At 45.4% G+C, this 71,745-nt stretch overlaps 3 protein-coding genes and 1 non-coding gene across 7 annotated transcripts; 3 read left to right on the forward strand and 1 right to left on the reverse strand.

Annotated features, from left to right (window-relative positions):
* Positions 1-23,525: 23,525 nt before the first annotated feature.
* On the forward strand, positions 23,526-30,319 carry LOC136456333 (callose synthase 12-like). The gene is made up of 3 exons (XM_066456158.1): positions 23,526-29,104; positions 29,914-29,995; positions 30,071-30,319. Exon 1 carries the CDS (start codon positions 23,761-23,763, stop codon positions 29,101-29,103), a length of 5,343 nt encoding a protein of 1,780 aa, XP_066312255.1. The 5' UTR covers positions 23,526-23,760; the 3' UTR covers position 29,104; positions 29,914-29,995; positions 30,071-30,319.
* LOC136462079 (small nucleolar RNA J33) lies at positions 26,708-26,787 on the forward strand. Its single transcript, XR_010760600.1, has one exon. It is a non-coding gene; the product is annotated as a small nucleolar RNA J33 (small nucleolar RNA).
* Positions 30,320-39,390: 9,071 nt separating the features above from the next.
* LOC136456334 (protein DEHYDRATION-INDUCED 19 homolog 3-like) lies at positions 39,391-43,027 on the reverse strand. Its single transcript, XM_066456159.1, has 5 exons — positions 42,549-43,027; positions 42,240-42,439; positions 40,988-41,065; positions 40,609-40,889; positions 39,391-39,867 (listed from the first exon to the last, which is right to left on the reverse strand). Exons 1-5 carry the CDS (start codon positions 42,622-42,624, stop codon positions 39,759-39,761), a joined length of 744 nt encoding a protein of 247 aa, XP_066312256.1. The 5' UTR covers positions 42,625-43,027; the 3' UTR covers positions 39,391-39,758.
* A 2,655-nt stretch (positions 43,028-45,682) lies between these two features.
* On the forward strand, positions 45,683-52,802 carry LOC136456335 (universal stress protein A-like protein). Of its 4 annotated transcripts, XM_066456164.1 has the most exons (5): positions 45,683-46,044; positions 46,139-46,251; positions 46,625-46,743; positions 47,430-49,191; positions 49,390-52,118. In XM_066456164.1, the coding sequence occupies exons 1-4, from the start codon at positions 45,819-45,821 to the stop codon at positions 47,506-47,508; spliced, it is 537 nt and encodes a 178-aa protein (XP_066312261.1). In that variant the 5' UTR covers positions 45,683-45,818; the 3' UTR covers positions 47,509-49,191; positions 49,390-52,118. The 4 variants fall into 4 exon arrangements, with proteins under 4 accessions (XP_066312261.1, XP_066312260.1, XP_066312257.1 ...); XM_066456163.1 differs by lacking the exons at positions 45,683-46,044; positions 46,139-46,251; positions 46,625-46,743 and adding an exon at positions 52,206-52,802 and having other exon boundaries at positions 47,504-49,191; XM_066456160.1 differs by lacking the exons at positions 45,683-46,044; positions 46,139-46,251; positions 46,625-46,743 and having other exon boundaries at positions 47,504-48,743; positions 48,867-49,191; positions 49,390-52,802.
* Positions 52,803-71,745: the final 18,943 nt, after the last annotated feature.

Raw genomic sequence — 71,745 nt, forward strand, 5'->3', positions numbered from 1 at the left:
TAACTTGTTAATTTGGTCCAAATTGCTTCTGACTTATCTTAATTCTTTCTCACCATTCCCTATTTTATTAAAATGTTTTGTGTGGTGGAGTAGTAATTATACTATGCCCTATATAAAAATAAATGTTGTTTATATGCATTATAAACTTTGATGTTTTTGTTCGTAAGAACGATTCATGCATCATGAATAATTCACTTGTTACTTCCTTCACCCCTTAGTCTAGAGTTAAGTAGTGAGACTGGTTTGAGGAATGTAATCCATCTTAGCTACTCTTTAGATTTTGATCAAATGGTCTTACTTGGATTAAATTGGTTCCTACAGTATGGCTCGTGCCAAGATGACGCCCCGTAAGTCCACCGGACCCAAAGGAGTTCCTCGTCACCAACTTGCCCCTAGAAATGATGGTGCTAGCAGTAGCAGTACTAGGCCTGATCCTCAGGCAGAGATACAGAGGATTTCCGCAGAGTTAGCACAATCTACTAGAGATAGGGCTTTGGATGTTATACAAATAGATGAATTACAGGGTCAATTAAGGCAGCTCACCACCGCGCATAGGAACTGTGAAAGTATGTTAGTTCATACGGTGGAGGGAAGAAATGAAGCTTGGCACAGGGAAAATGTAGCTAGAGCTAGAACTCATGAGCTAGAATTCTATGTAGAAGATTTAGAAGAACATAATACCTATCTACATGAGGAAGTTCATAGGCTTAGCAATCTACTAAACCCGAATCATGAGCCTCAAGCTGATGCCATGGACCCAGGTGTCATCCTTGCTGATGAAAGTGAATCAGAAGAGGAAGAAGAAGAAGATCCTGAAGAATTAGTAATGATAGATGAAAGTGATGATGAAGGCGGTAACAATTCTGGAATGGATACCGAGCCTGAAGTTTGAAGTAATCACGGAAAAGAGTAGAGTTGTGTAATAGAAGATCTAGTTAAGCTAGTAGTCTTGTTTAGATGTGTTCTTGTGTTTAAATAAGTGGCATCGATGTAATGCGGGTAGTAAGCTCTTTGATCTTTGAATAAAGACTTGTGAATAAAGTTTGGTTTGTTATGAACAGATGCGTCGTACGCGGGGATCGCATATTCCTAGTACTTCACAAGATGATGATGATATCCCCAACCCGCCACCAATGCCGACCAATCTGGCTGATGCTATCGCTGCATTAGTCAATGTGACTGTGGAAAATTCTCGTTTGCTTCATGAGATGGCTCAAAGTAATCAGAATCAAATGCATGGAAACCGTGGCCATAATCATAACAGGCATGAGGCTACCTATGTGGATTTCACGGATACAAAACCCCCGGTGTTCACCAAGGCAGATGAACCACTAGAGGCTGATGACTGGCTTAGGACCATGGAGCAGAAATTTGATCTTATTCACTGCACAGAGTTTCAGAAACCGGTGTTTGCTGCCCAGCAACTTAGAGGTGCAGCTGGTGCTTGGTATGCAAATCTGATGGCCATGCAACCCGCAGGCATTCTATTAACTTGGACAGAATTTCGCACTGCTTTCAGAGCCCATTATATCCCGGAAGGAGTGATGGCTATGAAGCTGGATGAATTCCTTGCTTTGAAGCAAGGAGATCAAACCGTAATGCAGTATGTGGGATGATTTAATCATCTGTCGTAGTATGCATCTGAACATGTCAATACGGATGCCAAGAAAAAGAAATGGTTCATGAGAGGTCTGAATACCAAACTGCAGACAATGATGACAGCCTGTACGAATATCACTTATCATGAGGCAGTAAATATTGCAATTGCTTCAGAGGCAAAGTATCGGCAAAATAAGGAGCTCAAGAAGAAAAAGAATGTGCCGTCTGGACCTTTTGGTGGAAACCAAAAGAGGCAGAGAGTGATTTATCATCCCATAAACCATTATCGTCCTCCTTATCGTCCGCCGCAGTTCCAAGCCGGGCAACAGTCAAATGTCCGTCCTGCTATAACCTATCCGAGTTCATAGTCAACCAATGCTTCTGGTGGCAATGCTCCAACATCCCAGGGTCACAACTATCCGTGCTATAATTGTGGAAGGACTGGTCATTTCTCTAGGGAATGTCCATATCCTAGGCAGGCTAATCAAAATTATCAGAAGGTCCCTGCCAATCAACAACAAGGTCAAGCACCAAACAAGAATCCCAATCAGAATGCTCAGAAGGGCAAAGATGAGAGGAAGACAGGACGGGTGTTCTATATTTAAGCCGGGGAAATTCCAGAAGGGGAGCCAGTAATGATGGGTATGTTTCCTGTTGCCAATCACCCTGCAGTTATACTTTTTGATTCTGGCGTATCGCATTCATTCATCAATAGAACATTTGTCGTGAAGCATGAAATTTCGATTGGGGCAACAAAGGAAAGTTTATTTATACAGTCACCCGGGGGACGTCTGTGTACTAAGGAGATGGTATACCAGGTACCCGTAAACCTGGGTGGGCATATTTTTCCCACTACCATGATTATCCTTAAGGATCAGGATATAGATGTAATCTTAGGAATGAATTGGATGTATCAGCATAAGGCTGTTATAGATGCTTTGAATAGGACCTTAAGATTGAGTTTGCCTGATAGTAATTCTCAACTTCTTATCCAACTTCTAACCCTAAGAAGATTAGTGAGTAAGATTTGTGCAACTGTTGTCAAAGAGATTAGTGATATTCCGGTGGTGTGTGAATTTCCGGATGTGTTTCCTGAAGATTTACCCGGTCTACCACCCGATAGGGATGTACAGTTCAATATAGAGTTACAACCTGGAACAGCTCCGATTTCTCGGAGAGCTTATAGGATGCCACCTAAGGAATTGGCCGAGTTGAAGACTTAGTTACAAGAATTGATTGAGAAAGGGTTTATCCAACCTAGTTCTTCACCTTGGGGATGTCCGGCAATTTTTGTGAAAAAGAAAGATGAGACCCTAAGGTTATGTGTTGACTATCGTCCATTGAATGAAGTGACCATCAAGAATAAGTATCCATTACCTCGGATAGATCTACTTTTTGATCAACTGGCCGGAGCCAAAGTTTTCTCCAAGATAGATTTGAGACCAGGATATCACCAAATTAAGATAAAGCCTGAGGATATTTCCAAAACAGCATTTACCACAAGATATGGGTTATATAAATACTTGGTAATGTCTTTTGGTTTGACAAATGCTCCAGCTCATTTCATGTATCTTATGAACTCAGTATTCATGCCGGAGCTAGACAAGTTTGTAGTGGTGTTTATTGATGACATTTTAGTATATTCCAAGAATAAGACAGAACATGCCAAACACCTTAGAATTGTTCTAACTCGTTTGAGAGAACATCAATTGTATGCCAAGTTCAGCAAGTGTGATTTTTGGCTTAGGGAAGTGCAATTTCTTGGACATGTCTTGTCAGCCGAAGGAGTTGCAGTTGATCCCGACAAAGTGAGGGATGTGCTTGATTGGAAACCGCCAACCACAGTTCATCAAGTTCGGAGTTTTCTTGGATTGGCGGGGTATTACCGTCGGTTTATTCCAGATTTCTCAAAAATATCAAAACCTATAACTGAATTGTTGAAGAACCAAGTCAAGTTTGTCTGGTCATCAGATTGTGAAGAGGCTTTCCAGACTTTAAAAAGGCTGTTGACTACTCCACCAGTGTTAGCCCAACCTGACATCGAGAAGCCATTTGATGTTTATTGTGATGCTTCAGGTATTGGTATTGGATGTGTGTTGATGCAAGAAGGCCGAGTCATTGCCTATGCGTCCAGGCAACTTAAGCAACATGAAGAACACTATCCTACTCATGATTTGGAGTTAGCAGCTATGGTTCATGCTCTAAAGATTTGGCAACATTACCTGCTTGGTAATACGTGCCATATTTACACCGATCACAAAAGCTTAAAGTATATCTTCACTCAGTCAGAATTAAACATGCGACAAAGAAGATGGTTAGAACTGATTAAGGATTATGATTTGGAAGTACATTATCACCCTGGTAAAGCAAATGTGGTTGCAGATGCTCTCAGTCGCAAAAGTTATTGCAATTGTTTGACAGTGAGAACAATGGGTTTGAATTTATGTCAAGAAATGGAAAAGTTGAATGTAGAACTAATTCAACAAGGAAGTTTGACCAACATAATTGTTGAAGCCACTATTCGAGATCAAGTTATTGCTGCTTAGAAGGAAGACAAGGGTATAGCCCATATTAAGGAAAGAGTCAAGACTAGAAAAGCGGAATGCTTTAGTATTGACAAGGAAGATGTGTTGTGGTTCAAGGATCGCCTGGTGGTACCAAAAGTTTCTAAGTTGCGGCAGTCAATTCTAGATGAGGCACATGCTACTAGGTTATCCATTCATCCGGGAAGTAACAAGATGTACCATGATTTGAAGCAAAGATTCTGGTGGACTAAAATGAAAATAGAGATTGCTAGATATATAGCGAAGTGTGATACCTGTCAAAAGGTGAAAGCTATACATTTGAGGTCTGCTAGTGAGTTACAACCATTACCTATTCCATCTTGGAAGTGGGAGGACATCAGTATGGATTTTATTGTTGGTCTACCCAAGACATCAAAGGGATTTGACTCAGTATGGGTTATTGTAGATCGACTCACTAAGTCAGCGCATTTTCTTCCAGTCAAGACAATATATCCTACGATCCAATATGCCAAAATGTACTTAGCAAGAATCATGAGTCTCCATGGAATACCCAAGACTATAGTGTCAGATAGGGGTACACAATTTGTCTCCAGCTTTTGGAAACACTTACATGCTTCGTTAGGTACCAAACTTCTATATAGTACAGCTTATCATCCGCAGACTGATGGGCAGACTGAAAGAGTCAATCAAGTACTTGAAGACATGTTAAGGTGTTGTGTCCTTAACTATTCCAATAAGTGGGATGAGTGCTTACCTTTGGCTGAGTTCTCATACAACAATAGTTATCAGGAAAGCATTAGAATGGCTCCATTTGAAGCACTCTATGGTCGTAGATGCAGAACATCATTGAGTTGGTCTGAGCCAGGAGAGAGAAGGTTCTTTGGAGTTGACCTTGTGAAAGAAACAGAAGACAAGGTTAGGCAAATACGGAGTAATCTGAAGATAGCTCAGTCCCGCCAAAAGAGTTATGCAGATAGACGATGGAGACCATTGGTATTCAACAAAGGAGATTTTGTATATCTGAAAGTATCACTAATGAAGGGAGTTAACCGTTTTGGTGTTAAAAGAAAGTTGGCACCCCGATATATTGGACCATATCAAATTTTGGAAAGGTATGGAAAAGTGGCATATCGCTTGAAATTACCTGAACATCTCACAGCTGTGCATGATGTGTTCCATGTTTCTCAATTGAAGAAGTGTCTCCGAGTGCCTGAACAGAATGTTGAAGTTGAAGGAGTGGAACTAGAACCGGATTTAACTTATTCCGAATATCCTATCCGAGTGTTAGATCAGAAAGATCGTGTTACTCAAAGACGGACAATCAAGTTCTATGAAATACAATGGAATCAACATTCAGAAGAGGAAGCTACTTGGGAATCAGAAGATTACTTGTTAGAAAAGTTTCCCGAATTTTTAGCGTCAATATAGAATCGAGTAATGTTAGTTGAGCTCGGTAGTACATGTTGTGTTTTGTAAAAGTAACCTTAGCTGTTTTATGGACAGAGTTTGTATGTGTTCTTGCGACACATTTCCTTTTCCATTACTTACCCTATGGCTTTGAATCTCGGGGTGAGATTTCTTTTAGGGGGAAGGATTGTAACATCTCGGATGTTTAAATGTTAAAATCTGACATGTCATCATATGCATTGCAAAGCATTTGGTATTTGGTGAAAACTTTGATGTGCATTTACTAAAACAAGTTTACATTTGTGTAATGAGTGTTGAATTGTATTGTTTGACTCAAGTTCAAAGTTTGACTAGGTTTTAAATTTTTCGAGAAAACCCCGTGTTTCAACATGTAAACCCTACCCTAAAAATCCATTTCAAAATCTAAGCATATTTTGGGGTTGGGCCCAAAAGCAAAAGTGTAGAGCTTGGCAAGTTATACAAAGTTTGTTTTTGGAGTTTTTCAAGTTGCTTAGAAAATTTTTGAGTAAATCAAAAAGGCGTAATTCGGTAAATTTCCCTATTCAAATTCAAAAGTTCATTTCAAAATCTAGACCGAATTAGGAGATGGTTATAAAAGCAAAGTTGTAGAACTTTTGATTTTGAACAACTTTTGTTTTTGGAGATTTTTGAGTTGTTATGAAAATTTGAGAGTAATTTATGAATTTTGGCGAATGGCAATTCTGTAATTTGGATGAACAGTGTCCACCACCGAAGCTACATGGCCGGCGATCTTCGGTTTGCTTCCAGGCGCGGTCGTGGCCGTCTTTGGCGTCGCGCTGGCGCGGTGAAGGCCACAGCGCAGCTTCCTTGAGCTTCTGAGCCATGTTATTTGAACCAAGGCGCCGTCGTCGTCGTTTTTCTTCTTCCTCTGTTTTTCCCGTCGCCACCGCCGCAGCTCCGTCGAGCTCTCGCCGTCGACTTAGCGCCGTTGCCATCTCGGCAAAGCGTGCTCCAGCTCCGCCGTATCCTTGCGCATCCAGCCAACCCACCAATTCAGCTAGTCTAAGTCAGGAACTCGAGTTGCATCGTCTTCTTCCTCGTGGCCGGCAACTCCCCCACCGAGCGCGATTCGCCGCGGCCAGAGCTCCACGGTGCATCTTCGTCCCTGGTTTTGGCTGATTCTATTTCGTCTCGATACTGTGGTGCTTACTCCATAGTTGGTTGTTCATTTTGACCACTGCAGTCGCCGGTACACCATCGCCGACGACGTTTTGCTCCGCCGTGATCACCGTGATCGTCGTCACACCTCTCCGTTGCTTCTCCGACCTCGCTCCTTGCTTCAACGCGTTCAGGGTGAGCTGCTGGTGCTTCCTGAGCCATCCATTTAAGCTTTACAGGTCTCACATCGCCGGCGTAGTGCAGCAGCGCCGTCGTGGCCGCCATGGTCGACGTAGTGCTCGGTTCAGTCCGTAATTGGTCGCGTTAGTGCCATAAATCGATGCGCCTAGACTTGGTGATCATTTTGGTACGTTGGTCGTCGCCGGTGATCTCACCGTCGGCGAGAAATCGCCGGTTAGAGCCGTCGCTGCCGTGGTCAACGTCGGAGGTAGATGATGACATGTGGGACCCGGTTGTCAGTGACTCAACGTTCAAATGGATTTTTCTATTTTCAGATTTGAATGAATAGTGTCTGTTTTTGTTATTTTTGTGTAGATTTATTTAGAGCTCCAAAAATTATGAAAATTTTTGTGTGACTTCTCTGAGATGTATAATATTTAAGAAAAATATGACATAATGTTTTTCAGTAAGTTTTAAATGTGATAAAAATTGCTCAATTAATTAATAAATGACTTTCCGTGATTTTTCTAGGCTTATTTACTTGTCCAAAAATTATGAAATTTGTTTTGCCACTTAGTTATCATGTAATGAACATTTACTAAAATTTTGAGCTCAATTAGAATAAGTTGATTTATTTCATAATTTTGAATTAAATAATTAATTCATAAAAGCAAATAGTAACTTTAATGATTTAGGTTTTGTTTGAAATTTTGGATTGAGTGATGACCTTGGGTCATTTGTTGATAATGATCCTTGGCAGTTGATGTACGTGTTACGAAAAAGATTTAGTTTGTTTGACTTGCAACTGTACCGCGAAGGAAGGTTGTATTCAAATTCGTAATTTTTGTATCCATCATCGAGCATCATGTTTCGTATTCCGCATCATGTTAAACATGGTATTGTTATTACGTGTAGTGAACGAAGGTGAACACGTGGTAGTTAATCAAGCTGTTGAGGAGGTTAATCCTTCTGTTGAGGTCGGATCGAATACTTGTGTAACGTCGCAGGAATCGGACTTTTCCGTCAACGAAGGCAAGCCCCGGATGCATACAACCCTACCTTGTGTTTTACAAATTAATTTTGCTTTTGCTTTCCGTTACTGCATTAAGTGATTAGGAGTTAAGTAAGAGCCAAATTGGTGCATTACCATCCTTGTTATTCCATATTTACCATATTACCAGTTTTTAAACTCGTATATGCCCAGTTTTGCTTAGCTATGCGTAGAATGATGAAAGTCGGGTGATTACCTGCCACCTGCAAGTTTTAAATGGAACATCGGTTAATTATGTTAGCATGTGATATAGGAATGTGGAGTATTAAATCTAGACCGGGCGGACTCAGTGTGTGTGAGCCACAAGACATGGAGGTCTTGTGAGCGGGTTCTTTCCGCCTGTGTCAATTAAGACACGTCCGTTGTTGAATTGCATGAGGTGAGAATTTGTAGTACTAACCACATACTCCGGTAAGCCTGAACTTGGCAATTCTATTACGAGAATGGCTACTCGCGCACTGGGAGTGGAGAGATGGCGGGAATAGCGTGTACCCTCGTGGCTGGAATGTGGCCGGATTTGAGGTGTGCTATATTCTCGGGTGGCGCGGACCCGTTCTTGCTTTAGAGGATCCAAGGGTAGGTTGATATATGTGAGTCGGGGACTTGCATATGTCGTGTGGTCTGGAATCCCCAGCTGGGTTTAATCAGTTCAAATCGTCGTTGCTCCTCGGTTATGGAGACTCAACTCACTGTTCATCATCGTAGTATTAATAACTAGAACTTGAGAATGGTTGATGAAGGTGTTGGATATGAAGTTTCATGATCGCATTACGGATCGTGTCATCTTTGTATATGATTTTATGAAGTTTAAATTGTTGAAATAAAGAACTTTGTTAAAAGAGCTTTTACGCGAAATAACTTCGATTATTGCTAAAACCATACCTTGAATCCCTGAACCTGCATTCCTGAGTTCTATCAGTTTTATTTCGATTAAGTCTTGTTGAGTACTTTTGTACTCAGGGTTCGTTGACCCTTGTTGCAGGTGAGCCTCATGAGCAGATCTGTTTTGGATCGTGCTGCATGACAGTTGTACCTTGTGATGACAATGAGAAGTAAATGTGTGGCCCTTGGGTAGGGCAATCTCCTTGTGTGTTTTGTATTATATTATAATGCCACTCCACTATTTCGTTTTGTAATAAACATCGAACCTAGTTGCGAGGTTTGAAACTACTGTTTTGTAAATTATGTTATTGTAAGACTTCTGCTGTTTTTACTCTGATGTTTATATTTGAATAAATGTTGTAATACTGCAATGACTCTGTAACGTGATCCTGCTCGGAAATCGTGGATGATTCGGGGTTCCCCGAGGACACCCGACAGTCTTTTTAAGTTATTGGAAACATATGCATAAATGTCAAAAGGTCGTCGGACAGTGACAGTTGCATGTGGGCCCTATAACTTAGGAGGTTCTGCCGCAGCTACATGGTGCGACTCCACTTCGCCGCCTCCAACAACGTGGCCGAGTATGAGGCCCTCATCAATGGCCTGCAAGTCACCATCGAACTTGGGGCACGGCATCTCGACGTCTGAGCTGACTCGCAGCTCGTCGTGGATCAAGTGATGAAGGAGTCAAATTGTCTCGACCCCAAAATGGAGGCTTATTGCAAATTGGTACGTCGCCTAGAAGACAAGTTCGACGGCCTCAAACTAAACCACGTCACACGAAAATACAACGAGGCTGCCGACGAGCTGGCGAAGATGGCCTCGGCATGGGCCTCGGTCCCCCTGAACGTCTTCGCCAGAGACCTCCACAAACCTTCCATTGACTACACCTCGACGACAGAGGTGGGCCCACCTATGGGACCCACGGCAAAGCTCGACGCCCCCTCTGCTGCCGAGACCCCTCGACCGAGCCCGAGGTCATGGAAGTCAACCCCGAGCCTCCGTAGACTGATCAAGACGCGGATTGGCGAATCCCGTTCCTCGATTGGCTTGATCGGGGGGAGCTTCCTGGCGACAGGACCGAAGCACAATGGCTTGCGCACCGAGCCAAGACCTACGTCCTCTACAATGACGAATTGTACAGGCAAAGTCCCTCGGGTGTCCTCCAACGATGTATCACTACTGAGGCGGACCGAGTCCTGCTTTGGGACTTGCACGCAGGCGCCTGCGGGCACCATGCGGCGCCTCGGACGCTCATGGGGAACGCTTTCTGCCAAAGGTTCTACTAGCCGATGGTGGTCGCCGACGCCACCAAGCTAGTGCGCTCCTACAAAGGATGTCAGTACTATGCTTGGCAAACACATCTCTTGGCCCTGGCCCTCCAAACCATCCCCATCACATGGTCGTTTGCCGTATGGGGGCTCAACATGGTCGGGCCTCTGCAAAAGGCCCCCGGGGGCTACACCCATCTACTGGTATCAATCGACAAGTTCTCCAATGGATCGAGGCTCGTCCGATCAATCGAATCAAATCCGAGCAAGCAGTGTTGTTCTTCACTAACATTATCCACAAATTTGGGGTCCCCAACACCATCATCACCGACAACGGGACACAGTTCACCAGCAAAAAGTTCCTGATGTTTTGCGACAACCACCACATCCATGTGCCCTGGTCGGCCGTAGGACACCCAAGGACCAACGGCCAAGTAGAGCGTGCCAACGGCATGATCCTACAAGGCCTCAAGCCAAGGATTCACAACCAGTTGAAAAAGTTTGGCAAGAAATGGCTCGCCGAACTCCCATCGGTCATCTGGAGCCTGAGAAACACCCCAAGCCGAGCCACGGGGTTCACGCCTTTCTTCCTGGTCTATGGGGCCGAGGCCATCCTCCCCACTTACTTGGAATATAGTTCCCCGAGGATACAAGCCTATAACGAACAAAGTAACCGCACCACCCGAGAAGGACGCCCTTGATCAACTGGAGGAAGCCCGAGACGTCACGCTACTACACTCGGCCAAATACCAGCAGAGCCTATGGTGCTATCAGGCCCGACATGTCCGAGGCCGAGACTTGAAGGTAGGCGACCTGGTGTTGAGGCTAGCACAGAGCAATAAGGGCCGCCACAAGCTGACCCCGCCATGGGAAGGACCGTACATCATCGCCCAAGTACTGAAGCCTGGGACCTACAAGCTGGTCAACGAGAAGGGCGAAGTCTTCACCAACGCTTGGAACATAGAATAACTACGTCGCTTTTATCCCTAAATTTCCAAGTATTGTATATGTCATTTCTCGAAATACAATTAAAAAGCATTCTTTAGTTGGTCTAATTTTTTGAGAAACCCCCCCGAGCCCATCGTAGGTCTCGGCAATACAGTAACATGGCAAGGGAGACTCGGCTCTGCCTCGGCAGAACCAAGCCTCCCTTGGGGGCTAGATGGGGGACTCCCCCTAGGTCCCACGCACCATTCTTCAGTTGTTTTTCACAAAAATTCCTACACCAAGACTCTAGCAGGTTCTGACGAATCAGTTGTAAAAACCCCTCGGACCAAGGTCTGTTTCCTAAGCAAGAGGCCGGTAGAGCCGCGAGACGGCCTACGCCTCCGGGCTATGGCACTCCCTCACTACCTCTCGCCCAAGGGACGGCTTAGGCCCCAAGGGGGTGTTTTGGAAACGAAATCTGATCAGGAGCAACAGAGGGTAGAGGCTTGGAAACATAAGAAAAACAACTAAGAAACACAAATACTTCAGAAATAAAGGCCTCAACGGCCACAAGCGTTACGATACAAAAATAACTCCTAGCCTCGACGGCCACAAGCATTACAATACAAAAATAACTCCTACTCTATTTTTACATAGCCCCTAGGGCCCAGATCAAGGCTCAGGGCCTTCAACATCGACAGATGGTAGGGGAGGAACCACCTCCTCTTCGAAGAGCGTCGCCAGTGCCGTGCCAGGGCCTTCCGCTGCCTCCATCAGCTTCGTGACCGCCGCATCAGCCTCCTCGTCATCATCAGGCAGGACATACCCATCACTGATGGCCAGGAGGTCGACGACAACGTAGTGAGAAGAGATGACGGCCAGCGCGCGCTTGACACCCGTGTGTAGCGCTCCTCGGAGCCGCTCGCGCATCTAGTTGCTCAACGCGATCAAATGGCTCCCCAGGGAGCTGCCTGACTGAACCCCTTCAACCTCTAGGGCCTCGTAGGTGGAAAGGGCAGCATGCTTCAGTGCCTTGTGCTCCCCGATCTCGGTCTCGAGCACCGTCTACACAGCACTGGAAGCCTCGATGGCCCGAGTAACCTCCGCCTCTGACTCTACACCGCGGAAAATGGAATGAGGTCGAGTGAGGGAAAAAACAACCTAAGTTAGGGGCGGAAGCCCACGGAACTCACCCTTGGCCTTCTGCTCCCAGCGTCGGGTCTCGACCTGACAGGCCTCGGCTTTCTCCTTCCAGCACAGGGCCTTACCCCGGGAAGCCTCGGCCTCCTCCTTCAAGCGTTGGGCCTCGACCCGAGAAGCCTCGGCCACCCTGGAAGCTTCACTCCCCAGCTCTGCGTCACACAAGGGAGTTAGGGAGCGAACATAAGGAAAAGAAAACAAAATGAGGGGACTAAAACTCACCCTCAACCGTCCCCCTCCAAACTACAGCCTCGGTTCGTGAGGCCTCAGCTGCAGCAAGGGCCTCATCCAAGGCACCTTTCATTAGCTGGTGTGACCCTTGTTCTGCCCCTAGCTGCCCCGCGAGAGCCATGGCCGAGGCCGTAGCTTCAACGGCTCGGCCCCTGAAGGCATCCCGATCGCTGACTGCGCGGGTGAGCTCCTCCTCCAACTCCTTCACCCACGCCGCCAGAGGGGTGAGCTGCGTCTGGGCTGTGGCCGCCTCGACCTTCGCGTCGGCATAATGAAGGCGGAGGTCCTCTACCTCCGCGCTCTACGCCGATAGGAGCTCATTGGCACCGGCAAGAAGGCCCTTCTGCTGCTGAAGCTGGTCCTAGATGCCCCTCTCCCACCGGAGAAAGACCGACTTCCTAAGGAACCGGGTCTCGAGCTCCTGGGGAAGCAGAACAGGGGTCATTGATTGCAACAAAACCAGAAAAAGGACAACGTCACGCGAGAAAGGAAAACGCGAACCTGGGCGACTCTGGGCAGTTCGTCAGCCACCACGGATAGGGCCGTCTGTAGCGACCGCTCCGCCAGCTGGCGGTATTGCTCGAAGGTGCCCCAGCGCCCGCCCTCTGCTGCGTCCTCAAGGGTGAACAGAGGCTCCCCCTTAGGGTCGTCCCGGCTTCGCCACAGTACTCACGGGTGATCCCACCCGCGAGGCTCGGGTCGCGCTCGCATGAGGGCCGAGCTTCCCTCGTCCAAGACTGGCGCCGGCTATTCCACGGCACCGGCATCCTCGGCGTCGACCACCTCCCGCACCCGGGAAGTATCATCGGAGGAGATCGGATAGACCTCTGCCTCCCGAGCGCTCTCTCGCAACAGCGGCGACCCCTGAACCAAGGGCGCCACCGAGGCCTCCGCCACCTTCATCTCCGCCTCCTGGACAGATGGCCTCGCCGCCATTACAATGGCCTTGGTGGCCTCAGGGGCTCCAGCCTCCGCCATCATGGCCTCGGAGGACTCAAAAACACCGACCGTGGCCACTGTGGTCTCGGCGGTCTTAAGCGCCTTGTCCTCCGTTGCCTCAGCCTCGGAGACCCCAGGGGCCTCGGCAACCAAGGGCACGCTAGCCCCATCTGACTCGTGAGCCTCGCCCCCATGGGGCAGAAGCGCTCCCTCCCTCATCTATGTAGGGGTGGCCTCGGCAGCCCCTCCTTGGGCGGTCGGCTCCTTTGGGTCGACCCTCGCCGATGCCGCGCCGTGTTGGATAGCGGCTTGTGCCTCCGCCACCCAGTGGGCGGAGGAGCTAGGGCTTGCCTTGAGCGCCTTAAGGGGTGCCAAGGGGAGCTCATCCGTAGGCCGCTTCCGACTAAGGAAAAATAACCTACAGGGTCAGCGCGAGACCAAAAAAGCGAACAGAAGGCACTATGACCCTACCAAAAATACACTTACCTTGAACGGGGCAGCAACCGCTTCACCACGGCAAACCTCGTTCGCAACGGCGGAGGCGGCGGCAGAGGCGTCGCCTCCGTATCCATCGGCACCGGTCGGTCCTCAATGGACCCCGGCGCCCCTTCGGTCCTCTGTAGGGGCGGTGGCATCGCCTCCACCGCCGCTTGTTCCACCATGGCCACCGAGCCCACCAGGCTGACGGCGCGTTTGCCCAACGCCCACGCCTCGGGCGTGTCGGCCTCAGCCCCAGAGCGGGCAACTGTCGACCCCAGGTCTGCTTCTCCTCCTCCTCCCGGGAGTGCCTAGCTGCTTGCCAACGCCCCGGGCACCACCTCCACTATGTCAAGAAGGTGGTCCAGGGGACCTCGCCCCACCTCGCCCCTGTCATCCTTGTCCGAGGCCTCCATCGACAGCGACGTCGACGGGGATTCCTCCAGCGGGAGACCATCCTTTCTTTGTTGATGGCGGCGCTTATCCAGCTCCTCGCGCGCGAGGATTTGCTTCGTGCGCTTCGCCGCCTTGGCGTCTTTCCACTTTTTCTACGCGTCGGCGTGCGTGTGGTTGATCGCCCGCCGCCTCGCATCCTTGGGAACGGGTGGCGGAGAGGAGCGCACGTACCTCATCCCCTGTAGGAACGACAGACACGCATAAGGAAACAAGGGGTAAGGGGAGATTGAGGAGGCTCGGAGGCTACAGCGGCACATGACTTACCAGCAAGAGGAACCCCCGCGACGGCCGCATCATGATAGGGGTCAAGTTGCCGCCCCTCAGCTTCGCCTCTACCGTCTCTCCCACCCGACGAAGAATTTCCTCGTCGAAAAGGGCGGAGGAGGACATCTAGGTGCCCTCAATGGGCTCACCCGGCTTCATCTCGAATAGCCACCGCCACCGAGCCATCAGCGGAAGCACCCTCCGGCGGTGGAAGGCGGCCACAACCACAGCCACGGTGAGACCGTGGCCCCGCAGCCTCGCCAGCCCCTCCAGAAGCGGCTTCAGCTTGGGCTGGTCGTCCTTCGGGACGCCGTACTTCCATCTCTCCGGGCAACTCCCCACAATCCGCCCAGTGTAGGGGGGAAGTCCTCCATCGTCATTGCGAAGGTAGAACCAACTCGTGTACCACCAGTGATTGGAGGACGCGAGTTGGGCCGGGATGTAGAGGTGCAGGCGGTCCTAGCGCACTTGGAGAGTGCAGCCGCTGGCCCTCGTCGCCTTCCTCTTACCCGATGTGCCCATCGGCTTGGTAGTGTGCCCCGCCCGGAATAGGTGGAGCCACAACTCCCAATGGGAAGCAATCCCCAAATACCCCTCGCAGACGGCAACAAAGATAGCCGCCTAAGCGATGGAGTTGGGATTGAAGTTGTGGAGCTCCACGCCATAGTAGTGCGGGAACACCCGCATGAACCGATCTGCCGGGACGTCGAGGCCACGCTCGTGAATGGAGACGAAGCTCACGACATAGCCGTCGCGAGGCCTCGGCTCTGGCTCACCATACGGAGCAATCCACTCTGGCCTGGTGGGGTCTGTCACCAGGCGAAGGAGTCCATCGTCGACAAGCGACTAAAGCATCTCCTCGGTGACGTCCGATGGATCCCAGGGGTCCGCCTCGACAACGACGATGTCGCCGGCCATGGGTGTGATGGAGGAATCAGGTGCGGCGGTGAGTTTTTCTCTCTCTCCCACGCTCTCGCTTTTTTCTCGCTTTCTCCCTAGGCTCGCTCTTCTCTCCTCTTCTTCCCGGCACCTGCTGCTCTAGCGATGGCTCGACGGAGGCAGTGCTAATATAGGCAAGGTAAGACAAGGAGGGGCGAGACTCTTTGGGTATTTATGCAGGGAGGGAGGTGAAACGAATGGGCGACGAAATCGGGGAAGTTCCCCCCCCCGATTCGGCGCAGTTAACCACGAGCCAATTTCACCGGCCCACGCGCCCACGTCTCCTTCATTAAATGCGGGAGCAGTTATGTCCCATCCACCACGTCATGCTCGGCCACTACGGCAGTAGGCGTCATTTCGCCTCTCTAGGAAACCACCTCAAAAGGCGCGCCACCCGTTGCCGAGCCAATAGGGGAGATATTCCCCACGGCCTATTCCTTTCATATGAAGGAACCAGGCTCTGAGCCTATTACGGTCTAGGGGTTCGAAGGCTGGGCCCCAAAAGGTTTCGACAGCCGCCCTAGGATAACAGAGTCAGGGACGACCGCGGGCGAGCCTATACGGGGCCGAGACCCAAGCAAGCGAAACGCTTGGGACGCCTAAAGTCATGTCCGAGACCGGCAGGAAGGTCTCCGAATGGAATCCCACCGTAGGGAGGCACCGAGCCACCGAGGCCTAGCGAACGGCCTCGGCACCCACTAGAGAAATCCTCTAGTACTCTTGAAGTGTGTCTCTAGACTGCTAGCTGTCCCCTAGCGAACGGGATTCGGGCCTCCACTCGGACTACCCGATAACAGCTCACCGGAAGTGCCACCGCTCGTGCCCACCAAGGGTAGCGAGGCACATTCCACCCCTCCTTCCGAGCAAAAAGGAAGCGTGAGGGTCGTACAAAAAGTCAGGGGAACCCCCGACGGCCTTCTCGCTCTATGCAGAGGCTAAGGCGCTCTTCCTGTAACCTTGCCGAGACTCAGCGACCCCGGCTCGCACTCAAAGGGGCTCGGCAAAACAAACCCTCCTTCCGAGCAAAAAGGAAGCGTGAGGGTCGTACAAAAAGACAGGGGAGCTCCTGATGGCCCTCTCACCCTGTGCAGAGGCTAGAGGGCTCTTCCTGCAGATACACCGAGACCCTACGACCCGGGCTCGCGCCCAAAAGGGCCTCGGCAAACAAACCCTCACGCGCGAGGGGCGTATAAAAAGCCAGGGGAACTCCCGACGGCCCTCTCACGCAGAGGCTAGGGGCTCTTCCTGCAACCTTGCCGAGACCAGAATGGGCTCGGCAAACAAACCCTCCGTCCGAACGAAAATGATATGTGAGGGTCGGATGAAAAAGCCAGGGGACCCCTGACCGCCCTCCTGCTCCTGGTGGAGGCTCGGGGGCTCCTGCACCCAAGACAAAGACAAACGGTCTAAGTCTGCGCTAGAGGTTTCGTTACAAACACGATAAAGGGCACTGAGCCCGTTATAGTCCAGGGGTTCGAAGGCTGGGCCTCTAAGAGGTTTCGATAGCCGCCCCAGGGCAACAGAGTTAGGGACGACTTTGGGGCAAGCCTACGAATGGCCGAGGCCCGAGCGAACAGTCGCTCGGGGCGTCCTAAATCGTATCCGAGACCGGCAGGGAAGTCTCCGAATGAGATCCCACCGTAGGGAGGCACCGAGACACCGAGGCCTAGCGAACGGCCTCGGCACCCACTAGAGAAACCCTCTGGTACTCTTGGAGTGCGTCTCTGGACCACTAGCCGTCCCCTAGCGAACAGGGTACGGGCCTTCACTCGGACTCACCCGATGACAGCTCACCGGAAGTGTCCACGCTCGTGCCCATTGAGGGTAGCCTGGCACATTCCACCCCTCCTTCTGAGCAAAAAGAAAGCGTGAGGGTCGTACCCAAAGTCAGGGGACCCCTAACGAACCTCTCGCTCCGTGCGGAGGCTAGAGGGCTTTTCCTACAGCCTCGTCGAGACCCCCACAATCCGAACTTGCGCTTATGGGCTCGGCAAATGCGATAAAAACTACTCGCTCAAACGCGAAAATGAAAAAAGCCCCTGGAGGAGTAACTCCACTCCTCTAGGGCCTCGGGGGCTACACTCGGCGGGTGCGCTCGTGCGCACCCACCGGAACCTCAAGAAACAAAACCCAATTCCTACGGAGCGGGTATAAACCAAGCCTCGGCAAACCCTCAGGGAGAGTGCACGCACTCCCCCGGAGGCTCGGGGGCTACTGTCGGGTACCTTAGAACGGGGTACCCCGAGCGAACATCAAAGGGTCGCTAAAGTCCCATCAAAAAATAAAGCTAGAAGGTAAGCCGTGGGCCCCTCACCCGCCACGTCCGAGCCCACCAGGCCCTTCGCCTCGCCTCGAGCCTCACGCAGGAGGTCTCGGCGTCCTGACGCAATCTCCGCCTCGCGTGAGGCTCTCCACGGGAGGCCTCGGCAGGGAACACGATCTCCGCCTCGCGCGAGGCTCTCCACGGAAGGCCTCGGCAGGGGGTGCATTCTCCGTATCGCGCGAGGCCTTTCGCGGAAGGCCTCGGCAAGGAGTCTGATCTCCATCTCACGCGAGGCCTCATTCTTCGTGTCGCTCGAGGCCGGTTCGTCCGCAGCCCGTCGCCCCCCGCCTCGACCGACCCTCCCGACAGCGCGTTATGTCTCATTAATACTTCAATCACTCCCGTAATCTCAGTCGGACAATGGCTCGATGCCACAGAATGGCCGATGGGACCCGAGGTCGCATCAGCGCTATACCGGCTGGGATAGGGCACAGCGGGGATTACCAGCCACTGTGTTCTGACGCTGTGCCCACGATCAGCGCCCACACTACACTGTGTCCCGCGATCCCCGCCTCGAAAACAACATTGCACGGACAACTTGGCCCGGGTCATCACCGCCTCCAAGCCGGCGCACCAGATCAGCCGCCCACTCGGGGCCTCGACACTGTGCACCAAGGTCTCGGCTATCTCGGGGTGTGTGCCCGCCGAGACCCTCCACTGCGGTGCAGCCTCGGCACCGACCAAGCCTCGGCCTCGCGCACAGTCCGTCCATAGCGGCTTGCACGTTCACCGCCGCACCCACTCCGAGGCAGCCCAGGGGCTCCCATGACGCACAGGGTCGGACGTGACCAGCACGTCGCCCCAGTGCTCCAAGGACGGACCACTCCGACGACCACGCCGCCACAGGAACAGGCTACAGGGCTTGGACACACCGCCCCTGTTGGCACGACGCCGTATAGTCAGCACATGTACTGTCCTTGTCCTCCCTTCAATTATAAAAGGAGAGGACTTGGGCCACTTAGACGAGGACTGGAAGAGAAGAACACTTTGCAACACACACACGCACACATCCCAGCCGTCTGAGAGCAACGTCTCAAGCGGCCCACACGACACCTTGCCGAGACCTGGGACTAACTCCCTCTCTCCCCTAGCTTGTAACCCTCTACTACAAGCACTTCGGTGCAATGAATACAAGATCGATCTCTCAGACTGGACGTAGGGCATCGATTGTCTGAACCAGTATAAACCTTGTGTCTCTTTGCATCATCATCCGGAATTAGGGGCACGCAGTTCAAATTTACTGGTTGGTTGAGGACCCCGGGTCGAAACACCGACACATGGTGGGTGGCCTAAGCGGTCAATTGAACGGGAATTCCGTGCCATGCCCATACACGTAGCCAGAGTCCCATGGATGGAGTAAGATAACAGCTATGAGCAGCGCCACGTTATCATCCGTGTAGTAACCGTGTTCGATCCATCGATTAACTAAGCGCGTCAACGTCGCCAAATCTCAGCTCCGAAGTTTACACAATACTATTTCCTCTTGAATCTTGGGGCCTCGGCCCACCTGCGCGTTGAGAATTCGTCGCATCGAAGCCGCTTTCTCAGAGTGCGACGGGTTGGAATTACTTATGCAAACAAAGATCTCATACGGTCATGGAGCCATCAACAAGTTCATCATCCTCATCCAACGCGTTAATCTCTCATAGTAGACACGTAGGCCTCGTTTAGATTGCGAAAAAATTTCAAACCGATGAATAGTAGCATTTTCGTCTTATTTGATAAATATTGTCCAATTATGGACCAACTAGGCTCAAAAGATTCATCTCGTGATTTCGAACTAAACTGTGCAATTAGTTATTTTTTTTACCTACATTTAATACTCCATACAAGCGACTAAAAATTGATATGATGGAAAGAAAGTAAAAAAATTTAGAATTTGGCCGTAGTACATATGTAATCTTGCGACCTGTCTGATGTATAGAATCGGAAAGGAACGATTCTTCAAGGGGAAAAAAGGTCTGAAAGGGATAACTGATGTGATGTGCCTAGCTAGCTGCTCTACTCGTAGGCCGTAGCTCTCTCGTCTTGCAAAAAATGTCAAGTTATTTGTACATATTTTTGTTTGGAATCAGATCCAGGTCGATCACATGGGTGTCATTGTTAATCCACATGCGCCTTTTTTTTCTCAAAAAAAGAGAGCCTAGTATAGTGATAAAAGTGCCTGTACTTCCTGTTGTTTCGTTAACAATAGCACCGTCGCACCACCGTCCTGAAATGACAACCTCGGCCGATCATGGTTGCATGCATCACTGCATCAGTACCAGTTTGGGCAAACGTTAAGCAGATGAGGTTGTTCAGCTACCTTCCGGATCCGGGGTGGCGAAGAAGGAAACTCTGGTCCAGTGAACTGTCGTTTTGCAAGGACTGCTGGATTATTTCTAGCGATGATTGGTCACCGGAGGAGCTTTATCGCCAAGCGCCCAAGAGTAGCAGTTACATGGTCGGTCAGTAAAACGATGGATCACCACACGCGTGAGGCGAGGCGAGACGATTCTTCTCGTTCACTGGATTGAGCGTAACAGCTTTCCACGCGGTTTGCGTGGCCACACGGGCTCACAAGCAAGAAGCAAGCGTGCCGCGTGTGACGGGTTGCCGTCGTTTTCCCGGCTACTCACGCAGGCGACAAAAGGGGCGCGCCTGCAGTTGCAGCTCAACAAACCGAGGCGTGGTCGGGCCCCACCGCCGGCTCACATGGCAGCGCGGACCCCCGATCCAGCCCGGTGCCGTGCCCGTATGATCGGGATCTGAACAAATAAATAGTCGATGCCTCTCTTCTCCTGCAGAGTCTGTTTGTTCCAAATAAGTCATCTATTTATAAGTTAAAAAGTAAAATAAATGACTTATTTTACTAAATACCACCAACTTATAAGTCACCTCTGCTTATAAGTTTTAAGTTGGTTCACCCTGCTTAAAACTTATAAGTCACCCTTTTTCATATGGGGCCCATACCTTTAATAAGCTTATAAGTTATTTACAACCAAACAGACATGACTTATAAGTTTTAGTCACCTGACTTATGGAAACCAAGGTCTTATTTAGATTACAAGTTTTTTCACTGTCTCTCTATTACATCAAATATTTAGACACATATATGAAGTATTAAATATAAATAAAAAAATAACTAATTACACAGTTTGATTGTAAATTACAAGACGAATCTTTTGAGTCTAGTTAGGCTATGATTGGACAATAATTATTAAATATAAACAAAAATACTATAGTACCGAGTACTGATTCCTAACATCAATCTAAACAAGGCCCTAGAGATAGAGTACCAGAGGACGTCTGGACTGACCAGAGATGCTTCGCGCCTCTGAATTCTGCCAACCGGGACTTCGGCAGACAGCGACAAGGGCGACTGGGCGAGGACGAACGTTTGTTTGAACCTTCCGGGCAGACGTGTCGTCCGTCGCTGCCTACGCTGAAGTTGAATAAAGAAACCAGTGCCGCGACCCGCGGCCTCGCGGGACACCGCCCCGCGCCTGCAGCGTGATGGTCGGCCGTTTTGTAGCGGCACCGGCGCAACTAATGCAAACACATGAGTAGCTGCAGTTTCTGTTGTCGATCGACTCATGTGCCCTCCCTCCGCCCTTGAACATGAGTAGATCGAAGACAAGTGGTAAGGTCAATCTTGTGAGAAAAGCAGTGGGGGTGTATGAATCTGTTGTCATTCATGTGACTGTATTAATACTTTTGAAAAGTGTTTTATTTGCTCGCAGTTCCCGGCTGATATCTGATAAAGCAAATCTTGGCTTTCGCTTCCCTTGCGACGGACCTGGGGGAGGGGGAACATGTAAAGTATCTGACTGGGATCATGTTTTCTTAGGTCTATTCTGGATGTACAATTCTATTTCCGTAGTCATTTTCCATTTCAGTTGTTCACAAGATCTATATTGAGGCATCCGACTGGTTACAGAAATAAAGAATAACTAGTCCATTTATGTGAATAGACTAGTTATTATTTATTACTGTAACATTTTTTTTGGTTTGATGTTCAGTACCAACAAATTCCTATGCTTTTGGTTGAAATGCAAAACTTAAACTCATCATCAATGCAAGGCTTGATTTTAACTAATACAAAAAAACGATGACTTGAGAAGAACTATGAGATCAGCCCAATTTGCTTTAGGGCGTGACTAATGGTTTCATTCGAAATTAATATATGTCCAAATAGAAATAGAAAAGTTGAAACTACTATCTATCCAACACAAGCATATTGTTGTTATCCTTACAACTATCTCGCTTCCATTTTTCCCTCACAATTTTAGTTGTCCATGTCTTCTCTCTTCGAGGCTATTGTAGCCCCTGCAACTATTATTGTCATCCACAAGAATACTATTTTATTCTCTAAACCTAGTTGGCCTGACGAGGCATACACAAAAAAGGGATGCATCAAGGGGTGCTCTTAATTGCATCTGCAGACGTGATATCTAATTCCTTACACATGAAGGAGTGGACTAATATGAACTTAAAAGCACAGGAAGGGGATCTATACTCTCCTGAGCCAAAAATTTCCTTCTTGATAAACATGGCAATGCTAAATTATACCATACCATCCTAGGATCAACGATAGTGTAACATGTTAAGTACACGACTCGTGATATAGCTGTCCTTTCCTACAATGGGAGTCGAGAAACAGGTGCTCTCATGTCTCATACTAATTTGATGACGAGAGCTCGAAATTATGAGGGCTTCCCCAACGCAAGGACGTGGCGTACTGCTCCAGATTCTACGTTTGCGCCAAGCATCTACGTCAAATAGACCAGTAGCTCCGTAGCGTGCAGAGTGGCCTGCAAAAGCAACAGTGGTCTCGTCAATCCAAAAGTTGAAGCCACTATAATAGATGCGTTGGTTGAGAGGTTGCTGCAATGTTTTTGAGAACCATGTAAGATCAGGACTTGCAAAAGGTAAGCATTATCTAACCCAGGTCCGGTTTAGTTCCAGAAAATTTTGCAAAATTTTTCAAGATTTTTCATCACATCGAATCTTTGACACATGCATGAAGCATTAAATATAGATAAAAAAATAAAACTAATTACACAGTTTAGACGAAATTCACGAGACGAATCTTTTAAGTCTAATTAGTCTATGATTGGACACTAATTATCAAATAACAACGAAAAGTGCTACAGTAGTATTTTGCAAAAATTTTCACCATCTAAACACTACCCAAAGAACTTTTCTTGAGCAGCTTGCGTTATGATTGTATTTACCTCAAATATTCCCCTGTGAACGTGGCATCTTTTTTAGGTGATACTACTACCGAGTATTAGCCTTCAATTGGTCCTGCCCTGAACAAACTTATTTGATGACGGGAGCAAGACTTCTCCTTAATATACCGATTTTTACACGTCAAAGGTCAATATACAGCTATATAGAGTAGTGATAGAGAAGGCTATTCATGCCTTTTTTTCCTTTTTGGCAGAAACAATCTCATCATTCATTCATTCAACATTTCTACTTGCATGAAACTAGTTCGCAAAAAAGGTAAAACGAACAAACTTGAGTATGGAAATGGCAATATCCTTCGTCATTAATTTTATTACCAAAAATAAACGCTCAAACCATTCCAAAACCGAGACACGAAACAAGAGGTAGACCATCCGCCGTTTCATTTCACCGTTAGCTCCATAGATTCCGGCTAATCACGCGAGTTCGCCTCCTGGTTCGCGTCGCCCTCTTGTAGGGAGTCAACCCCACGCCACCCAGCCCGCCTGCCCTTCTCAATTCCTCCGCCGCTTCGCCCACTGTCCCGCCCGGGCCCGGCACTGGGCACTCCATCGTCCATCCCCTTCCCCACGCCGGTCGCCACGCGTTTCAATTTTCAAACCATCCCCCAAACCTTCCTTCCAGAATCCATCCAGCTCCACGCCTCCACCCCTTCCACTTCTCTAGCCGCCCGCTCCCCAGATCTAGCCCAGCCCTAACACCCCACCCAATGCCAGCATGACCACGCCGCGCGGCACCCAGCGGCGCGCGGCCGCCCCGCCGGCGGCCGCGGGCGGTGAGCCCTACAACATCCTGCCCATCCACGACCTCCTCGCCGAGCACCCGTCGCTGCGGTTCCCCGAGGTGCGGGCGGCCGCGGCGGCGCTCCGGACGGTGGGCGGCCTCCGCCCGCCGCCCTTCTCGCAGTGGCGCGCCGACCAGGACCTCATGGACTGGCTCGGCGCCTTCTTCGGCTTCCAGCGCGACAACGTCAGGAACCAGCGGGAGCACCTCGTGCTCCTTCTCGCCAACGCGCAGATGCGCCTCTCCTCCGCCGACTTCTCCGACACGCTCGAGCCCCGCATCGCGCGCCAAATCCGGAAGAAGCTGCTCCGCAACTACACCTCCTGGTGCGGCTTCCTCGGCCGCCGCCCCTCCGTCTACATCCCCGACGGCGACCCGCGCGCCGATCTGCTCTACACGGGCCTGCACCTGCTCGTCTGGGGCGAGGCCGCCAACCTCCGCTTCATGCCCGAGTGCCTCTGCTACATCTACCACCACATGGCCGGCGAGCTGCACCGCATCCTCGAGGGCTTCATCGACACCGCCACGGGCCGCCCCGTCAACCCCGCCGTGCACGGCGAGAACGCCTTCCTCACGCGCGTCGTCACGCCCATCTACGACGTCATCCGCGCCGAGGCCGAGTCCAGCCGCGACGGCAAGGTGCCGCACGCCGCCTGGAGGAACTACGATGACATGAACGAGTACTTCTGGCGCCATGACGTGTTCGACCGCCTCGGCTGGCCCATGGAGCAGTCGCGCCAGTTCTTCCGCACACCGCCGGACCGCAGCCGCGTACGCAAGACGGGCTTCGTCGAGGTCCGCTCGTTCTGGAACATTTACCGGAGCTTCGACAGGCTGTGGGTGATGCTGATTCTCTACCTGCAAGCTGCCGCGATCGTGGCGTGGGAGGGCGCGAAGTGGCCGTGGGATGATCTGCGCTCATCCCGGGGCTCAAAGTCCAAGGACACACAGGCGCGCGTGCTCTCCATTTTCATCACCTGGGCTGCGCTCCGGTTCCTCCAGTCCCTTCTGGACATCGGCACGCAGTTCCCCCGCGCATTCAGGGATGGTCGCACGCTTGCTGTGCGCATGGTGCTCAAGGCCATTGTTGCAGCCGCATGGGTCCTTGCGTTTGCTGTCCTATACAAGAGGATCTGGAACCAGAGGTCAAGCAATGGGCAGTGGTCGTCAGCAGCTGATTCACGGATCATGAGCTTCCTCTATGCAGCTGCAGCGTTTGTTATCCCTGAGGTCCTTGCTATCGTGCTCTTCATTGTGCCCTGGGTGCGAAACGCTTTGGAGAAGACAAATTGGAAGATCTGTTATGCCCTCACCTGGTGGTTCCAGAGCCGCAGCTTTGTTGGCCGAGGACTACGTGAGGGCACCTTTGACAATGTCAAGTACTCCATCTTCTGGGTGCTTTTGCTTGCCGTGAAGTTTGCCTTCAGCTATTTTCTCCAAGTCAGGCCACTTGTAAAACCCACAAAAGAGATATACAAGCTGAGTGGAATCCAGTATACTTGGCATGAGTTCTTTGGCCAAAGCAATCGTTTTGCGGTGTTTGTGCTCTGGTTACCAGTGGTGTTGATCTACCTCATGGATATCCAGATTTGGTATGCTATCTTTTCTTCTCTGACGGGTGCATTTGTGGGGCTTTTTGCACATTTGGGGGAGATCAGGGACATGAAACAGCTGCGACTTCGGTTCCAGTTCTTTGCAAGTGCCATGTCATTCAACATCATGCCAGAGGAGCAGCAGGTGGATGAGAGCTTCTTGCCCAGCCGTCTTCGCAATTTCTGGCAGCGATTGCAGCTAAGGTACGGTTTCAGCCGATCCTTTCGGAAGATCGAGTCAAATCAGGTGGAGGCACGGCGGTTTGCACTCGTTTGGAATGAGATATTAAGCAAGTTCCGGGAGGAAGACATTGTTAGTGATCGTGAGGTTGAGCTTCTTGAGCTGCCGCCTGAGCTGTGGAATGTGCGTGTAATCCGTTGGCCTTGTTTCTTGCTCTGTAATGAGCTGTCCCTTGCACTCGGTCAGGCAAAAGAGGTTAGAGGACCTGATCGCAGGCTATGGAGGAAGATATGCAAGAACGATTATCGTCGTTGTGCTGTGATTGAGGTCTATGATAGTGCAAAGCACTTGCTTCTTGAGATCATCAAGGAGGGGACTGAGGAGCATGACATTGTTACACAATTGTTCAGTGATTTTGATGGATCCATGAAGATGGAGAAGTTCACTGTGGGCTATAAGATGACTGAGCTGCATAATATCCATACAAGGCTTGTTGCTCTATTGGGCCTCCTCCTCAAGCCCACCAAAGATGTTACCAAGATAGTTAATGCCTTGCAGACTCTCTATGATGTTGTCGTTCGTGATTTCCAGGCTGAGAAGAGGAGCATGGAACAATTGAGAAATGAAGGTCTTGCACAATCAAGGCCCACCAGGCTTCTCTTTGTGGATGCAGTTGTGCTTCCTGAAGAGGAGAATGCTACCTTCTATAAGCAAGTGAGGCGCATGCACACCATCCTGACCTCCAGGGACTCTATGATCAATGTCCCACAGAACCTTGAAGCTCGTCGGAGGATTGCCTTTTTCAGCAATTCATTGTTTATGAACATACCAAGGGCAACCCAGGTTGAGAAGATGATGGCTTTCAGTGTCTTGACGCCTTATTATAAGGAGGATGTGTTGTACAGCAAGGACCAACTCTATAAAGAGAATGAAGATGGCATCTCAATATTATACTATCTAAAACAGATTTACCCAGATGAGTGGGAGTACTTTGTAGAGCGAATGAAACGTGAGGGGATGTCTGATATTAACGAGCTGTACAGTGAGAAGGAAAGGCTAAGGGATCTTCGGCACTGGGTCTCATACAGGGGACAGACGTTATCACGTACGGTGAGGGGAATGATGTACAATTATGAAGCTCTCAAAATGCTGACTTTTCTGGATTCTGCCTCTGAACATGACTTAAAGACTGGGACAAGGGAGTTAGCTACTATGGGTTCCTCAAGAATTGGATCCTCAAGGCATGATGGGGTTGCTGGTGGGTCAGGGTATTACAGCAGGGCATCTTCCTCTCGTGCATTGAGCAGAGCAAGCAGTAGTGTGAGCTCCTTGTTTAAAGGAAGCGAGTATGGGACTGTCCTCATGAAATACACATATGTAGTTGCATGCCAGCTATATGGAGAGCAGAAAGCTAAGAATGACCCCAATGCTTTTGAAATACTGGAGCTAATGAAAAATTATGAAGCATTACGTGTTGCCTATGTTGATGAAAGGCAGGTCAATGGCAACGAAAAAGAGTTCTTCTCTGTTCTCGTGAAGTATGATCAGCAACTGCAGAGGGAGGTTGAAATCTATCGGGTTAAGTTGCCTGGAGAGTTCAAGAAGATTGGCGAAGGAAAGCCAGAAAATCAGAATCATGCACTCATCTTCACAAGGGGCGATGCACTTCAAACGATTGATATGAACCAAGACAACTACTTTGAAGAAGCTCTAAAGATGAGAAACCTGCTAGAAGAGTTCAATAGTTATTATGGAATTCGCAAGCCTAAAATTCTTGGGGTTCGGGAACATGTCTTCACGGGCTCAGTTTCTTCTCTTGCTTGGTTCATGTCTGCCCAGGAGACAAGTTTTGTCACTCTGGGGCAGCGTGTTCTGGCTGATCCACTTAAAGTCAGAATGCATTATGGCCACCCAGATGTTTTTGATCGTCTTTGGTTTTTGGGCCGAGGTGGTATCAGTAAAGCATCAAAGACAATCAACATTAGTGAGGATATATTTGCTGGTTTCAACTGTACCCTCCGTGGCGGTAATGTTACACACCATGAATATATCCAGGTTGGTAAAGGTAGAGATGTGGGGCTCAACCAGGTCTCTATGTTTGAAGCCAAGGTTGCTAGTGGCAATGGTGAACAAACTTTGAGCCGAGATGTTTACAGGTTGGGCCACCGATTGGATTTCTTCCGGATGCTCTCTTTCTTCTATACAACTGTTGGATTCTATTTCAATACAATGATGGTTGTGCTAACTGTCTATGCATTTGTATGGGGGCGCTTTTACCTTGCACTCAGTGGGCTTGAGGACTATATCAGCAAGAACACTTCCTCTTCTAATAATGCAGCCCTGGGAGCTGTCCTCAATCAGCAGTTTGTCATACAGCTAGGCCTGTTCACAGCTTTACCCATGATTATTGAAAACTCACTTGAGCACGGGTTCCTCACTGCTGTGTGGGATTTCATGAAAATGCAGCTACAGTTTGCATCTGTTTTCTACACATTCTCCATGGGAACAAAGACACACTATTATGGGAGGACGATCCTTCACGGAGGAGCGAAGTATCGGGCCACTGGCAGAGGCTTTGTTGTAGAGCATAAGAAGTTTGCTGAAAACTACAGGCTCTATGCTCACAGCCATTTCATCAAAGCTATAGAACTTGGTGTGATATTAACTCTTTATGCATCTTATGGCAGTGCATCTGGGAATACACTGGTGTATATTCTGCTGACACTTTCAAGTTGGTTTCTTGTGTCGTCATGGATTCTTGCTCCCTTCATTTTTAATCCCTCTGGTTTTGACTGGCTGAAGAATTTTAATGACTTTGAGGACTTTCTAAGCTGGATCTGGTTCCAGGGTGGGATCTCAGTTCAGTCAGATCAAAGCTGGGAGACGTGGTGGGAGGATGAAACTGATCATCTCCGGACGACGGGTCTATGGGGCTGCATCTTGGAAATCTTATTAGACCTTCGATTTTTCTTCTTTCAGTATGCAATTGTTTATCGGCTTCACATTGCTGGTCAGAGTAGAAGCATCCTTGTCTACCTTCTTTCATGGGCATGCATCCTCCTAGCTTTTGTGGCTCTTGTGACAGTGGCTTACTTTCGAGACAGATATTCGGCAAAGAAGCACATACGGTATCGTCTTGTCCAGGCAATCATTGTTGGGGGCACAGTGGCTGCTATTGTTGTGCTGTTAGAATTCACAAAGTTTCAGTTTGTTGATACTTTTACTAGTCTTTTGGCTTTTCTGCCAACTGGCTGGGGAATCGTATCTATTGCTCTGGTATTCAAGCCATATCTGAGGAGATCTGAGATGGTCTGGAAAACTGTGGTTACTGTGGCACGTTTGTATGACATATTGTTTGGAGTAATTGTTATGGCACCTGTGGCTGTATTATCATGGTTGCCTGGGCTTCAAGAAATGCAAACAAGGATCCTGTTCAATGAAGCTTTCAGCAGGGGACTTCACATTTCCCAAATCATTACTGGCAAAAAGGCACATGCGTTTTGAGGTATGTTATGGATGCATTAAACTTATATTTTCTCTTTGGTATTGACAACTGTCTATAAACAATGCATTTAGGAGCACTAGGTATGACTCTGCATATTTGTTGGGGCTGATTTATATGACTGGAAACCAACATTTCTAGAAAAAGATTAGTCTCCACTTTTATTGAAATCAAAGACTGAGAATCCTATTCTTCTATGATTGTTTTAAACCCTGTTCCCATGTATTGGCTATGGCAATCTCAGTACTTCTGTATTTGCTGATTATCATTTTTAATGAAAGAACTGTGAGGGAGATCTCCACAGCAAAGTCATTACTTACAAAAACAAAGGAGGCACAAAAAGTACACTGTACAAAGCCTGTTATCATCTTTTAGTGGATTGAAATGTTCTCACCTGGTTTCTGATGAAATCCTCTAGCCTCTGATTAGATTTGTGTTTGTTTGATATTTCAGTAACAATTTGGGACCACTTTGTATCTGATTGAGAATATGCATTGTTTTCCTTATTTATTCCATCGTTCAACCTTGTTTCTCTGGAATGCTAGCTTTTGCATTAAATCTTATGCTTTTGAAGATTCTGCAAATTTCTTTGGAGGCTAGAATGCAGTCATGGTGTGGAAACTTTTGATTTGTTATAATATAAGATGCCGCTTTTCCTCCGCTTATAGTCCTTGAGAATCACTGATGTCTGTCTCAGTTTTGTAGAGTTATGTTTGCATGTGCTACTGTTTGTATGCCATGTTGAAAATAGGATGATCTTGCACACTGAACTGCAGATTAAGAGAGTTTGCACTTGCTTTATGTTCTTGCAGCTAAATACACATTCCAACTGACCGATTCTCAAAGTGAGCTGCTTCGTTATTCCGGAGGACTTGGTTGTCTCCGTGGCTTAAGGTACGTTCACTGTGTGTTGTCAATTAAATTCATGTAGTGTTCAAATGGATAGCTAACATCAAGGTTGCTCTGCAGGTTTATACAAGCTTTATGGCGTAGAGTAGATGGATGCTAGCTCTTCCCTGTACAGGCAATCTATTTATCACCGATTCTTCTTAACTTGATGTACACTCGAATTTTCATGGTAGAGATGATAGTCAGTCTAATGAGATGATGATTCGGTTCCGTATTCATTACTCCAGATTTTTGGTAGCCTTTAGATTTCTAGTTAAGGCTGTACAAAACTTCATCATGAGTGCTATTTATGCCGTGGTTTCTTCCCTACTCTTTTGCCGTGAAAGGAATGCTATTTCTGCTTACCTGCACATGTCTCAGCGTTGTGGGGAGGACTAATTCTGTACACCTAAGCTACTGCCGGAAATGTTATCTTGCCTGATCCATATGTGAGCGCTGCTGGCCTGAATCTAACCTGTCTTGTGCATGTTACGCACGAGATTGACATGATGTGCCTCGTCTTCGTCTTCGTCTCCTGCTTTTATACAAAGGAAAATGTCGTTGGCCGTATCAGACTTGTTTTAGGGTCACAAATAGACATGGAAAGGTACCGAGTCGATGAGGCCGTGTTTGATTTATGGATGGACACCGTAGTTTTTCAGGGTTACTGGAAAAATTAGGGTTCGATTCGCATTTCCAAATTTGACATCTGAATTTTGTTGAGAAAGCTAGTATCTGAAATTTTGTGTTTGGGTTCGGGCATTCTTTTACTACCTGACTTTAGTAAAACTGCAAAAAATTCAGATGAGATAGAACTATAACTTGAAGTTTAAGCAATAAAAAAAGCTTTTAGTGGTATTTTAGAACAAAACACATGAACAATTATATCATGGATCAATTGGTCCCAATTACATGATAATTGACAATCTCGAATATTTCATGTAATTGGGCATTTCAGGGTTGGGTTCAGGTAATTTTGATTTGGATTTCGGATACTAGGTTTTGTGTCCACCCTCAATATGCATACTTTTCAGCTTGTCTTATAATCCGTACTTTTTAGCTTGTTTTTTTTTCAGCCGGAACAGTGTTTTTCTCTCACAACAAATCAGCCGGAATAGTGTTTCGGCTTGTTTTTTCAGCGAAGCAAACAAGACCATAGGCCAAAGATATTTCGGTTATCAAAACGGTAGTTTTCTTCTGCCCGTATACATCAGTTAGTCCCACCCTTTCACCTGAGAGCGTCCTTGTACCAAATACAATTAAATCAAAATAAGGTTACGACACACCTACTCTAGTCCCATAAAGAATATCATTCTTACTTCCTGGGAAGTCGAATATTTTAAAATCTCACCAAAATATTAGTATTTATGATATATAATTAATATAATTAGATAAAAATCGTTCAATATGTTTTTCATGATAAATTTATTTAGAGGTATAAATGTTGATAGTATTTTCTATAAACAAACTTGAGAAAATTTAATCAGCATAAATTCTATAGCGACTTTTTTAGGGCATTGAGGGAAAGGCGTTGCGATTGTTAAAAGTGAATGTAAAATGAACAAGATTTGGGAGAACTATATCTTTCATTGATCTCTGAAATATATTTATACAAGTGAGGAGGTGTCACGAAGGGACACGACTGTTCCCAAAGGACATGCCCTTTGGAGTAAAACTAACTGTCTAATCCTATCCACTAATCTTGTAATTGATGGATGAGATCACTTCGTGAACAGGTGTCTGTTGAGAGACCGTTTCACAATACTCCCCCTTGATCGAATCTTCCTTGAGATCAATGCAGCTGTAAGCTGAAATTCCTCGAAAAACCCTATGGGAAAAATCTGAGGAATATATGATATGCCATAAAAACTCCATTAAACCTTATTGGAAAATAAGGAGAAAATAGCATATTTATTTGTGATTTAAGTAAACCACTATGTCATTGGTATCCCATTAAAAACCCCAGTGGGGAAAAATATTGGAGATACGACATAAAGATAACTCCTCCAAAAACCTTTTAAGGAAAAATATGAGGAGCAATATAAAGTGATATGCCGCTAAAACTCCTATAAAAATCCAGTGGGAAAATTAGGAGAAAATATGACGACATATTATTGGTATTGCCTTTTGGATAACTCACATGAAAAAACTTTTCAGAAAAACCATGGATGAGTTGTGAGGGCAATATGTGTCTTTGATATTTTCCACAAAAACCCCGGTGGGGAAAATAGGAAATATGACACATGCTTATGTTAATATTACCTCATTAAAAACTTTGACAAGAAACCTTACAAGTAAAACTTGTGAAAGAAAAGAGTATAATATGATGCTGGTACAGGTCAACATTTAGTAGATGTCTCCCCCTGATTCTGGTAAATCTCGAAGTCGCCGCATACCAATTCCATGTACCAATTTTTGAAACACAGAAGTTGATAAGGACTTAGTAAATAGGTCAACGAGATTATCACATGACTGAATTTGCAAGATGTTTATTTCCCCGCTTTCTTATAACTTATGGGGAATAAAACAACTTAGGGGCAATGTCCTCAGCGACATTACTCTTTATGTAACCTGTTTGCATTTATGTAACATAAGCAAAATTATCTTTATAGATAATTGTAGGTGATTCAATTGAACCAATACCACATGCATGTTGTATGTGGTTAATCATTCTGCGAAGTCATACACATTCATGTAATGCCTCGTATAGAGTAATAATTTCAGAATGATTAGTAGAGGTCGCCGTCAGAGTCTGTTTAGAAGACTTCATGAATAGCTGTACCTCCATGTAAGAATACAAATCCAGTTTGGAATGAGGACCAGATAAGTAACCAGCATCCGTGTATCCAATCATATTGGGATCATGATTTCTCTTAAAGAATAAACCAAGATCCTTTATGCCACAAAGATATCTGAGGATATGCTTCGCTCCCGTCTAATGACGGTGAGTTGGATTGGCACTATGTTTAACTAGTATGTTCACTACAAATGCAATATCAGGCCTGGTGCAATTTGCAAGATACATAAGTGCTCCAATGACACTAAGATATGGAACATTGGTCTCAATATCTTTTCTCCAATATCTCATGGTCTAAATGGATCTTTCTCTATTTCTAAAGAACGAACAACCATTGAGGTATTGTTATGATATGATTTGTCCATATTGAATTTCTCCAATATTTTCTGGATATAGGCTGATTGATGCACTAAAATCTCTAAAGGACGGTGCTCAAGTTGTAAGCCTAGCAACATTTGGTCTTACCCAAATCCTCCATCTCGAATCCACATGATGGAAATTGTATCTCAAATGATTGCATAATTATTTCTATATCATGATGATATCAAAATAACCAATATACGCAATCATGTTTAATTATACACAATGTATGTTGCGATTTGTATTTGGATTCAGAATATGAAGTCCATTGGGACTTATACGTCCGAATCTATCAAATTCATTTGATCCGCCAATTATTGAATTTGGAAAACTTCATTTTCACACATACTATAGGGTATACTATGCTGGGTCTCTGCGTGAAACCATATGCTACAAGCTCTCATTGTTCACCACCTTGCTTCTGAAAAGAAACTCTATGAGGGAAGATATTACTGTGGTAATACTTCTCATCATTGAACAAGAGCAATCTCTTTAATTACCACCTTTTAGTTTGACCAAATTTGAGTGTGAAGACACTCTGCCTAGGATTTTTGGTCTGGATCCAGTAAGGTAAAAATACAATCTTTGAGGAGTATATGCTGCGACAATTTGTAGTCTTTAAATGATTGATTCAGTTCTTGAAATCAATATAGCATGTGAAAATGTTAACCCTTTGGACTCCGAGTCATTTCCCATATGGAGTCAGGGTATTCCAATGTCCCAGGATCAGAGTTTGGGTGCACCGTTGATCCGGGTGGATTTTGATCCAGGTTTTGGATGCTCATCTATTTTGGGTGTCTACCAACTTGAGGTTGACTTGGATTTACTGATTTGGAGGATATTGTCCTCGATATCCTCAGATGCTTACTTGGAGCATTATCCTTAAGAGCGGCCGTACTTCTCCCCCTCTTCTTTGAAAGTGGGAGTTGAATGGTTTTAATTGGTACCTCTAGTCTTTCAGGCGCATTATAAGTAGGATAAGAGAATTTTATGACACCCTTATTATCAGTAAATGTTTCTGGCAGATTCTTTACAGTATGATGCAAATATAAGATATTCTAAATGATTAGGTTTAGAATTTTTTGGTACGTGAATGTGAGGATTGCTCTTTTGATTCCTGGCATTCTTGATGTGGTATAAATCTCCCCCTAATGCCTAGAATTATCCTCAAATATGATCAACATACGAACAATTTATAAATCCCCTGCAGAGTTACCTCTTGGGATCCCTAATGCCCATTGGTATGTTGGGGTGGTGATATGGGTATGTGAAAACATACTCGATGCGCAGATAGGAAATGTTTGGCTGCGGCCAAAGTTTCACGTACATACTGCAACGGAGGGAGTTGTATAAATGCAGCTTGATGAATTTGAATTAATGATGCGGTGTGTAAGGCCGCATGAAAACAACTTAGTTCTGGTAAATTACAATTCTATTTTAATATGTCATGCAATTTGATTCTCAATAAGAGACTTAATAAAACCATTATTGATATAGACATAAGGTACTTGATATATAGTACCCAAAAACCAAACAGTTCCATATAAAATGGATTTGATCCCGCGTCCAGGATAAGTTACTCTAAATTAAAGATTTCGAGCAATGAGTTTGGTATAGTGATGATTCTCATGACTAAGAGACATACCTGTGACTATATTATGGATGCATAAATGTGTATTACATAGTATCTTTATGGTCCATAAAATGGTAAATAGAGTCACAAGTTTGTTCTTGAATTTCTTCAAGAAATGTAGTGGCTCATATTGATGCTATGACCAATAGAATTAACAATAATTCTCAAATTATCTCTATAGTTGAATAACCAAGGCAAATGTGCCTAGTCTTGTTGACATCAAGAGAGAGAATTATTTGTATGCAACATTGGATACAGGTTATGTATGTGTAGTCAAATCAAACTGAGGATGTTTTGTTTAAGTATTGCCATATCCGTTATTAAGAGAAAAATACTCCTCTTAGTTGTCATCTTGAGGTTTCCATATGAAAACCACATTGACGGATTTCTCTATAATCTTAATTGGGTACATTATGGAATCAGAATCCAAGAATGGATTCATGATTATTATTTGAGTACCAATAGGGAGTATGATAGTAGCACGACCAAAACCCACTATCATGACATCGCGTCAAGCGATTAACAAAATATTTTCTTATCTCTATGTAAGAATTTAGGAATATTTTGCTTCCCTATATAGAGTATGTGGTGCAACTATCCACTAGGCAAAATTTCTCTTTGCATTTGGATTGACTCCCGTATAAGTCTATATATAGCATGAAGAATATAATGACATTCTTTGCAGATATATAGATTACATACATGTTAATTAATGGAATATCAAATGTGATGGCACATTATTGTGATATTCAATTGAAATTGATGACAATATTTTATATTACAACACCAAAATGGGACGTAGAAACTAGGTATGTTTGTAAATGGGAGACAAATTTTGGTCGCAAAATGGATCAAGCGAAGTAAATTCGATGATCGTGCTCTCCATGCTCATAAGACCCACTTATTAATTAAGTATTTGGTTGCTACTTAGTTTCTTCATGAAACTTGTTATGAACAACTGGCCTTCCTGGTGGTGTCAGGTTGAAGATAGAAGCGTGCTTCATATCTTTATTGTTGAGCCGGATATTTATGTCCAATGGATTTGTAATACCGATCAATTAAATGTTTCAAGGCATGACATTTCCAAGTTGTGTGGCTGTAACATACACAATTGGGACAGAATATGATTCTGTCATATTTGGGAAATGCCTTGACCCTAAGGAATACACGATGCTGCTACTTCTTTTTGCGTTAAATCTTACCATTAAAGTTCTTTAGATGGCATTATTACATGGCATCGAACTTGTATGATTCTAAAAATTCAATGTACTTCAGATGATAGAGCATCACTATAATGCTAATGATGATTCATCGATAAGAGTTTATCATATACTTAGACCTAAAGTAATGTAGGAATTAATCTAGAATACATTTGGTAAGTTATGTGCTTTCACGAAAACGCAATATTGGTGGATATTTTGGAACAACATAATTATATTCTCAAGTGGACTTAAGATCCTAGAGATAAAGTTGTGACCAATCATAGTTGACATTGGGCAGAATGACTGCCTTGTGTTGTTTGTATCACTCATTGAAAGCTAACCATATAGTGCTTCGATTTGCACCTATTGAGATACACATACGTGTGACCTGGATGTATATGGTGCTTTATTTAAATAAAACTCCGTATTTAAATTGATCATAAGTGATGATACTCTCTTATGAGGAGCATCAAATATTACCATGAATCCATAGAACATCAAGTTTAACATTACGTTCATTAACCATGTTAGATAATGGTGACCATCAAGAGCAAGAGATCAAACTCTTTGCTGGCTATTATTCTAACAAGATTTAAACCATAGATTTTCTGAATTTACGCTAAGGATAAATTTAAATTGCTATGGTGATGCTGTATTAATTAATGCAAAATAAATAGGAGACAAGATCTATCTCTCTAATAGTGTAAACCTCATTTATGCTAACACATTAGAGGTAGTCATCGTAAAGATGTAGACCTCTAATAATATGGACATAGTCTGTTGAACAGTAAATGCCAAGTGGTGTATGTAATTTGTATAAACACATTTTAAGTTAATCATCAAAAGATTGATGTAGACCTTAGTTAATCCGCAAACGAATTGGGTACGCACGTTGAGGATAGTCACTAAGAATTTAGTGTAGATCCCGCAGTAGCAATTATGGTGCTACCTTGTGTATGGTCAATAGGAATGCTGATTAATGGTAGTCATCTTTGTGAAAAGATGTAGACCGTATGTTCCAATTTGTGATGTTGGGTACGCACATTGAGAATAGTCACTAAGAATTTAGTGTAGATCCAACAGTAGCAACTATAGCGCTACCTTGTGTATGGCCAACATATAATGTGGAACATTTGTGTTATATAAATAATGAGGTAATACATTTAATCAATTTTGCATTAAAAATGTAAGCGCTATAAGCTTTAAATAAAGCATAAATGGGCTTAGCATAAAATGAAAATTGCAAATAACAAAGTAATTGCAATACAAAGGTCGTGATAGTAATACTACATGTTTATTGGGTTTGCCAATTTGAACAAACATTTTGAACATGCAATGTTAATAGCACATGTTTATTGGGTTTGCAAATTTAGACAAACGCTTTGAACAGTACTAAAAAAAATTCCAGAAAACATAGGATCTGGAAAGTGAATTTACAGTGATAAATTCATCTGCAGCAGTACATGTCATGATGCAATTCTTGATGACACATGGGTCTCAAAAATACTTATTTACTGAGGTAAATATTGTGCATCATATTGCATTTTAAACCTAGGGTCTAAAATTAATATTTACATGAGGTAAATATAGTATGCTACAGACATGTTAAAACCTGAGGGCTTAATCATGAATCTGGATTATATTAATAATCCATTTGGACTATCATGAATTTCACAGAAAATAAGGGGGGTTTGTGCATTTCTGCACAACCTTATCCAATGCACGGAGGAACGGACGGTTTTCCCGTCGGTCGCGTCTCTTGGCCTCCGAAGGCGCCTCTCAGCCGCTTCCATGGTGACCGGCCGCCGCCGGGCTGGCCTCTAGCCGCCGGCGCAAGGCCGCAGCGAGGCGCGGGCGCGGGAACCGTCGGCCGCTGCGCGCGAGGCGCAGGCGCGGGGCCGCTTCCGTGGGCACGAGAGGGGCCGCCAGCCGTCCAGGTCGTCGAGGGCGCCGCCACGGGAAGGCCGGCCACCGCTGGGCTGGGATCCGGCCGCCGTAGCGAGGCGCGGGAGGAGGTGCGCGACGTCTCCGACAGCGAGCTCATTGCCATGGCTGCGGTTCTAGCCGCCACGAGCGCAGGAAAGCAGGCCACTAGCGCCGGCCGCAAGGGCGCGGAGCCGTGAGCCGTCGGGCGCGTGAGGCGAGGACAGGACCGCCTCCATCGGGGAAGCCTGCCGCTGCAGGCGCGGGCTGCCAGCCGCGCGAGGCCGCGGCCTAGGTTGCTGCGCGGGGGCCGCCGCCCACGGGCTTGTCGGCTGCTGGGGCCGTAGGCCGCTGGAGCGCGGAGGCCACCGTGATCCAGGCGCAGGCTGCTGGCTGCACAGGGGCGCCTGCTTGCGCGAGGCCGCGCGCGCGCGGAGCCTGGTCGTCCCCTTCCCTTTCACGGCGCTCAGGCCGATGAAGGGCACGTTCTCATCCTCGTCGGAGGAGATGTACCCAGCAGCGTCTCGATCCCGACGACGACGAAACCCATTGGAATCGACGATCGTGAAGGTACGAATAATCGTGGCAGTTACCTCGATCCGCGCTTCATTCCCAGACTCTACAAGTTCGTACATGATGAAGGAATCGAAGGGCAGTACATGCTGGCCTGTGTTGATCGATCTTCTGTCCTTCCGAGATTTGTTCTCATGCAAAATATTGGTCGGAGAAGATAACGCCGGCATCACTTGCAACAAAGGACGTCGACTTCATCTCCGGTATCGAGTTCGGTGATGGTACATAGGCACATCGTTCTCCTCCTTGTTCACGTAGAGCAAAGCGCTGATAACGTGTTAAAAGTGAATGTAAAATAAAGATTTGGGAGAACTATATTTTTCATTGATTTCTGAAATATATTTATACAAGTGAGGGGGTGTTACGAAGGGACACGACTATTTCCAAAGGACATGCCCTTTGGAGTAAAACTAACTGTCTAATCCTATCTACTAATCTTATAATTAATGGATAAGATCACTTCGTGAACAGGTGTCTGTTGAGAGACACCATTTCACAACAGCGATCACCAGTCGCGACTTCACTGATTGACGCTGGAAACAGTTCACCTTCACGGCTTCACCCGGACGAGCGTGGTTCTGCCTTCACGAAAGCTGCATTTTCAAGTCTTTGTTCTACACGTCTACTTCTATGCTGCCTTCTTGCAGCCTGTTCGGGAGGCCATAAACGATCATGAATTATTTACTGCTAACTAGTTTGATGTGAGAAAAAAACACTGTTTCTAACTAGTACGATCGTTTATGGGTAAGCGAACAGACGAATCTCCGGTCAATGCTCGCCGACCGGGTCAGTCAACGTGAACTTCCGCAGCAGCTTGTCGTCCACACAAACCCCGGTCCAACCGCATCTTTCGTGTCTCCATTCATTATGCACAGCATAGCTGAGAATACCGAAGTGGTCTACAACAAGAAGGATTTGCACTTTGGCAACTGCTCTCGAACAAGTGCCTTTCTTGCATTGTGCAAGTAGATGTTACAGCTATTATGTATGTCAGTACAAACACAATGTACCAGTGAGCTACAGATAAAAATTGCTGGCGGTGGCTGATAAATTGATAAAGACAAAGGTACAACAACAGCTAGCTCAAATTAAGCTGTTCATGATAGAATCAACCGCGCACTTCGCTGAAACAAAGATGAACGCGGCTAAGTTTCCTGAGGCCAATTTCCCTGCCATCAGAGTTAGATGCACCAAACCGGGTGGAGCACTATCTGACTATGTGGACCAGGCAGGAGTAAGTGCCAATCTAGCAAGTGCAAGAACCTAGGTCTGTTTGAGCAATCAATCTCCGAATAGTGTAGACAGCACTAGGCCTTGCACAAAGGTTGCTCTGTCGGTCGCTTGTTTCCGCTTTTGCTCCCTTTCCTCGCTTGTGAGAGATGAATCGATACTGCCATCGAAAAGGAAACAGAAGTTGAAGTTCCTGTATCTCATACATAAGGAAGTGTGCCCTTGAAACTTGTAAGCACTAGAGCACATTGTTTGACAGCATACATAAATGAGAAGTAAAAAAAAAACATAAACATCTACGAAGTGAAATCCTTTGTCTCAAATGCCTTGAATGTCCAGTGGCGAATCTGGATTACATGATTATCGGGTCATGTCTATAAATAGGTGGGGTCATATTACTCATTAGGAACTTTTAGTACTATATGCACTAATTTTTCATTGAAATTGTCAAATCCGTCGGGGTTGACGGACCCCGATGACAAGCTGTAGCTTTGCCCTGTGAATGTGAATCCTTTAACAGTAAAGCGAATTATCTGTCAGTGTACCCTTCTTGTAACTTAGTTTTAATGCAGAGGTGCTGGAAATATCAAGAACCGCCTGCTCAATTAATTCAATTTAAGGCTAAAGATTATTTCCATTGAAAGATAAGAGTTTGTTGGTTGTGGAAGTGTGAACTATCATAGTGCAATTCCAAACCTCAGGTAACAGCATATATCAAGAAACCGATGTATGCAATGTAATTGGATAGTAGAAAGGAGAACAGAAGATGCAATAGGTCCATAATGAGATTGTTTTCAGCAGACATGCAAGCAATTAATAAAATAGCTTCAAATTTATGGAAAACAATTGTAAAAATAGTCCATAAAGAATCTAGCAAACTTATATCAGGAGTAATATATACCTTGATTCCCAAGGCTGAACTGGTGTCTCCTTACGTATTGAGGCACCATCTGGAATAGAAGATGCTGATTTTGATGGTTCTGGTGCATCTGATGTTGGGAAGTTCAGGCCAAACGATGAAAGAAGAGGATCACTGGAAATGTTTGTGGTCACTGCGTTATTTGATCTGTGGCCATGAACACCCCCTAGAAGAGCCTGTAAATGAGTACCACGTAGATCTCGGCTCAATAAAGAAATCGCATCTCTCTCGGGAATAATAAATCTGCGAGACCTGTGACCATTCTGTAAGTAGAAAATAAAAATAGGGTGTCAGAAGCCTTCCAAATTTTATTTAGAATGTTATTGCAGAGAGAGGTAGGAAGGTAGAGAGTCAGGTGAACCTTGAACAAATAACCATGTTGCATGGTGATATGGTTAAGCATATCTCTTGTAATCCTTTGGGAGCAAATGGGGCAGGGCTGAAATGAGAGGAAAAAATGAAAATGAGAACGTAGCAGTCTAACAGTACAGCATAAACAAAAGCAGTATGAGGTGCTCATTTTGAATGAATTGTCATAGAGGTGATCTGATAAAGAAGGGCTATTCTGGACCACCTAGGATGACTTAAACTAAGGTGGCACTATCCTTGCTACAAGAAGGTGACTTTTTTAAGATTATTACATAACAAGCAAAATGTATTAATTGAATCCATTATCCCAACTATCGCCTCTCAAACTAATGGAATCGGGTCACACATTTAAACATAGAAACTTCTCCCATAAGTTTTCTAGCGTCTCTTGACACCTTTTTATCTACCGTCAAATAATGCAAATCATCCAAAACTTTCTCAAGCACTCATGTAACAACAAAGTTTCTTAGAGGATTTTTTTTTGTTTGGGTGGGGTGGGGGGATCCCCACTTAGAATTTGATTGCAGAAGAAAACGGTACACAGGTTTACCCTGGCACATGGGGGATCATGGAGTTATAAGTTTGAAGGTAAATACGCCAACAACACAAATCAAAAAGAGACTCAGGAGAGAATCGTTTGCTCCAGATGACAAAGTCATCACACGCTGATTATATAAGGGTGAGGGACGCTTGTCACAAAAAAAAAAAAAAATTGCGCCATTTTGCGCATTCCAAAGGAGCCAGAGGATGGTGACGAGGACAGCCTGCCACAGCCACAGGTCTTGGCTAAGCTGAGAGGAATTGTGTTGTCATTAAACCAATAGTCTGAAGCACACAAATAAACTTAAACTCGGACTAAGCTACATTCTTTCCTCTCAAGCCCTACTTGAACATCCTATTTGTCACTAAGCCACAATTTCCAGTCCAAAGTGCTCTTCTTTGCATGAAGCTACGAAGCCATAAGCTTCAGTTCAGTTATTGCCTGAACCTTGGCTCTCCTAAAATTGCATCTGCCAACTAGACAGCACACTGGATAGTCAAAATCCTCTGACAAGGTTACTATACCACAAAAAAAAAACGAGAGCTCATGAGCTGATTCATCAGGTCAACGTCTCAAGCAGTAAGCTACAACGTTTCCTCCTGCTCCAACCGGAGGAAGAAGCAAGAGCATCACGTCTCAGGCTCACAATCCACTATCTATAGTAAGAGTCCTGCAGGAAGAAGCGAGCTAACGACTAACTCACCGCGGCGTGGGGCTCGTAGGGGTGGTCCTCCTCGAGGTGGACGCAGAGGGACGCGACGTCATGGTCCTCGTAGCAGTAGGGGCAGGCGACCTCCGTCCACGTCGCGTCGCCGAGCTCCAGCGCCATCTCCATCTCCATCTCCATGTCGCCGTCGTCCTCCATCTCCATCTCCACCTCCTCAGTTCCCATCCCGGGCACATCTGCAACCAACCCACCAACAAGAACCCGCAAATCAGTACCAGGATGGATCGCCTCGCGTGACGTTACCAAGTGAAGGGAGAAGCAGGAAAAGGCGGGATATATCCTCACCGTCGACGTGGCCGAGCTGCGCCGCGTAGTAGCGCTTGGCGGCGGCCAGGCGCGAGATCCAGTGCTCCGAGTCCATGTCTCGATTTGGTTCCTCCCTACCCTCGCTCGGTCTCCTTCACGTGTCAGGTGTCTTCGCACAGGCTGCCCCCTCCCCGTCCCCTCTTCTTGAGCTGTCCAAGCTCGTTGCCTCGTTCTCCCCTTCCTGCTCGCCTCCGACAGCAGCAGCAGCAGCGGCACCAACAACCGGAGACGATTTTGACCCGGGCGTGTCCCGACTCAAGACTTCCTCCTCCCGGGAAAGAAAAAAATTTTCCTCGCGTAGTTCGCCGGCCTCCTGCCTTTGTTGTTTCTTTGGCTCTCGATACGGGGAGGATTTTGCTAGGACGGAGAAAGAGGAGACGGCGACGAAGCTTCTTATCGGGAGGGGAGAGAGAGAGCCAGAGGGGGAGGAAGCGGGTGAGAAATCAATATTGGTGAGAAATGGGGGCGCCGTGTGTGCCGTGTTCCTTTTCGACGTACTGGTCGACGTCCGACTCAGCGCGTGGCCGGTCGCTAGTTGCTACCCACTTGCCGCTGGAGACGGGTGGGGCGCACGGGGTAACCTGACGCGGCAGCCGAGCCGAAGCTGGACGCGGGGGCGGGCGTGTTTGGATGATAGGGGCCGGCGGCCCCGTGGGCCGTTGTTTTTTTTGGCAGGGATAAGAAAGAACCGCGGCGTCCGCTGGAAGCCGCGTGGGGGGCGAATAGCCGGATAGGAAGGTCTGCGACGCGGGAGCGGGTGCGTGTGTGCCTGCGGATTGGGGTTGGGGATGTCGATGGCCCCATCGCTTATTTCTTGCAGAGATTTTTCATCTCGATGTATATGTGTTCATCCTATGGCTTCGTTTGCTTCGCTGAAAAAAAAATTAAAATATTGTTCCTGATTTATTGTGGGAGAAAAATAATGTCCCAGCTGAAAAAACAAGCTAAAAGTACGGATTATAAGAGAAGCGAACATGACCTGTATATATACATGTTATGACTTGTTTGGATACGCATGTATTCATCTCAATCCATATACGTTGAATTAGATTGAGTGGAATTGAACTAAGTTTTATTCTATTCCACACCAACGCATGTGAATTGAAGTGAATACATATGCATCTAAACAAGACCTTAGAGTGAATTAGGATGAAACTTAATTTAATTTTTAACTCAATCCACTCCAACACGTATAAATTAAGATGGATACGAGCGTATCCAAGCTCTCAGGAGAATTTAGGAAGTGTTTAGCATGGTTCCACCTCCGCAGGCTCCTCTACCAAAGCCAGAGCTGGAGGATAGAGCTACAAATCGTGGCTCAGTGTACACAAAATAGGGTTTCGACTCCTTCAAATGTGTAGAGGCGCTTCTCCTCGCATGATTGTTTAGTGCATCTCCTCCAACGGTGCCGGAGCTGCTGACGAAGTTGAAGCCAGAGAGACACCGAACAAACCCTTAAATAGAAAAAAGACACCTTGATGGCCTCAGGGGACAGGGATGATTCTTTCTTCCACGTCCTAGATCTCGATGCACGCATCCCCCACTAGTTTTTCGTAAACACACCTATATATCACTAGGAATTCATGATTTAATTATTGTGCGGTGTATATTGCTCATAGACTATGTGTACATTGCAATTCACCAGTTATACACTTACGCTAAAAAAATATCATTTTACTTTTGTGTTACATTTGAATTGCAACTTCCTAGATGTATCCATGGGGACGGAAATTCCCGTGAGTATTATTCCCCGTGCACGAACAAGAACTTTTCATCCCTACGGGGACTGGGATGAAGAGCCATTCCCCAACGGAGAATTCCTTGTTGCCATTTGTAGTGTGAAGAGTTTGGTAGTTAGAATGCTACGTTAGCTGGCCCCTCGCCGTCAAGAGGTGGATTTTGAGAGGATAATAATATCTTTTAATGTTGTTATTTGTTAGAGTAATAGTTCAGTTCGAATAATGGCTAAATAGCGGTGATAGATTATGGACACTAGAAAAAAGAAGGAAAAAACAACATCCAAGCTAAGTTTAGGTCTCACGATTTAAAGTTTATCCATGCTCTCAGGGTCGGATCTAGAATTAGGCCAAGGGGGAAGGGGGAGGTCTAAAATAACAGAAGAGGGTTTCTAGTTGAGCTTCGTGTTAGGCCGCTGCGCTGCTAGGCTCCTTGTATTTGCAGCCCACCGAGGAGGGGGGGGGGGGGGGTTTGTATCCGCCACTGCATGCTCTTAAGCTTTAATAAGTGGTCTAAAGCGCTATCTAAAATGTAATCAATCTCGTAAAAGACTATTTGACCACACAAATATGTTAAAGTGGTCTAAAATTTAGTACCCAACTAAACTTTTAGATCTAAAGAAATAAGACAAAGTAGGCTAAGGGTCTATTCGCCTCCGCCGTTGCTACAACTACATCAATTTTTCAACCTATGCAAAGTACACCATTTGTTCTAGAATAAGTGCTGATCTAACACATCGAGGAGTCAATAAATTTTAAGTTTAGTTAAATTTATAGAAAACAATACAAACATTTGAATCTCTAAATAGGTTAAGTATAAAAATATATGACGTGATTAATCAATTATATCTATTTTGATGTCATAAAAATTCATATTTTTTTATATGTACTTAGTTAAATTCGAAAGAGTTTGACTTATGAAAGCACGAGATGTGCATTAATTTTAGGATGGATGAATAGTTAAAACTCTGCAGCTGCAGTGAACCGGCTGTAAGTTGGAAATATGAAAAAAGAAACAAAAGTAGTTATTTGAAAAAATATATTAATAGTATTATTACTTGAATAATGTATCACGCATCGAACAAATAAACGAAGAATTTCTGCACACTAAAAAAATATTTACGATACTCTAGTGAAATAAAAGCATCTGGAAACCGATGAAGATTTTATCAGGAACGAAAATTTGCTGCAGCGAACAGAGCCGGCTCGCTCCGAGCAACAAGCCAACAACCGCCGTATTGCTCTCCGCTCGCCTCGTAGACACGTGGCTGACTTCGCCAACTTGGCATGTGCATCTGCCAAGTTCCAGAAGCCACGCCACCGATCATGAGTGTTTGATTATCCATCAATCGAGCATTCGGGCAGTATCCATCCAACTATCCATAAAAGGCGACCTGAGAGCAGAGAGAGGCCAGATCGGACGAGCGTTCTGGCAGTCGTTGTGGATCTTGAGCTTGCACCAACTACAGCTAAAGCACTACTAGCAGCGGCGGGAGTGGACGACCGGACGACGATGGCTGCGCCAGCGCCGCATGAGGGGCAGGAGCAGCAGGGTGGCCACCACCAGCAGAGGCTGCAGAAGGTGATGGTGGCGGTGGACGAGAGCGAGTGCAGCCGCCACGCGCTGGAGTGGGTGCTGCGGAACCTGGCGCCCACGCTGGCGCCGCCGCTACTGGTGCTCACCGTGCAGCCGCCCTTCCCCCTTGGATATGTCTCCGCCGCGTCCTTTGGCGCACCTCGTACGTATTGCCTGATGTCTCATTTTTTTTCTTTGCTCTCTCCATCCCGATATCGGTTGAATGGGATGATTCGATTGATTATTTGATTTGTTAGTGGGCACCGTTCCTCCGGTAGCGCCGGAGCTCATGAAGTCGATGCAGGAGCAGCAGAGGCAGCTCACGCAGGCGCTCCTCGACAAGGCCAGGGCCATCTGCGCTGAGCATGGGGTATGTGCAGACCCGGTTTCCTTTTCGCCAAGTGTTTTTACTCGGCTGATTTCTTAGTCTAGCTGTAGTTTTTTTTTTGAACTTCTACGGAGCAGGTTACAGCTAGACTTAGTTGTTTCTTAGCTAGAGCCATGAGAGATTCAGGTTGCAACGTTTAACAAAGAGAGAGAAAGACTGGTATGGATTGAGGCATTGAGCGGATTTTGTTTACCTAATTCCAGACTGCAGTAGTGTTTGTTCTGTACATATTCAGTATTGTCATTTCCTTGCAACAATCTGCCATTACCGTCCTACCCCTGTTTGAATCGCAGGTAGTTGTAGCTAGCATTACCATTGCCATTACAACTCTACCCCTGTTTGAATTGCATTGCAGGTTGCTGTAGAGACAATTGTTGAGGTAGGAGATGCAAAAGAGGTGATCTGTGAAGCAGCTGAGAAGAAAAATGTTGATCTGCTAGTTCTTGGAAGCCACAGTCGTGGGCCAATACAAAGGTATATATCTTGAATTTCGTTGTTATATGTGTTTATTTTCCAAGTCGACAGCGCAAAGTAATTGGTAGTCGTATTTTTGTGTGAGTTTACTTTTGTGAATATAATCAGATATTCTCAAGTTCTATTGATAGTTAAACAACAATATTCTGCATTTGACTGAAACGGGAAAGGAACTTGCAAAGTCATTGCGCGGGCGAGAAGAGCGCAAGTTGCATAGATGAATGGAACGATATACTCGCATTGCTAGTTAATCAAATATAGTACTTTGCAAAGTTCATTTCTGAAGAAGGCTGAGACACATTCCAGTTCTGGCTTACTGATCAGGAAGCCTTTTTTAGCCCATATCCTAGCTCTGGCTTAATGAGCCAATGAGACAGGTATCTTGGTTAGGACATTTCTTCAATTTCACTACTACATACTGACAGTGGTAAGTTCTTTTCTCCACATTCCAAAATTGTTCTTTGTTTAAGTCACTCGAGCATTATACTGGGCGGCAGTTAACACAAACCATTTCTATCAAGTTCTGCTTTGAGTAACGATTCCTCCATAGAGACCCAATATAACTTGAAGAAAATAGTGTGTTCCATGAATTGGCTTCCTGTTACGCGGCACATCGGACCCATCAAGAACAATCCTGAGCACTTGGTCATCCGTTTTCTGACCACTACCCTTTATCGTCGCTGAAGGTTGTTTCTTGGGAGCGTCAGCAACTACTGTGTACATCATTCTAAGCGTCCAGTTCTTGTTGTGAAGAACCAAGGCTGAAGGTTCCTGAACAAATCAACTCCCTGGTCTGGTCGTCCTAATTACGTTCCGGTATTTATCGACATATTTGTAATGTAAGTATTACTTAGCCTGGCAAATAAAAGTAGCTTGCTTCTGGGAGGGCCGAAGCTGGCAAAGGAGGGTTTTTCCCTCTTGTCACTGTGTCTTGCTTCCGGCCTGGCATATATACACTCTGGTCTTGCAGAGTTGTAAATAAGAACTACTATGAACTTTGTGCGTATTTATGGTTGATGTCAGTTACGGAGTATTCTGTTATGGCCTGTGTGTTCATACACATCTTTGGGTACTCTCAAAATATATTTGTTTTCCATTGACATCACAAAGTAAACACCATTTGTACACTTATATACTGCAAAAGGCCCATGAAAGGTCAGGAACTCGGGACCGGCCCTGCCTAACAGTCGCAGTGGGCAGCCATATTCAGCACCTCGAATCGGCTGTAAAGAGAAGAGGACGGTGCCGCTTCATCTCCTGCTGACTGTTGCCGGTACTAGGCCGGTCGCCACTGCAGCAGGGAGCATGTTGATTTGTTTTTGGATTATGGTGAGAAAACAATATTGTAGCCTCACCTAATATGATTTCAATAGCAGTTTATTACAAATACGCATTACATTACAGATATGAAAAGAGTGTGGAATCAGGATGCACCAGGAGGTAAGAGCAGTATAAAGCAACAGGTGCCAGCTTAACATTAACTCACACCTCAGGGTGACTTGAACATTAACTTACAGACGCTCAGGCTAACACCACACATGAAGCAGCTTAACTTGTGCTTACAGACGCTCAGGCTAACACCACACGCACAGCTTAAATACGGGTATGCAACAGATAGGATTGTTTCCCATAACTACCTCCTTATTGTGTTCCAAGTTGCATATATAGGGCACACCTGCATCCAGAGGAAGAGGCCTGTTGCACAACATATTCCTACCTTGCAGGGCAGATCGGCTGGAGGTTATCGTGGAGTGCAGGGCCGCTCTGCAGAGTTCATGGAGATCCTCACTAATAACGGCGACGAAAAAACTTTGGGGGGACAGAGCTCATCTATGGCAACATCACAGAGATGGTTTAATTCCAAATTCTTTGGATCAGCACCTTTGAGTTGATATATTAAACCAGCTTTCTCCTTAAATATGTTGAATCGGTAGCCCTTGTCCACACTGCTACGTGCCACGTTGAAGTAGCTACACCACCGATTGTACAAGGCCCACAAGGTTTGCTCCGACTTAAGGTCCTTTAAAAAGTCCATTTTTGGCCATCGAACTTTTGACGAAGTCCGAGAATGACCATCAAACTCGAAAACTAGGAATCTTTGACCATTTATTTTTTGAAACCAGGCATAAAAGGCCATGTCAATAGTCCACCTACAGATTCCCTAGTTTTGACGCCACGCTGGCCATTGACCAGGCAGCGCCCCACCTGTTAGGCCCCTCTCCCTGTTATCCTCTCCCTCACGACCGCCCACAGAGAGAAAACGGAGACGGCGGCGGGAAAACCTCGCGCTAGGGTTTGGAGACGGCGGAGTGGCGGCGCACGCGAGCGTGGCGGCGGAGCGGCGGCGCGCGCGAGCGTGGTGGCTGGGACGGCGGCCTGTTCCGGCGAAGCGGCAGCAAGCCTCTCAGCGGAAGAGAGCGGAGGCGACGGCTCGCAGTGCAGGCGGCGGTAAGTTTCTCCATCGAGCCTATTTTTGAATTGAATCGATGCGCTAGTGTTGTTTAATCAAGTACTGGAGCAGAGGATGTTCATGTATTACTGGGATCTAGTGAAAGGTGTACGAGCGTTGCATAGTTTAATACCCCGTTGTGATTAGAATACCTTAATCCATTGTTTAATGTGGCCACAAACTTGTTTGTCATACAGGCATGTGATAAAGTGTCCTGGGGATGGATCCATTTGAGTATCTTCCAGTCCGGTTCCATTTCAATGGAGATTTCATAAGAACAGGAAGACAAGTGCAGTACATTGGTGCCCGGATGTAGGTTTCCTTCATAGATAGGGATAAAGTGTCCCTGCCTGAGATTATTGGCCACAAGGACCACTGCAATGTAAGTGAAGGGGCTCTTTTGCATTGGCTTCCTCATGGGAAAGAGCTCGACAATGGTCTGAGGCTGCTTCTAGATGACAAAGACTGCTTAGAGGTAGCAGGTACCATTGGGGATGGAGAGGTAGCTGAAATCTTTGTTGAAGAGCCTCTTGCTTTGGAAGAAAGTGAAGGTGAAGAAGGTAGTGAATATGAAGAGGAGGAAGTGCAGGAGGAATTGGATGATGAAGGACCTGAGATAGAAGAGGATACTCAGCCTGTGCATGCAGCCAATGAATTTTTAGGTGCAGCCATTATTCCAAGTGGTAATAGAGCTGAGATCCAACAACCAATACAGTTTGATGAGGGATGCAAAAATTCAGACCATGATCCAAAGTCTGGGGATAGTAGTGACAATGAGTACTTACCTGGTGATGAGTGTTCTTCTGAGGATGATGATGAAGTTGTACAAATTCAGACCAAGTTCAGGGAGTTCAAAAGGAGGTTAAAGGCAGGACAAGTAGCCAACTTAGATGAAGTCATATTGGATAGTCCCAAAGAGATGCCAGATCTGTATGAGATAGCAGATGAAGGAAATTTGACCCCGTATGATGGCAGCAGTGATGATGAGTATTCAGTAGAAGAGTTGAGTGATGGGGATATTGAGAAGTGTGCTATTAAGTGTCCAAGATTTAATAAGAAGGAACCAATTTCTAAGTTTGAGATTGGAATGAAGTTTAGTGGAAAGAAACAATTCAAAAAGACATGTATCAAACATGGTCTAGTTGAGAGGAGGCTTATCAAATTCTACAAGAATGAGGCATCAAGAATGATTGCAGTATGTGACTGGTCCACATGTAGATGGAGGTGCATGGCTTCTGTCAATTCTAGGAGTAACAGTTGGCAGATTGCTAGCTACAATGCTGAGCATACATGTCCACCTAGAAGGGACAATAGGTTGGTCACTGCTGGTAGAATTGCTGCCAAGTATGAGAAGATGATCATTGCCAACCCTGCTTGGGGTCTTGACTCAATGAAAACTACCGTGCAAGAGGACATGTTTGCTGATGTGAGTTTTAACAAGCTTAAGAGGGCCAAGTCCATGGTTATGTAGAAGGCATTAGATGCTACTAAGGGTCAGTATCTACTCTTGTACAATTACCAGCTAGAGTTATTGAGAAGTAATCCTGAAAGTACAGTTATTGTGAGAAGAGATGGTGATACAAACATTTTCCAGAGGATGTACATATGCCTTGATGCTTTGAAGAAAGGGTTCAAGGCAGGATGTAGAAAAGTTGTTGGGCTAGATGGGTGCTTCTTCAAGGGAGCTACAAATGGTGAGCTGCTATGTGCAATTGGCAGAGATGCAAACAGCCAAATGTATCCTATTGCATGGGTTGTGGTGGAGAAAGAGAACAATGATAGTTGGGATTGGTTTTGTGATCTTTTGTTTAGAGATATAGAGGTGTATGGTGGCACTGGATGGGTTTTCATATCAGACCAGCAAAAGGGAATTTTGAATGCAGTGCAGAAATGGGCTCCAGATGCTGAACACAGGAATTATGCTAGGCATATATATGCCAATTGGAGGAAAAAGTTCAAAAAGGAGTGGCAGAAGAAATTTTGGGCTTGTGCAAAGGCCCCTTGTGTCACATTGTTCAACCTAGCCAAGGCAAGACTTGCAAATGATACACAAGCTAGAGCTCAGGCTATAATGAACACTGGTCCACATCACTGGAGCCGTGCCTGGTTCAGGTTAGGTTCTTTTTGTGATTCAGTTGATAACAATATGTGTAAATCTTTCAATAAATGGATTGTAGAGGCTAGATACTTTCCAATTATTACCATGCTCGAGACAATTAGGAGAAAAGTCATGGTTAGGATTCAACACAACAGGACCAAATCAGATGGGTGGAACACAGTCATATGCCCAAATATCTTGAAAAAATTGAATACATACATCAATTTATCTGGTGTTTGCCATGCAATATGTAATGGACAAGACCTATTTGAAGTGGTTCACTGGAGTAACAGGTTCACTGTGGACCTGAACAAAAAGGAGTGTTACTGTAGATATTGGCAATTATCTGAAATGCCATGTCCTCATGCCATATCTTGCATTTTCTTCAAGACAAATGATCTGTCACCATTCATTGCTAGCTGCTACTCAGTGGAACAGTTCAAAAACACATATAATCATTGCCTGTTGCCTGTGGAAGGAATTAATGCATGGTCTGTTTCAAAGAAAACACCACTGAAGGCTCCTGGATATGTAAAGATGCCTGGTAGGCCAAAGAAGGAAAGAAAGAGAGAAGCACATGAGAAACCAAAATCTGGAAAGGCCTCAAAGGTGGGCACAATTATCAGGTGTAGGAAATGCAAGCAAATTGGTCATAACAGGTCTACATGTGACAAAAGGAATAATGGCCAGTCCCAGAATACCTCACAGGTTCCAAGAGAACAAGGTGGAACTTCATCAAGTGCACCTCACCATAGCTTTGCTGCATCCATGAAGAGGAAAGCAAATACAGCTCCATGTACACAGAACAAAAGGACAAGGACAACCAAGGTATGGTTCCAAAACCAGTGCAACATTATTGCTAATTTCTGATCCTCACAAAAAATATGTGTAATGATTTATTTCTAATTTTGCAAGGCTTGAGGTTCAAATATATTGGCAAAGACTTCTGCAGGTGTCAAAGTTGATACAACTCCTTTTGGTTCAGCACATATGCACCTGCACTCCAATGTGCCATTTTCCAAAGCTGGCTCAAGTGTGTCAATCACTATAAACTCAGGGAAGGCTAAAGTTCGTTTGAATGCTCAAGGACCATCCCCTCCAAAGAAGCTCCCGGTTAGAAGACCAGCCAAAAGCCCTATGTTCTCTCTACCAGCACCTGGTGACTACACCCCATAGCTATATGAAGTATGTTTAATGCCCATGTGTAATGCCAGTACGCTGGCTTGAGTTTATTTTGCTACCATCTGAACTATGAATTGTGATGTGTAATGCCAGGCTGCTGGCTTAAGTTCATGTTGCTACCATCTAAACTAGGAATTATGATGTGTAATGCCAGACTGATGGCTTAATTTTACCATGTCAGCATGTGAACTATGATGTGATGTTGTCATTTTAAACATGTTTACTCCCTCTCACATTTATTCTCTCTGTGGGGTGGCCTGACAGGTGGGGCGCTGCCTAGTCAATGGCCAGCGTGGCGTCAAAACCAGGGAATCTGTAGGTGGACTGTTCACATGGCCTTTTATGTCTGGTTTCAAAAAATAAATGGTCAAAGATTTCTGGGTTTCGAGTTTGATGGTCATTCTCGGACTTCGTCAAAAGTTCGATGGCTAAAAATGGACTTTTTCCTTACATCAAAGGGCATACCTTCTTTGTCTGACCTGATGTCCAAATTGAAGAGGGGTCCAAGTCCAACTGGGCGCCTTCTGTTGGAGCTAAAGAAGCGATACGCTTCTTGGATGGGTAGGTGTGCTTCCTCGTCGTTGAACTTCGAGGGGCGGGTGGAGGGAGGCGCTGCTCCGACAGGGAGGATGGTTAACGCCGCCGCGTGAGTGGGCTGCGGCGACAGCAGAACCATGAGAGGCGACGGCTGTGGCGACAGGGGAATAGCGAGAGGCGGCGGCCGCGGCCGCAGCCGCGCGGGAGGAGGCGGCCCGGGCGAGCTTCCACGCGACGGATGGCATAGCGTCGTAGCGGGGGCAGAGGGAGGCGTGGGGTAGATCCGGCGGAGCGGGGCGGCCGGGCGGATCCGGCGGAGGAGGGGGACCGGCTAGGCGGCTCCGGGGAGGCGGAGGGAGGGCGCAGGCTAGGTTGGGGACCAGCATGTTGATTTGTCATTATTGTTTGGTTATTAAGACTTGCAATTGAGCCAAACTCTGCACCAAATTACATGCCGTGGAAGCTCAAAGACAATTTTTTTTTGCGACGAGAAGCTCAAAGACAATAGATACAGGCATAATTAAAGGTGGAAAAAAGAGAGACAGCAAATGCATAGAAATTCTTTGATTTTGATATCATATATGACGTCCACCGTACATTATTTAGATTATTGGCACCCATGGCTTGAATATCTGGCGTCTTATTCGTGGACCCTAAGGTTTCAATGTCCCATGCGATGGTCGACGTTCCAAGGACGGCGGATGACATGTGGGGTTGCCAAGGGGGCAGTTGGCCCTGCATTCGTCCATGCATCGCTAGGTAGACAGCACACAGCAGTAGCAATCGTCCGGCTTACCACAGCCAGTCGCGCGGCACCATATCACAGTGACCGTGTTGGCATCTAATCTTGTGAGGTTGACCATCGCGGTATCAGTACTTCCGTTGGCAAGGTTATTTGAACTGGGCTCTATTGTATGCTTCTAGTAGCCTCAAGGTCAAGGCGACCTGCTGCGATGTTATGTGTTGATCAGTGCTATAATATAGTGCCAAAAAAAAAATAATAATGGCAAGACAAAGATATGACGAACACTTACATTTTGCAGGCGATGCAAAGAGCACGACGGACAAGAATACAGCCGTCACGTTCACGAAACAGCTGCAGGACCTGCCCCTCATTTTGATGTTATTATAGCTGAAATATATTTGTAAAGTTACACATGGGTAAGAACTGGACAAAAATAATAACGGTGAATCTAGCGGTGCAAAGTTTATAATATGATAGTTTAAAGTAACGAACCTAGTAGTACATAGTTTATAATGTGATTTTCAAAGTTTATAGGTTCTGAGTATAAAGCGTTAACCTTACACTACAAAGCTTATAATGTGATAGTTTAAAGTTCTAAACCTAGCGGTACAAAGTCAGTTTTTTTTCCTGAGTTATCATCTTTTTATATTGGTCAAAAATCAGTCCACCTAGAGGACAACACAAATCTTCAGACAAAATGAACAGCCCAGAATCTAACAGATATGAACCGAATCAACAATTTCTGTCGACGGAAATATAGCAATTTTCAAAAAAAAAGGATGCCTTGCCACAGGCTTAAACTAAATATAGACCATAAATATGGTTAAAAAAAATCTCTGAAAGAGGTGCAGGTAGACGAATGTTTGAATTCGTTTCTTTATCACGAATGTTTTAATTAAGTCTATCAAATTTAAATTAAAAGAAAAAAGAACTTTTGAATACCCTGAAACGAACATGTCTCCCAGCGGCCCGAAAAAATTTTCAGTACGGACCATCCCTATGGAAACACGGTGGGAACGTGTGGCTCATGAGGTATGTGGTTTACTATCCGCATGTTAAAAATAGTATGATGGCCACCTACCGGCTGCACAATCCGCGACGTGGATGGTCCTCCCCCAATTTTTTCCCGGAGAAGGGGAGCGGCGGTAGGAGAGAGACGGAAGCCCACTAGGATAGAAGGCGTATACCGTATAGAATCGGGGTGGGCTCATGCTCTCTCTCATCCCCCCATCTGCTACTACAATGTCGCTCCATCGGCACGCAACCGACCGGCCACATTGCCGTCCCTAGTGGCATTGGTGGTGTTCCGTCGGTTGCCGCCATCTCTCCGGTGGTGGCGCCGGTGAGGGTGGCAAGTCGGGAGGAGGCTGGCGACGAGAGCGGCGGGAGTCTTACCGTGGACGGCAGCTCTGATCAGACTTGCCAGACCAAGGCGGATCCTGAAGGGTGGTGGAGTAGAGTTGCGCTGCTTGTGCAGTGTACATGTGACACTTAAGCGGGAGACCTTGTGGTACAAATGGCGGACACCGGAACAGAAAAGGGAGGGTGAAAAGAAACGCGCGGACCGCGAAGACGACGCCAGTTTGGCCGGGAGCGGGTGGATGATTGCCTTGCTCGCCCCCAGATGCACAAGCCACCAGCTGTGCGTGTCCAAGATGACGCGACGTGACTTCACAGAGGAGGAAGCCCCCAACCGCTTTTGCTTGCTTACCATGTGTTTAGTTTGGATCTGCGTAGGAGACGCAGTGAATACAGCCGCCGCGACGGCCGCAGCATTGGGGTCGCCGGAGTCCGAGCGTGCGAGCTGTGCCGGCCACAGCATTGGGGTCGCCGGGGCATGAGCGCGCGAGCCGTGCGCCGACCACAGCGTCGAGAGATTGATAGAGAGAGAGAGAGGAGCGCTTGGTTGGGGTAACTGAAAGCAGGGAATGTGAGTTTAGAGACCAGAAGTTTAGAATTTTGTTTGTTTGTTTGGTGGGAATGGGAGTTTTGGTGGAAAGGAGAAGGAGAGTTTAGATTGCCAACTCTTACTAATCAATTCCCTAGGGAAGGGGTGTAAATTGGATGAGAGTTGTATTCATAATAAAAGAAAAGTAGATCCTCACTATCCATCATGATTTGCCTTTTTAATTTTTCCCTCAAAAACCTCACACCAAACAGGGGATATGAATTCCCTCCTCAATTCCCTTTCTTATTTCCGTCCCATAAACCAAACAAGGATTGGAAATAAAATTCAATTTCCCACCTCAATTTCCTCGAACAACTCTCACCACTAATTCTCATACCTCTTCCTCTAGCTGCCAAACACTCAGAGGAAGAAGATGCTTTTAGCCACCGACCGTTGGCTCTCGCCCAAATAAAAGGATGGATTCTCTCAATTGCTGCAGCAATAGTCTCCTATAAAAGCATAAATTCAGTTTTCTCGATCCCCCGTAGATGATTTATATTCTCAAAAAAGAGAAAACAATCCCCTGTAGATGATTTAAGGGAAAGGTGATCTGTGGCTGTGGAGTTGCTCTGATCATCTACACCTAGCGCCGCCCTGACAACGACTAGACGACATGATCGTACAAGTAGACAAGTACTGAGTCCCTGTTCATGGCCGATCCTGTCCTGTGTCCTTGGTAAGTTTCTGAAATTCTGTTATTTCCGAGGCGTAATTCAGATGCATCATGGCTGATTTGTTTTTCTTCCTTGTATTTTAAGGCTGTGTTTAGTTCGTGAAATTTAAAAATTTAGCTAATGTAGTACTTTTGTTTTTATTTAGTAATTAGTGTTCAATTATAGACTAATTAGGCTCAAAACGTTCATCTCGCGATTTCCAACCAAACTATGTAATTATTATTTTTTTGTCTACATTTAATGTTCCATATATGTATCGTAAGATTTAATATAATGACTACTGTAACACTTTTTAGAAAACTTTTTGGAACTAAGCAAGCACTAAGTGTAAGTTAAGAAAGTATGATCGGCACGTATGTCAGAAGCATCAAATATACGGTTAAAAATGTCAGACTTCTTAAAAAATGATAATAACATTTATTTAGAGAGTACCAGCCTACACTATGTGCTGGCGCTAGACTAGTAGAACGAGAAAGTACCTCGCATAGTCCCACGGCAAGCTTAGCCCGTGTTTAGTTGGTAGGCTAAATTCTAAAAAAATATTATAGTACCTATCACATCGAACTTTATAATACGTATATAGAGCATTAAATATAGGAAAAAAAAATAATTATACAGTTTGGTTGAAAATCGCGAGACGAACGTTTTGAGCCTAATTAGATCATGATTGAACACTAATTGCCAAATAAAAACGAAAGTGCTACGATAACCCCAAATCCAAAATTCACCCAACTAAACACCCACCTACTCAAAATCACAGAGGTGACCGGTCATCAGCCACCAGCCGTGGTATAATCATAAAAATATAGTAGTATTTTAAATTGATCCCGTTCGACTTGCTAAATCTTAACTGAAACTGATTGAAAAACACTATTCTGACTGAGTTAATGTGAGAGAAAAATACTATTTTGGCTAAAAAAACAAACCGAATACGGGGTAAGCCGAACGAGACCATTATACTAATCCAAGTATGATATGTATGCCTTTTCATATCCACCGGAGGTAGCGAAAAAAAATTATACTGCACTGCTCCCAGTCTTGCTAGGGCAACTATCTTGTCCAAAAGAAAGAGAAATACCAAACTTTTAAAATTTACAATCTATTCATTCAATATTTTCCTTTTTAGAAGACATTTTTTACATTTATATTATCTATCACATATAGAAATACCCTATCCTATCCATTTAGGAATCCTGGTTCAACTCCTTGAATACCGGATTCAAGATGTTCCCTCTTTACATTTATTGTGATTCTTTCTCCACTATTATTCGAATTGGAATAGTCTTATTACTTAAATGAAATCTATTTTTCTTTTGAAAAAAGAAAATAAAAGACTTTGGATTCCTATATAACTCTTATGTATCAGAATATGAATTTTTCTTGTTGTTTCTTCGTAAACAATCTTCTTGCTTACGATTAACATCTTCTGGAACCTTTCTGGAACGAATCATCTTTTCTACGAAGATGGAGCATTTTGGTGTAATGTACCCGGGGTTTTTTCGAAAAACCATATGGTTCTTTATGGATCCTCTTATTGTAACACCTCTGGTGTTACGAGGTTGCTTAGCACCTAGGTTAATGCCTAAGAGTAATTAGTAAAACAAATTTTCGGGTTAAAAGTTAAAACACATGTGGAATTATAAATGAATCTTGTGGACAAAAGTTGTTTAGGGCATGTTTTGGAAAAGTATGAAGAAAGCGCTTTGTTGGGTTCATAAACCCGGGGTCCCTCATGGATCGGCTTCCCAACAAAGGCTGGGCTCAGCAGACAACGATGCGAACAACGCACAACTCCTAGGCTGGAAGGGCGATCCAGTCTTCGACCGAAAGGCCTGGCCGAGGAGGAACGACGTTCGCTTCCGACTCTGACCCGCCTCTCCGACCGAAAGGCCTCGCTAAAGAGGAATAGCGCTCGTTTCCAACTTCGACCGAAAGGCCTGACCAAACACCACTTTTGACTCCGACCCACGTCTCCAACCAGGGATGCGCCGAATCCTTGCTTATAGCTCGTCTTCGACTAGAGTAATTAGAGCCGACTAGGACCAACCGACCAGGAACACCCGCTCGATGAGGACCAGGAAACAGACTGAGAAAGTAAGGCAAGGCACTCAAGTCAACCGTAATACCGAGGACTGTACCCTGTACACCTGTAGGACAGTACCCTACAACCTTCCTGGCATGTCAGAACCCAAGCAGTGTTGCGGGCGCCGACATTTTCTCTATAGTATTATGGGCGCCATCAACTCTGATACCAGACAAACATGGTAAGGCTCCCCCCCGCATGCCTCTGGGCATCAACAGTATGGTAGACACCGACGTCTACCATATCTGAAGAAGACGACACAACCTTCCACATGCATCTGACATTAACAGTATTATGGGCACCTACCATCATCTTGTACCCGCCGGTGTGGGCAACAAGAATTAGTAGCATAACATACTCTCTCTCTCGCTTGTAAGGCCATCCCCTTCATCTATAAAAAGGGATGCGCTCTCTCCCAACAGATAGATCGATCAGTTCACTCACACCACAATAGAACCACTAGGTTCAAACCTCGAGCACACGCTCGAACACTTAGCACATAGCAGAGCTCCCATCATTCTCAGCTCTTTAGACTAGAGTCCGACCGGACCTCTTGTACCCCCCATCTTTCTCCCTTCCGTTTGTAACCCCACAGCAAACTTTGAACACTTAGGCTTAGGAATAAAGTCATCGACCGACCCAAACTGGACGTAGGACATGTTGTCTGAACTAGTATAAACCCTGTGTCATTGAGTGCTAGGCCACCTCCGATCACAATGTACAACAAAACTACAAATATTTATGTGTTGGTCACTTTCTGCACTAACAGTTGTCATCGTCCGTGGGGAAGACACTATACGTTCACACTTTTGGTCATCGGATGGCCCACTTTTTTTCCACCTTCGCCATGGTGGGCTCAAGCGATACGACTCGCTTCGCCTCGCTGGAGTTTCCCGCACTCCCACCTTTTGGGATGTGGGTTCTGCCCATCTTTAAGCCATCCCAGGCCTTCCTCTTCGAAAGCCTGGACTTCGTCGTCGACCGGCTCAGCGTACTACACCTCCGTGAGGGGGCACTTGTTTCGGCGCCTGTCAGAGGGGCACCCTCCACCAGCTCCAGGACACACGACGACTTCAACGACAAGGCGCTTGTGCTTCAATCTAAGCAAATGCTCTGCTCAAACCCCACTGTGAGTAATGTACATACTATTATTTACTAATTATTTACTATCTCCCACAGATTATTCGAAGGGACCGCATTGTTCGCACCGCAACCACCGTGAGATCATCTAGGCCCCTAGTTGGGTTTCGGTGATTAATAACAATACGTGATTACTATGATTGACGTGTGTTTTATAGAGGCAATTAAGTTAGGTCATGGTAATGGAGATCGATTGGGCTATCATGGTGGTCATGCCCCTATGATGGAAATCATTTCGGTTTTCAAAGGATGAACGACAAGGTTAAGGATGGACTAGTTCTAAGTGTCGATTGGAGTAGAAGAGATACTTAGAGTAGTCTAGGACTTTGTTTTTTCTTTGGCCGTACTATTAAGGGGGGTATGGATGAGTAGCTTGAACTAGGTGAGTCTAGTGAGTTAGGTGTGGTGTACATTTGCTAAATCTAGCACTAGGTAGCTCCTAAGAAGCCCTTAGATCTATTGGAGCAAACTTCATTCACATATGATCAAAAGTTGGAAGTGAATGGAGGGTTAAATACTGACCGGACGCTGGCTCTAGGGTGACCGGACGCTGGCGCAGAGTCCGGTCAGTTCATTTGATCAAGGTTAAATCGTCTGGTGCGACCGGACGTTGAGAGGTGAAGTGACCGGACGCTGAGTCCTAGCGTCCGGTCGACTCTAGTAAAGGTTCCAGAGAGGGAAACTCACGACCAGACACGTCCGGTCAGTGTTGATCGAACGCTGAGTTCCTGCGTCTGGTTGACTCTAGTAAGGTTCTAGAGAGGGAAAATCATGACCGGACGCGTCCGGTCACAACTTAATCACTAGAGTTTGGGGAGAACTGACCAGAGTATCTGGTCACCCCGCAGAGGCACATAACGGTTTGTTTTTTAGCTGGGTTTATAAATACTTCCTCCACTTGTGTGTGGGGGTACTTTTGCTCATTACAATAGTTGAGAAACACCTTTGAGAGTGCCAAGAAGAGTAAGGTCCTAGTGAGGAGATTGAGATTTGAGAATCCCAAAGAGAGCCCTCATTAGTGAGATTAAGAGTAGCAAAGTGTGCATCCACCCTTCTCATTAGGCTTGTTGTGGTCAAGTGAGAGTTCGTGCTTATTACTCTTGGAGATCGCCATCACCTAGATAGCTTGGTGGTGATTGGGAGTTTGGTGATCATCCGGTGGAGCTTGTGGATTACCCAACTCAAGTTGTGAGCGGTTGTGTGTGATTCACCATGATGGAGTGTTAAAGAATCAACCTGTAGAGAGCATTTGATCCTTGCATGGATCAAAGGGGAGCTACACCCTTGCGCGGGTGCTCCAATGAGGACTAGTGGGGAGTGGTGACTCTCTGATACCTCGACAAAACATCATCACGTTCCTCTTTCTCTATTTACTTTAAGCAATTCAATTCTTGTCATTTACATTCATAGAATTACCATGTTAGAGTAGGATTGGAACATAGGTTGCTAAACTTTTGTGCGGTAGATTAATAGAAACACTTTCTAGGCACAAGGGGTTAATTGGGCTAACCATAGGACTTAATTATTACAAAGAAATTTAGAATTAGCCCAATTCACCCCCTCTTGGGCATCTTGATCCTTTCAATTGGTATCAGAGCCTCGTGCTCACGTATTTAGGCTTAGCCGCCTAGAGAAAGATATCTCACTAGGATGGACCTCCTCCTATCTTTGAGGGGGATGATTTTTCATATTGGAAAATCCGCATGGAGGCGTATCTAGAAGCTCTAGATGTTGGAATACTTAGAGCCACCTCACAAGGCTTCCCAAAACCTTGGAATGCTACACACCTACTAGGCAATGAGGTGAATTAAAAAAAATGGAATGCAAAGGCTCGAAACACCATCTTTAGAGGCCTTTGCAAAGATGTGTTCAACCGGGTGAGCAACCACAAAGACGCCCATGCACTATGGTCAAACGTTTGTGCGCTCCATGAGGGAACAAAGAGTGAGCGTGAGGAACGCTATCATCTTATCATGAAAAAGCTTAACTCTTTTGAGATGCTTCCCAAAGAATGTGCTAATGAAATGTATTCACACTTGAATGTTCTTGTAGAGGAAGTCAATGGGCTTGGACTCACTCAAATGCAACCATCCGATGTTGTAAGAAAGATCTTGAGTGTCCTCCCTATTGACAAATATGGGCATATTATGACCGTGCTTCATCAAGGTGATCTTTCCACCGCTACACCAACACAAATCTTGGGAAAGATCAATGCTCATGAGATGTACATGCACATCACACCACAGGGTCCGCCTCTAGTGACTCACTTGGATTTGAGGGCCGCTACGGCCAAGAAGGTTCAACAGCTCAGATTTGTGGACTTTGAGTAGTGGTTTCCACTGAGGTGGGATGAGCATGCTTCAGAGGGTTTCTACACACCTCTGTAGGAAGATTTTTATAATACATATCTTAATAATGGGGCAGTATTCAGATCTTAGAGGGTGTGCAACATTGAGACCATTGTAGCAGTAGCTGAAGAGCATATTCGCCCTTACCTATCTTACCTACCAGGGCTGACAGATTTACTTGGAAGGACAGGCTTATATGTTCCATCTTAGGTCTATCAGTTCTATGCTACACTCTGAATTAACCCGCAACACAGATTTATACACTTTGCATTTAGAGGCAGAGATTATAGGCTGACGAGCACTAGGGTCAGAGAGATACTCAGACTTTAGGAGTAGCCAGTCTGGCTACATGAGGTTTGCTCAGATAGTGGCTCCTAGACACCCTCACGGTGGTCTTGTGCCCCCTACAGATCTAGTCCGCCATTGTTTTATAGAGCCAGTCGGCGATGGGTCGAGTAGGACACCCAGTGATCTCACTCCTACAGCTAGAATGTTGGATGCCATTATGAGGAGGACACTACTTCCGAGGATGGGGTATCGCGAGGGCTTAACTTGCATACAGTTATGGTTACTGAACTCTCTGATGCAGCAGACAGTGTTTGACATTTGGGATCTTCGTCTATCAGAGATGGAGGATACTATTGTAGAGGGGTTTAGGGGTCACAGGCAGCTGCCATATGCTCACTAGGTTATATTCCTGATCCATAGGGCAGTTACTGTGAGGCCACCAGAGATGCTGACAGAGTATAGTGGTGCTACTACAGAGTTCCCTACATACAACATGACTCAGATGATCCGTCATAGTGCAGTAAGGACACCCAGTCAGCCGAGCCGACGTCCAGAGGTGCCAGAGACTATAGCTCAGTAGGATAAGACCATTAGGAGCATAGTAGCTATAGAGGAGGAGCTGCTTGATGCTCAGCAGGAGGGGATTGTCGCGAGCGACCCCAGTGACAGCTCAGATGATGACTACCAGCTTATTCCTTAGATGCCTCCACGTCGACATGACCATGAGGCCGATAGTTCTAGTTTAGCTTCACCTACACCACAGATAGACCCCGCTCTACTTGCCATCCTTGAGCAGATGAGGCAGGATCAGGCTCGCTAGGCACAGGAGACCGCCGCTACTTTCGCATAGTTCCAGACTAGGCAGGATGAGTTCCAGTGACAACAGCAGGCGATCCAGCAACAACAGCAGGCCATGCATCAGCAGCAGCTCCTTGGATTTATGCAGCATGTAGTGATAGCTATTGGGGCTCCACTGCCATAGCCTTTGCCCTAGCTAGGTCAGCCTACCACCACTTCTATGACTCTAGCTTTACAGCCTAGTAGGCTTCAGAGTCAGGGACATCCACCAGCATAGTTTGCTTCACCTATAGAGCAGGTGTCCTAGTGGTTTGCCTTGCCAGTGCTAGTCCTACAGTTCACACCTCTTCAGACAGGTTTCACACCGGCTTAGACTTCCTCGCTGCTAGTGCTAGATACCTCAGTCTCCAGGAGCCTTGGAGCGACTTTTAGTGAGTTGACAGGGCAGCCTACTCTGCCATATTTACATGTCCCAGGTCCTTCTACTGTTGCACCTATTACCGGGACTACAGAGATGCTCCCTTCTTCTATTGCATCGTCAAAGCCGCCTGCTTCAGTGATACCTGCATAGTCTACGGCCGCTTCAGTCCTTGATCTAACCCAGACCACTTTAGCATCACTTCCAGCTACATAGGGTCAGACAACTTAGAGCTTAGGGTCAGATGATGATGGCACATAGTTCTAGCTCGCTCCTTATACCTCAACGCCTGACTCGTCCGCTGCAGCTCCACCGACCGACCCTTAGGTTTTGGTGTTTGATGCCAAAGGGGGAGAGGGATCGAGTATGTTAGACTAAGGGGGAGCTACTTAGGGGGAGCTTAGTATTCTATTATGTTTGTTTTTTATGTGTGATATACTATTATGCATTCATGTGTGTTTACTTTCATGCATCAAACTATATTTATGTGATAGTGATACCTACATGATCATGATATTTGACATGTGTGATCTCTACTTTGAATCTTTTATATGTCATATCACTAGTGTTATGTTCATTTGCTTTGCTTCCGCGTTTTACTCTAATGCAAATGAGCTTTATTACTTGTACTCATGCTTATTTCATATCTTTTGAGTACATCATGTTGGCTTGGGTCATATAAGCTTGCCTAACTCCTTTGTTCTTATTGTCAAAAGCTTATATGAACCAAGCATGTTAAAAACCTCAACTCTTTCACATACTCAAGATGGTATTGTCATCAATCACCAAAAAGGGGGAGATTAAAAGCATCTAGGCCCCTAGTTGGGTTTCGGTGATTAATGATAATATGTGATTACTATGACTAACATGTATTTTGCAGAGGCAATTAAGTTAGATCATGGTAATAGAGATCGATTGGGCTTCATTGTGGTCATGCCCCTACGATGGAAATCATTTCAATTTTCAAAGGATGAACAACAAGGTTAAGGATGGACTAGTTCTAAGTGTTGATTGGAGTGGAAGAGACACTTAGAGTAGTCTAGGACTTTGTTTTTTCTTTGGACATACTATTAAGGGGGGTATGGATGAGTAGCTTGATCTAGGTGAGTCTAGTGAGTTAGGTGTGGTGCACACTTGCTAAATCTAGCACTAGGTAGCTCCTAAGAAGCCCTTAGATCCATTGGAGCAAACTTCATTCACATATGATCAAAAGTTGGAAGTGAATGGAGGATCAAATACTGACCGGATGCTGGCTCTAGGGTGATCGGACGCTGGCATAGAGTCCGATCAGTTCATTTGATCAAGGTGAAATCATCTGGTGCGACCGGACGCTGAGAGGTGAAGTGACCGGATGCTAAGTCCCAACGTTCGGTCAACTCTAGTAAAGGTTCTAGAGAGGGAAACTCATGACCAAACGCGTCCAGTCAGTGTTGATCGGACGCTGAGTTCCAGCGTCTGGTCAACTCCAGTAAGGTTCTAGAGAGGGAAAATCATGACCGGACGCGTCCGATCACAACTTAATCACTAGAGTTTAGGGAGAACTAACCAGAGCATCTGGTCAACATGACCGGAGCGTCTGGTCACCCTATAGAGGCACATAACGATTTGTTTTTTAGCCGGGTTTATAAATACTTTCTCCACTCATGTGTGGGGGTACTTTTGCTCATTCCAACAGCTGAGAAACACCTTTAAGAGTGCCAAGAAGAGCAAGGTCCTAGTGAGGTGATTGAGATTTGAGAATCCCAAAGAGGGCCCTCATTAGTGAGATCAAGAGTAGAAAAGTGTGCATCCACCCTTCTCATTAGGCTTGTCATGGTCAAGTGAGAGTTCGTGCTTGTTACTCTTGGTGATCGCCATCACCTAGATGACTTGGTGGTGATTGGGAGTTCGGTGATCATCCGGCGTAGCTTGTGGATGACCCAACTCAAGTTGTGAGCAGTTGTGGGTGATTCACTGCGATGGAGTGTCAAATAATCAACCTGTAGAGAGCACTTGCTCCTTGCGCAGATCAAGGGGGTGCTACACCCTTGCGCGGGTGCTCCAACGAGGACTAGTGGGGAGTGGTGACTCTTCGATATCTCAGCAAAACATCGTTGCGTTGCTCCTTCTCTATTTACTTTGAGCAATTCAATTCTTGTCATTTACATTCATAGAATTGTCATGCTAGAGTAGGATTGGAACATAGGTTGCTAAACTTTTGTGCGGTAGATCAATAGAAACACTTTCTAGGTACAAGGGGTTAATTGGGCTAACCATAGGACTTAATTATTACAAAGAAATTTAGAATTAGCCCAATTCACCCCCCTCTTGGGCATCTTAATCCTTTCAATTGGTATCAGAGCCTCATGCTCACATATTTAGGCTTAACCGCCTAGAGAAAGATGTCTCACTGGGATGGACCTCCTCCTATCTTTGAGGAGGATGATTTTCCATATTGGAAAATCCGCATGGAGGCGTATCTAGAAGCCTATATGTTGGAATACTTAGAGCCACCTCATAAGGCTTCTCAAAACCTCGGGATGCTACACACCTACAAGGCGATGAGGTGAATTACAAAAAATAGAATACAAAGGCTCAAAACACCATCTTTAGAGGCATTTGCAAAGATGTATTCAACCGGGTGAGGAACCATAAAGATGCCCATGCACTATGGTCAGACGTTTGTGCGCTCCATGAGGAAACAAAGAATGAGCATGAGGAACGCTATCATCTTGTCATGAAAAAGCTTAACTCTTTTGAGATGCTTCCCAAAGAATGTGCTAATGAAATGTATTCACGCTTGAATGTTCTTGTAGTGGAAGTCAATGGGCTTGGACTCACTCAAATGCAACCATCTGATGTTGTAAGAAAGATCTTGAGTGTCCTCCCTATTGACAAATATGGGCATATTGTGACCGTGCTTCATCAAGGTGATCTTTCCACTGCTACACCAACACAAATCTTGGGAAAGATCAATGCTCATGAAATGTACATGCACATCACACCACAAGATGGCTCATCCTCTACTAAGAAGAAAGAAAAAGACTTAACATTCAAAGCTAGCCAAGAGAAGGGCAAAGCAAGGCTTGAGTATGAGAGCTCAAGTGATGATGAAGTTGATGATGCATGCCTTGCTGTCATAGTGAAAAGAACTGCCAAGATGCTAAAGAAGCTAAATAAGAGTGGCATCAAGTTTGATGGCAAGAAGAAGTTCTTCACAAGCTCTAGAAGGAAGCCAATCTCTGAGATGGATTGCTACAATTGTGGAGAACTTAGTCATCTAGCACATCAATGCACAAAGCCCAATAAAGACAAGTACAAGAACAAGCACAAGGGCAAGAAAGATGACTCAAGCAATGAAGAAGAAGATGAGAAGAAGAAAAACAAGCCATACAAGAAGAGAGATGGCAAGAAGAAGGACTTCTACAAGAAGAAGAAAAGTAGAAAGGCATACGTCGTCGGTGATTGGCTCACAGACCTTGATTCATCTAGTGGCTCATCCAATGATGATAGTGACAATGAGAAGGTGGCCGCCATTGTTATTGACTCTTCATCTTCTTCACCGCCACCACCACCATCATCCCCTACACACCTATGCCTTATGGCCAAGGGTGATCGCAAGGTATCAAATGATGGTAGTAGTGGTGATGAACATGCTAGCAATGATGATAGCGATAGTGATGATGAAGAATATGGATCACCTTCTTATGATGATCTTATTAAATTGCCAAATCAATACACTAAGATCATTAGAAAGAGTAGAGCTAAGAATGAAAAACTAGAGGCTAAGAATGATTCACTTTTAGCAAAATGTGATATAGCCAAAAAGGCTAGTGTTGAGCTTAGAGAAGCAAATGATGCTATATCATCGAAACTCAAGGAGCTCAAATCTTCTAAGAAAGAGCTTAAAGATAAACATGATAAACTTGAGGGGATGAACAAAGAGCTCATCAGTAGCCACAACAAGCTAAAAGAAGAATATACTACTCTTAAGATTAATCATGATAATCTTATCATTGCTCAAGAATTTCTATCCAATGAGCCACATGATGCTACTAACAATGTTGTTAAGATTGATATAGCTACATCATGTGATGATTTGATCATTGAGAGCATTGAGCAAAGTTCTAGTAGCAAGGACAAGCAAGTGGTTGAGGCCAATGATTATGATGAGTTTGTCAAGCACAAGAATGACAATGAAAAACTCAAGAAAGATCTTGAAGAGCTCAAGACCACCAACACCATAGTGCTTGAAACTAGTGATCATGATGGTGACTTGATTCTTGAGAATGAGAAGCTCAAAGAAGAGAACAAGAAGCTCAAGCAAGAGAAAAATAATGATGTTCTCAAGGAAGTGAACAAGAAGCTCAAGTTGGAGAAAGAGCATCCCAAGATTGGATTGAGCAAGTTCACAAGAGGCAAATATCTTTAAAGTGAGCTACTAATGAACACCGTCATGAAGATGGATAGAAGTGACATTGGGTATATGGCAAACAAAGAGAAGAAGGCTCAAACTCAACAACAACAAAAGCCAAAGCCAAAGAAGTGTTTTGAGTGTGGACAAGAAGGCCACTTTGCCCATGAGTGCCAAACTCCACCACCACAACCATTATCCAAGCATGCTAGACCTTTTGCCTTCAATGCTCATTACATGCTTAGAAAGTATTCTAGTGGAAAGATAAAAGTCATGTTCTTAGGACCTCCAAACAAGAATAGTCCTAAGAAAATTTGGGTTGCAAAAACACTTGTTGAGAAGGTGAAGGGCCCTCAACAAGTTTGGGTTCCTAAAGCTTGATCTCCTGTTGTAGGTGAACTACAAGACCGGTGAAAGTCATTGGATTATTGATAGTGGTTGCACACAACATATGATCGGTGATCCTCGTATATTCACCTCACTAGATGAAGAAGTAGATGGATAAGAAAGAATCACATTTGGAGATAATTCTAAGAGCAAGGTTAAAGGATTGGGCAAAGTGACAATATTAAATGATCATTCTATCTCAAATGTGCTCTATGTTGCTTCATTGAGATTCAACTTGCTATCCGTTAGACAATTGTGTGATCTTGGCTTCCAATGCTTGTTCACCGAGAATGAAGTTGTTGTATCTAAGAAGGATGATGATCAAGTGATATTCAAAGGATTTAGATACAACAACCTATACTTAGTGGATTTCACTTCTGAAGATGCTAACTTGAAAACATGCCTATTCACCAAAACAACACTTAGGTGGCTATAGCATAGAAGACTTGCTCATGTTGGGATGAGCTCACTCAAGAAGCTAACGAAGAATGATTTGGTGAGAGGGTTGAAGGATGTGAAGTTTGAGAAGGACAAACTTTGTAGTGCATGTCAAGCCGGCAAGCAAGTTGCAAATACTCATCCAACAAAAGCTTTCATGTCAACCACAAGAGTGCTAGAACTCCTTCACATGGACTTATTTGGACCAACAACATACAAGAGTTTGGGATGAAATCTTTATTGTCTTGTGATTGTTGATGACTATTCAAGATAGACATGGGTATTCTTCCTTCATGACAAATCCAAAGTTGTATCTTGCTTCAAAAAGTTTGCCAAGAGAGCACAAAATGAGTTTGAAGTGAAGCTTAAGAAGATTAGAAGTGACAACGGCAAAGAATTTGACAACACAAACATAGAAGCCTATTGTGATGAAGTTGGGATCAAGCATGAGGTCTCTGTAACATATACTCCTCAACAAAATGGTGTAGTTGAGAGAAAGAACTGGACATTAATCACTCTTGCAAGAAAAATGCTAGATGAGTACAACACCCCCAAAGCTCTATGGGCAGAAGCTATCAACACCGCTTACTATGCATCCAACCACCTATTCCTTCAAAAGCTCCTTGGCAAGACACCTTATGAGTTGCTCAATGGGAAGAAGCCGGACGTCTCCTTCTTTAGGGTGTTTGGTTGCAAATGCTACATCTACAAGAAGCGGCAACACCTAGGGAAGTTTCAAAGACATTGTGATATTGGTTTTCTTGTTGGTTATTCATCAAAGTCCAAAGCATATAGAGTATTTAATCATGCCACCGGCTTAGTTGAAGAAATATATGATGTGGAATTTGATGAATCTAACGGCTCCCAAGGAGCACATGAGAATCTTGATGATGTAGGTGATGAACCATTGAGGGAGGCTATGAAGAACATTCCGGTTGGAGACATCAAGCCTAAAGATGATGAAGATGATATACAAGTAATTGATCCACCTTCTTTATCAAATGTGCCACAAGATGGTGATAAAGATGGGAGAGTAGAAAATGAAGACACTCATGTCTCTCATGATCAAATGGTGGTACAAGCACAAGATGTTGATGCTCCACAACCTCCTCCTCAAGTGGTCAATAGAAGAAACACACCTCTACTACAAGATCATCCACAAGATCTCATCATAGAGAGTCCATCAAAGGGTGTAATGACTCGCTCACAAAAAATTGTCTCTTGTTTTGAGCCTACTAAGGTAGAAGAAGCTCTTCAAGATCTAGATTGGATAAATGTCATGCATGAAGAGTTGAACAACTTCACCAGCAATGAAGTTTGGACTCTTGAAGAGTGACCAAAAGGTGCAAGAGTTATTAGAAAAAAGTGGGTGTTTTGCAACAAGCAAGATGATCAAGGTGTTGTTGTGAGGAACAAGGCAAGACTAGTTGCAAAGGGGTTCTCTCAAGTTGAAGGTTTGGATTTTAAAGAGACCTTTGCACCAGTTGCAAGACTAGAAGCCATTCGTATCCTTCTTGCGTATGCATCACATCATGACATAAAACTATATCAAATAGATGTGAAAAGTATATTTTTAAATGGCTTTATTAATGAACTAGTCTATATTGATCAACCTCCTGGGTTTGAAGACCCTAGATATCCTAATCATGTTTATAGGTTGTCCAAGGCGTTATATGGGCTTAAGCAAGCCCCAAGAGCTTGGTATGAGCGCCTTTAGGACTTCCTTATTGAGAAGGGCTTCATTATTGGAAAGGTCGACACCACACTATTCACCAAGAAGCTTGATGGGCATATCTTCATTTGTCAATTGTATGTTGATGATATCATCTTTGGATCATCAAATGAAGATTCTTACAAAGAGTTGGTGAATTGATGTCGAAGGAGTTCGAGATGTCAATGATTGGAGAGCTTACATTCTTTCTTGGTTTTCAAGTCAAGCAAATGAGAGAAGGGATTTTCATCTCTTAAGAGAAATATACAAATGATCTTCTTAAGAGATTCAAGATGGATGAATATAAGCCAATCAAGACACCAATGCCAACTAATGGACATCTCAACCTAGATGAGGGAGGTAACATGGTTGATCAAACTCTCTACCGCTCTATGATTGGTAGCTTGTTATATTTAACCGCATCTAGGCCCGACATCATGTTTAGTGTGTGTATGTGTGCTAGATTTCAAGCTAATCCTAAGGAAACTCTTAATTGCCATTAAAAGAATCCTTAGGTACCTTAAGCACACACCAAGCATTGGCATTTGGTATCCCAAATGAGCTATATTTGAATTAGTTGGCTATTCTGATTCAGATTATGCCGGTTGTATAGTGGATAGAAAAAACACATTCGGAGGGTGCCATTTGCTTGGTAGATCACTTGTGTCTTGGTCCTCCAAGAAACAAAAATAGTGTGGATTTGTCCACTACCGAAGTGGAATACATTGCCGTGGGTGCTTGTTGTGCACAAATTCTTTATATGAAACAAACTTTGCTAGACTATGGTGTAGTTCTAGAAAAAGTACCTCTTTTGTGCGACAATGAAAGTGAGGTAAAACTTGCAAATAATCCGGTTCAACACTCATGCACCAAGCACATTGATATCCACCATCACTTTCTTAGAGATCGTGTTGCAAAGTGTGATATTTCATTAGAAGGTGTAAGGACCGAGGATTAATTGGCGGATATCTTCACTAAACCGCTAGATGAGGCGACTTTTTGTCGGTTGCGGAATGAACTCAATGTTCTTGATTTTAATAACTTCACTAAAAAATGAGCTTGTGTTGTCCCTTGTATTGCATTGTAATATACAACATGTTTACTTTTTATGGTAATGCATATAGGGTTTGTCTAACATGGTTAAGATAACTGCCGAAAAGCATGTGAAGAAGCTTAACCTTGGATCAAACTTGACAAGCAACTAGATTTACTTTCAAGTATTGCATTGCATATGCATGAATGTTGCTTTGTGGTTTATCTTCAATTGCCCTCTTATTGCCTATTTTCTTAAAAAGAATTATAGCCTAAGGCAAAATATTTTGAAAATTTTGAGGGTTTGAGAGAGGTCACTCACATCAGTCCCAA

This window comes from Miscanthus floridulus, chromosome 6 (assembly GCF_019320115.1).
Source record: "Miscanthus floridulus cultivar M001 chromosome 6, ASM1932011v1, whole genome shotgun sequence".
Classification (NCBI taxonomy): Eukaryota; Viridiplantae; Streptophyta; class Magnoliopsida; order Poales; family Poaceae; genus Miscanthus; species Miscanthus floridulus.

Bases quoted from the DNA above. Each gene is read 5' to 3' on its own strand.
- LOC136456333 (XM_066456158.1), top strand. From the start codon at position 23,761: ATGACCACGCCGCGCGGCACCCAGCGGCGCGCGGCCGCCCCGCCGGCG.
- LOC136456334 (XM_066456159.1), bottom strand. From the start codon at position 42,624: ATGGACTCGGAGCACTGGATCTCGCGCCTGGCCGCCGCCAAGCGCTAC. The intron at 42,440-42,548 runs GTGAGGATATAT...GGTTGGTTGCAG, and splicing joins GCAGCTCGGCCACGTCGACG to ATGTGCCCGGGATGGGAACT. The intron at 40,890-40,987 runs GTTCACCTGACT...TTCTACTTACAG, and splicing joins AACATGGTTATTTGTTCAAG to AATGGTCACAGGTCTCGCAG.
- LOC136456335 (XM_066456160.1), top strand. From the start codon at position 50,790: ATGTACATATGCCTTGATGCTTTGAAGAAAGGGTTCAAGGCAGGATGT.